Source organism: Adiantum capillus-veneris, chromosome 19 (assembly GCF_014529385.1).
Source record: "Adiantum capillus-veneris isolate H3 chromosome 19, ASM1452938v2, whole genome shotgun sequence".
Lineage (NCBI taxonomy): Eukaryota > Viridiplantae > Streptophyta > Polypodiopsida > Polypodiales > Pteridaceae > Adiantum > Adiantum capillus-veneris.
Window position 1 is genome coordinate 35,757,001 of NC_140949.1, and position 72,089 is coordinate 35,829,089.

General features: G+C 42.8%; 1 protein-coding gene across 1 annotated transcript; it reads right to left on the reverse strand.

The window, feature by feature from the left end:
* Nucleotides 1-34,468: 34,468 nt before the first annotated feature.
* LOC147433826 (TLC domain-containing protein At5g14285-like) lies at nt 34,469-35,510 on the reverse strand. The gene has a single exon (XM_086490442.1). It carries the CDS (start codon nt 35,457-35,459, stop codon nt 34,701-34,703), a length of 759 nt encoding a protein of 252 aa, XP_086346568.1. The 5' UTR covers nt 35,460-35,510; the 3' UTR covers nt 34,469-34,700.
* Nucleotides 35,511-72,089: the final 36,579 nt, after the last annotated feature.

A 72,089-nucleotide genomic window follows, 5' to 3' on the forward strand; every position in this document is an offset into this window, starting at 1 on the left:
CCCTTGATGTGAAAATGATAACATCGACCTTCCTTAAAATAAATGACTTGTTCTTCTGACGTGATGTATCCTCCTAAAATTCCTTGTGCTGCTTTTTCATCTAGAGTGAGCTTAGGTTAGCAATTGTGTTACTTTACCCTTGGATTCATTGTGTGAGTTCTTTTCTGAGAGGCTAGAGGAAGATTGGTTAGAAGAGTTGCCATTCTTATTGTTCTGCGGGTTCTCAGGAGTCTGAAAGGTACTTTGAGAAGTCTTGTTCTCCTTCGGCTTTCCCTGATTGTGCTTCATCTCTTGTGCGAGAGCAATCGCTACCGCCTTGTTGACATCTACAGGGTTGAGGACTTTGACATCAAACCTGATATAGTCGTCCAACCCGAACATAAAAGCCTCTTTGCGCTTCATATCCAATTTGCGTAATTGGGTGCCAAGCTGCAAAACACGATTAGAAAAGACATGATTGGGGTACCATTTTGCTTGAGATTGTGTCACGTGCACATCTAACCCTATGTGCATGTAAACAAGCTACTTCAGGACAAGGGTTCAGTTAGCATAGCTTAGGAAATGTTCTGGCACTTTTGTGAGTGTGTTCGCAGACCGTGCATGCCCACGCACTTAGAGTAGATGCATATCCTCTAGTTACACACAGCATGATCATCAGCATTACCATCAGAATTCATCAGGAGCATTTTCCAATGCACAGAACCTATTTTCCCTATTTTAGCCAGTTTTCACTTATTATTTTTAAGTGACTTTTGTTGGAAACTGGGTAGGGCAATTGAACTAAGCAAATATAAAAGAAAACCTAGCGCTAGTGCAATCAGGCGGAAGAGGAAGGAGAGCACAAGCATCAAGTTGCAGCAGGCCCTCTGGAGAACTTCTCAAGCAAGAACCCCCCCCCCCCCCCCCTCCACCCTCCCCCCGAAACCCTAGCGTTTTCAGCCTTGATTACCTAGCGTTTTCAGCCTGGAACACCTAGCATTTTCAGCCCCTTTGGACAGCGCTTTCAGCCCCCTTTGAACAGCGTTTTTTAGCCTAGATTAGCAGCAGTCCCAGAGGTCTACATCAGCGTTTTTTCAGCAGCATAAGACAGCAGCAACTTCAGTGTTTTTCACCAACATGTGCAGCACCAGATCTAGTTGTTTCAGCAGATACGTCGTTGTCGCCGCACTCGTCGTCACCGTCGTCTCCAACCTAGACACACAGTGCATCATAGCCTCACGAGTTTGCATCAACATCTTGTACCAATTTTTGTGCAATCAATAGCATAGACTTCTCTCGCCATCGAGAGGAGGGCCTTCGGAGGAGGGTTTGACAACTTGTCTGGTGTCGTATTCTTTTCTCTCTCTCTCTCTCAGTCTCAGCACCTTTATTCACAGTGTTTATCCACTTTGTTTGTGATCACTTGCACTCTCTCATTATAGGAACGGAAGGCTTTCCCTTCCATAAGTAAAAGGAACCTTGAGCACAGTTCGGAGCACTCATCTTGAGCAAAGTTCAACATTCACTTCCGCTGCACCTTACATTGGTATCAGAGCTATGGCAGAGTTCTGTATCACTCAATGAAAGAATCACAAGAATTTTTTTTGCTTGTTGCGGTTGCACGTAACCCAAGACCTCTTGGGGGTGTCGATTCCTAATCGTGTTTTTGAAGAGTGGCAGGAAACCCAAGAAAGAAGGGCTTGTCCAGCCTCCCCTTGTTTCTCTTTTCACTCATTGAGAGCGGACCGTGCACTAAGCGGCCGGCCAATCGACGTGCGGTGGGAAAAAGCAACCTTGGTGTGAGCGCAAGGCCGCCAAGGGCTGCGCCCGCGGAAAAGAGAAAAGCTCGGAAGAGAAGATCCTTCTCTAACACAAATTGCAAGCTAAAGAAGACCCTCAAGAACCCAAGACACCAAGAACCACAAGAACCCAAGTTCCTCGTGAACTTAAGAACCCAAGACTTCAGTGTATGGCCATTACCCGAAGCGGAATGGATACTTCGCATGGAGGTGATGAGCATGGCAGTGGCGAAGAAGAATTTTCCTCAACAGGAGGTTTTTCTAACTCTCCCCTTTCCCCATCTACGCCACGGATTGTACCAAATCCTATGGAGGCTTTGGTCAAGTCAATGATGGACATGATGGCACTACAACAAGAAGCGAATCGTGTTGTGATGGCACAATAACAAGAAGCGAATCGCGTTGCGATGGCACAACAAGAAGCGAATCGTGTTTCCGTGGAGCGTCAACGCCAAAACAGACAGGAAACCTTGGACCGCGAAGCGTGCTTGGCGGCCGAAGAATGAAAAGAAAGAAAAGCACAAAGAAAGGAGGCGGCCGAAGAAAGACAAGCAGCCTTGGAGGCCAAGCGTGAGGCACAGAGAACTACGCATGTAAGAGTTGGTCCGACAGATTCTCACCTCGAAGTCCGAGCCGGCCAAAGAGGTTGGTAGTTCATCAAGTGGCGCAAGCCAAGATTCGGACTCCAACGACCCCGTCACAGAGAAGTTGACTTTCAATAAGTATGATGATAAGATAGATGCAAGTGTTATTCATTCTTGGTTGCATCAATTTAATGCTTATTTTGCGACAACTAAGAAGACAGGCAATAGCAAGGTTTTGACGAAAGCCATGTACCTTGCCGGTGATGCCATTAATTGGTACCACGCATGGCAAGAGGCACAGTTGACTGCGCACCTAGAGGAAGCTGACGAAGACGCGTCCCTTTCCTTCAATTGGGCCGACTTCCAAGACAAGCTCAAGGCGCGGTTTATGCCACCACAGTACCTAGCGCGGTTGAAAGAGGATTGGCGCAATCTCAAGCAGAATGGTATGCCAGTCATGTCTTTTTCTAATTGTGTTTTGCAGCTCGGCACCCAATTACGCAAATCGGATGATGAGCGCAAAGAGGCTTTGCTTTTTGGGTCGGACGAATACATCAAGTTTGATGTAGAAGTCTTTGACCTCGCGGATCTCAACAAGGCCGTAGCAATTGCTCTCTCCCAAGAGATGAAGCACAACAAGGGCAAGCCCAAGGAAAACAAGACTTCTCAAAGTACCTCTCCGAACCCTCAGAACGATAAGAGTGGTAAGAATGGTAACTCTTCTAGCCCATCCTCCTCTAATCCTTCAGAAAAGAACTCTCAAAATGAAATTAAGGGTAAAGCTAAAGCACCACAAAACCTAAGCTAACCCCGGATGAAAAAGCCGCACAAGGAATTATAGGAGGATACATAACAGATGAAGAACAAGTGATTTATGCTAAGGAAGGTAGATGTTATCAATGTCACATCAAGGGTCACATTAAGAAGGCTTGTCCTAAGACAGCCCCACCTAAAGAACCTAAGACACCCACAACAACCACAAGCACTTTCGTAAACCAAGCTGAACCTTCTCATGTCTCTGACACACACATTGATGAGTCTCTTATGAAGTCTTATGGTCATGTGAAGGGTCAGCGTTTTATCATATTGCTTGATCCAGCAGTATGCATGATGTGACTAGAGCCTCTCTTGTTGAGAGAGCCCGCCTAGAGGTTAGTCAAAAATCTCCTCTCGAGGTGTCTGGCTTCGCTCCCGGTATGGACTCTCTCATCAGAAAAGAGTGCCTTGATATGTTGTTTACAGTTCAACAAGCTGCTTTCCGGAGGAAATTTCTCGCGTCTCCTCTCTCAAAATGTGATATGCTTTTTTCGGGAGCACGACCCTCTCATTGATTGGGAGGCCAACACTCTCACGTTAAATGTCAAGAGTCTCCCATGATCATTCGTATTGAGGAGGGTCTGCATTCTTTGCCTCTCATTTCTCATGTGCAGGTAAAGCGTGAATTGCAACGAGGAGCACATGCGGCATTTATCTATATTGCTTCAGTTTCCCACAGCATTTAGGCTCTAGACAGGCATTCAGCTCTGTTTACCAAGTTTAAGCATCTCTTTTTGCAAGATGATCTTCCACCCAGTCTCCCACCCGAGCGGTGGGAGGACCCGAGCAGCGCTAGGTTTTCTTATATACAACTTAGCAAAATTGCCCTACCTACTTTCCAATAAAAGTCACTTAAAAATAATAAGTAAAAAATATCAAAAATAGGGAAACGAAGTCTATGCACTGTAAAAATGCTACTGATGAGATCTGACTGGAATCTGATGGTCATGTTGTGTGCAACCAGAGGATATGCATCTAATCTAAGTGTCTGGACATGCACGGTCAGCGAACAGACTCACAAAAGTGCCAGATCACTTCCTATTCTAGGCTGACTTGATTGAACTGAACCCTGGTCATGCTGTAGCTTGTCCACGGACACATAGGGTTGGATGTGTCACGTGACATCCCCTCCTTTTCTAAGAGAGGTACCGGTACCGAACTGTATGGAGTCGAGGGAGATCGCCAATAGCATTCGGAATCCTGGAAGGGACTCTTCGCCGGCCCACTCTGATGTGTGGGTCGTGCGGGTACTTGAACTTCATAAAGGTCTGCAACGCTTGCTTCTTTGGGCCGCGCCGAAAGCGACACAAAGTCTTCTATGGCTCCTTCGATGCTTCAGCTTTGTCGATAATCATGCGTCTACCTTCAAGAATCTCCAAGGCTGAAAATTCTTGAAACCACTTCCAACACAAAAACATGAACATACCCATTCTATGTAAAGTGACTGGAAAAAATCTCGTCTTCTCTAAAGACTGTGCATGCAATGTAGATGAACAAATAGACGGAGTGTCAACCCGTTCAACACACACACGCAAACAATGAGATTGAATCTTGTATTTCTGATCTAAATCAATCAACTGTGGCAAATGACAATGAAAAGTCTTATGCTTGATGCTCAATCTTTCTTGTGCTCTTTCTACGACTGTGTCGTGCCAAGGAAGGGACATGGAATGTGACTTCCTTGAATGCATACTTTTCAGCTTTTCATGAATAATCCGCATATATCCGTGCTCATTCATGAGTGAATCGTGTTCAACATACAATAACTTATGCCTAGGAAAAGGGATCACATAAAGACGCTGACTAAAATACATGAAACGATCACGAACGAAACACTCGTACGATGCGTGCTGACTAATCATACGAACACATAGTGCTTCTTGTGGGGATTCTTTGGACCTAGGCTCGAGAGCCAAGATCGGTTCTTCTTGAGGGGTTCTTTGGACCTAGGCTCGAGAGCCAAGATCGGTTCTTCCTGAGGGGTTCTTTGGACCTAGGCTCGAGAACCAAGATCGATTCTTTTTTAGGAGGTTCTTTGGACCTTGACTCGAGAGCCAAGATCGGTTCTTCATGATTGATCGAATCTGCAATGAGGTTAGCTTCACTAGAAACAATATCAACTAATCCATCATTCTTGTGAACAATCACATCGTCTTCATGCAAATCATTATGCTTGGGATCATGCAAATCATCATGCTTGTCAGTGTCATCCAAATCATCATGCTCATCATTATCATTCAATTCATCATGCTTATCATAATCATGCAAATCCTGTGTATCATGCTTTGGAGAAGACGAGACCCGAGAGAGTCTCCTTCTCCTCAATCCGTTCAATCTTCGCTGCACATTAGAAATGAGAGATGGAGAATGAACAACTTGCTCTCCACGAATGACAATGGGAGAGTCACTTTTGGCATTGAAAGTGAACATATTTTCCGCCCACCATTGAATGCCCAAAATCATATCACATTCTGAGAGAGGAGACAAAAAAATTTCTACGGAAAGCATATACCTAGATGAATCCAAGATAAGCCCAGATTCACCCTTGAAGGAAAGTGCAAGGTATAGACCCATGGTAGTCACCCACAAGACAATATAACCATCAGCTCCATCATGCATAGTATTGACTAAATACCACGACATCCCCACTAACGTCGTCAGTGCCCAATAGTGGGTGTAGAACTAGGTACTAACATATGCTCCCCAACACAACACACACCACACAGACACACACATGAGCATACATCAACACAAAGTTCAACGTGCTGAGTTTCTGTCATGACTCCGGAGATCAAGGACAGACTCAACCATAATGATGGAGCTGATGGTTATATTGTCTTGTGGGTGACTACCATGGGTCTATACCTTGCACTTTCCTTCGAGGGTGAATCTGGGCTTATCCTGGATTCATCTAGGTATATTTTTTAGTCGTATTGCGGACATGCAGACTTCACATTGTGAAGTTTTCGTCCGAGTTACGACCAGTTCATATTGTGTTAATTCTTTCTATCTTTTGTGGTGCGTATGCCCTATCAACTACCTCATTTTTGTGCTAATTTTTTGGATTTAATGCTTCTTTTAGTGCTAGGCTTCATTATGGCTGAGTTTGCCCTTGATCTCCGGAGTCATGACAGAAACTCAACACGCTGAACTTTGTGTTGATGTATGCTCATGTGTGTGTGCGTGTGGTGTGTGTTGTGTTGGGGAGCATATGTTAGTACCTAGTTCTACACCCACTATTGGGCACTGACGACGTTAGTGGGGATGTCGTGGTATTTAGTCAATACTATGCATGATGGAGCTGATGGTTATATTGTCTTGTGGGTGACTCCCATGGGTCTATACCTTGCACTTTCCTTCAAGGGTGAATCTGGGCTTATCCTGGATTCATCTAGGTATATTTTTTAGTCGTATTGCGGACATGCAGACTTCACATTGTGAAGTTTTCGTCCGAGTTACGACCAGTTGATATTGTGCTAATTCTTTCTATCTTTTGTGGTGCGTATGTCCTATCAACTACCTCATTTTTGTGCTAATTTTTTCGATTTAATGCTTCTTTTAGTGCTAGGCTTCATTATGGCTGAGTCTGCCCTTGATCTCCGCAGTCATGACAGAAACTCAGCACGCTGAACTTTGTGTTGATGTATGCTCATGTGTGTGTGCGTGTGGTGTGTGTTGTGTTGGGGAGCCGGAGCATATGTTAGTACCTAGTTCTACACCCACTATTGGGCACTGACGACGTTAGTAGGGATGTCGTGGTATTTAGTCAATACTATGCATGATGGAGCTGATGGTTATATTGTCACCTTGTTGAACTGTAAACAACACATCAAGGCACTCTTTCGTGATGAGAGAGTCCATACCGGGAGAGAGTCCATACCGGGAGCGAAGCTAGAGACCTCCAGAGGAGATTTCTGACTAACCTCCAGGCGGGCCTTCTCAACAAGAGAGGGACTGATCACATCATGCATACTGCCTGGGTCAAACAATATGACGTTGCCCCATCATATGACCATAACATTTAATGAGAGACTCATCAATGGGAGGGTCATGAGAAACTTGCGGTACACTCGTGTTGTCATTGATTGCATTGACAGAGAAAGGGGGTTCTGTGGATTCTTTAGATTCATTTGAGTCAAGCTTAGGACATGTTCTTTTTATGTGACCCTTAATGTGACAATGAAAACAACGACCTTCCTTAGAATAAGTGCTTTGCTCTTCAGACGTGATGTATTCTCCTGAAATTCCTTGTGCTACCTTTTCATCTGGAGTGAGCTTAGGTTTAGCAATTGTGTTAGCTTCACCCTTAGGTTCACTTTCAGAGTTCTTTTCTGAGAGACTATTGGAAGATTAGTTGAAAGAGTTCCGTTCTTACCATTCTTACCGTTCTAAGGGTTCTGAGAGGTCTGAGAGGTACTTGTCGAAGTCGAAGTCTTGTTTTCCTTAGGCTTTCCCTTGTTGTGCTTCATCTCCTGTACGAGAGCAATCGCTACCGCCTTGTTGAGATCAATTGGATCGAGCACCTCGCCATCATACTTGATATACTCGTCCAATCCATAAAGGAATGCCTCCTTGCGCTCCGCATCCGATTTGCGTAATTGAGTGCCGAGCTGCATAACACGATTAGAAAAAGACATAACTGGCATACCATTTTGCTTGAGACCGCGCCAATCGTCTTTCAATCGTGCGAGATACTGAGATGGCATAAACCGCGCCTTGAGCTTGTCTTGAAAATCAGCCCAATTGAAGGAAAGGGGCGTGAATTAGTCGGCTTCCTCTAGGTGCGCAGCTAACCGTGCCTCTTGCCATGTATGGTACCAATTGATGGCATCACCGACAAGGTACATAGCTGCCGTCAAAACCTTGCTATTTCCTGTCTTCTTAGTTGTCGCAAAATAAGCATTAAATTGATGCAACCAAGAATAAATAACCGTAGCATCCATCTTACCATCATACTTACTGAATTGGATCTTCTTTGTGACTGGGTTATTGAAGTCCGAATCTCGGCTTGCACCAATTGAGAAACTACCAACATCTTTGGCTGGCTCGGACTTCGAGGCGAGAACATGTCGTACAAACTCTTGCATGCATTGTTCACTCTATGCCGCATGCTCTGCCTGTCGTTCTTCGGCAGCCAAGCGCGCTTGATCACGCTCACGCTCAAAGGTGTCTTGCCTGAGTTAGCGTTCACGCTCCAAGGCTTCTTGTCGTTCTGCTTTTCTTTCTAGTTGTCCCATCGCAACGCGGGTCGTTTCTTGTTGTTGTGCCATCATCTCTATCATCGACATGACCATTGCCTCCATAGGATTTGATACAATCAGTGGCGTAGATGGGAAAGGGGGAGAGTCGGAAAAATCTCCTGGTGGGGAGAACTCTTCCTCGCCACTCCCATGCTCACCACCTCCATGCGAAGCATCCATTCTTCTTCGCGGATGATGACCATACACTGTATCTTGGTTCTTAAGTTCTCGAGGAACTTGGATTCTTGTGGGTCTTGGGTTCTTGGGTTCTTGGGAGACTTGAGTTCTTGAGATTCTTGAGCATCTCGAGATTCTTGAGGTTCTTGAGGCTCTTCTTTCGCTTGCAATCTGTGTTAGAGAAGGATCTTCTCTTCACCCGAGTTCTACTCTTTTTCACGGGCGCACCCCTTGGCGGCCTTGCGCTCACACCAAGGTTGCTTTTTCCTACCTCACGTCGATTGGCCGGCCGCTAAGTGCACGGTTCGCTCTCAATGAGTGAAAAGAGGCACAAGGGGAGGCTGGACAAGCCCTTCTTTCTTGGGTTTCCTGTCACTCTTCAAAAACACGATTAGGAATCGACACACCCACGTGAACTTAGGTTCGTGCGACCTCAATAAGCCAAAAAAAAAAAAAATGTGGTTCTTGTGGTTCTTTCCTTGAGTGATACAAAACACTGTCAAAGCTCTGATACCAATGTAAGATGCAACGGAATGAATGTTGAACTTTGCTCAAGATGAGTGCTCCGAACTGTGCTCAAGGTTCCTTTTACTTACGGAAGGGAGAGCCTTCCGTTCCTTTAGTGAGAGAGTGCAATGACACAAACAAAGTGGATGAACACTGTGAATGAAGGTGCTGAGACTGAGAGATAGAGAAGAGAATACGACACCAGAATGTTGTCAAACCCTCCTCCGAAGGCCCCACTCTCTATGGCGAGGGCGGTCTACTTATGATTGCACAAATCTCTACAATGCTTTGGACTTGCCGACGATGTCGACGACGACGACGAGACGGGCTGAAATCTGAAAACGCTAATGGCTGAAATCTGCAAATCTTTATCTGCTGAATTCTGACTCTAAGTTGGTGATGATGTCGATGGCGACGATGTGATGACGACGCGCTGAAAACACAAACGCTGAAATCTGTGTTTTCCGGGCTGAAACTGTAAACTTCGTTGGATCTGACCGTGCGGCGAGGATCTCCTGCGGGAAGGTGAGATCTGCGAGGTTCGAGGGTTCTACTGCGGAGTCTGACTGCTGAAAACTGAAAACGCTGGTGCTACTGCTGCTTCTGTCGCGAAGATTTGCAAAAACGCTAGGTCTCTGGGTGATCCAAAAACACTAGGCTGATTTGGGGTTCTGCGGGGGGAATCTGCTAACGCTAGGGCTGATCTGCTGTCTACTGTCGCCGTGAATCTGCAAGTGCAAAAACGCTGGCTGATCTAATGCAAAAACGCTAGGCCTTCTGCAATGCTGAAAACGCTAGAGTTGTCGCGGGGATCGGTCTTGCTGAGAAGTTGCCTGTTGAGCAAGGTGCTCCTGTTGCCTCTTCTGCCAGAAAGTGCTAGCGCTAGGTTTTCTTATATACAACTTAGCAAAGTTGCCCTACCTACTTTCCAACAAAAGTCACTTAAAAATAATAAGTGAAAAATGTAAAAAATAGGGAAAATAGGTCTATGCACTGTAAAAATGCTACTGATGGGATTCGACTGGAATCTGATGGTCATGTTGTGTGCAACCAGAGGATATGCATCTAATCTAAGTGTCTGGACATGCACAGTCGGCGAACAGACTCACAAAAGTGCTAGATCACTTCCTATTCTAGACTGACTTGACTGAACTGAACCCTGGTCATGCTCTAGCTTGTCCACGAACACATAGGGTTGGATGTGTCACGTGACATTGTAGCTAAGAAATCTGAGTTTTTTCTCACGGAAGTTATTCATCTAGGTTATATCATTTTTGCAGAAGGCGTCAAGCTAGACCCCACGAAGGTTGAACGGATATATAATTGGGATTTACCCAAAGCTGCATATAATGTGCGTTCTTTTCTTGGTTTATCTCAAGCATACAGATTGCACATAGAGAATTTTACACGCATTGCCGCACCTATGACGGATGTTTTGAAAGGGGTAAAGACTCGTCGTCAGCGCGTAGACTTGCCCGAAGCAGCCATTGAGGCTTTAGCAACTCTCAAGGTTGTAGTGACAGAAGCACCGTGTCTTATCCTTGCCTCTTGGGATGACCCCTTTGAGGTATAGACGGATGCGAGCAATGTTGCCATAGGCGCTATGCTTCAACGGCATGGTCGTCCAGTAGCTTTCCTTAGCGGGAAGCTCAATAGTGCAGAAAAGAACTATTTCGTTTATGATAAGCAACTTTTGTCTGTCATTCACTCTTAAGCATTGGAAGCATTTTCTTTATGGTAGAGAGTTCACAGTTCGCACAGATCACCAAGCCCTCAAGTGGCTCCAGTCTATGCCTAGTGCACATTGGAGTGATCGCCAAGCACGGTGGTCACAATTTTTTGAGCAATTTGGAGGTTTGATTGAGTATGTGCTTGGCAAAGCTAACCCTGTTGCAGATGCGTTGAGTCACAAAGGACAGATTTTGGCTCTTGAATAAAGATCCACAATTTCTATTTAGGGTGCGTCTTTTGACAACATGAAGAATCAATATGCGGATTCCGAGTTTGGTAAGCAATGGTTGCAAGCGCTTGCTTCCCCAAGGCCAAGCAACTATCTCATTCGTGATGGTTTGTTGCATTTTCGTCAACATCTATGTGTATTGCCCTCTCTCAGGCCAACCATGTTGCCTGATGCACATGATTCTCTCACGGATAGGCACAGGGGAATGAACATCACTTTGGAAAAAATAGAAAGATTCTTTTATTGGCCTAAGATGTGTTTCGTTATGTCACACGGTGCACTATATGTCAAAAGGTAAAAGCTCCTCGGGATAAGCAGCAAGGCCTCTTGCTTCCGCTGTCTATTCCCAATGGACCTTTCCAAGATATTTCCATGGATTTTGTGACTAACCTTCCACCTAGTTTGCATTCAAGGAACACTCAATGTTTGACCGTTGTTGATCGTTTCAGTAGTTTTACATGTAGATTCCTTGTAAGGCCACGGTAACAACACAAGATGCAGCACGATTGTTCATAAAGCATTGGTACCCCCTCTGTGGTTTGTTAAAATCGATTGTTTCAGATAGAGAAGTTAAGTTCACGTCCAATTTTTGGCGCGCACTCTTTCAAAATTTTGGTACTAAGTTGCATTTCTCACCTGCTTTTCATCCGCAGTCAGATGGTCAGACAGAGATTTACAATCAATTGGCTTTTGATGTTTTAAAGTCATATGTGCATGATCAGCAGTCTCATTGGGAGCTCTATCTTCCATTGGTTCAGGCTATTTTGAATGACTCTTTTTCCTCTGCCATTGGTCAAACTTCGTATGAGGCACGCTTTTGGCTGTCGATTCCAGTCACTTTTGACTCGCTCGGTCAGTCAAATGCCTGATGCCAATGCTGAAAGTCATTCGTTGGATGAGATTTCTGAGAGTGTAAAGCTTCGGCTAAGCAAAGCTCAGGAATCTTATTCACGGAAAACTAATAAGCATCGTCAGGATGTTTCGATCAAGTAAGGGGATTGGGTGTATTTAAGAATCATGAAGCAACGTCTTAAGCAAGTTAAGAAGAAGTGTTCCAAGTTGTCTTTTCGAATATATGGTCCATTTCCTGTCATTAAAAAGATAAATGAGGTTTCAATGAAATTGCAATTGCCTAACTCATGGTCAATGCACAACGTTTTCCATGTTTCTTGGTTGAAAGTGTTTTAGGGAACACCTCCAAAGGACACTTCGGAAGAAGAAGAACCGGAGATCATCGATGAAGCAAAAGTCATGGAACCGGAGCAAGTGTTGTTGCATCGGTTTCGCCATGGTTCAAAGAAGCAAGTAAGACGATACTTTTTGAAGTTCAAAGATCGCTAAACCCACGAAGCAGTGTGGGTCGACAAAGAGTTTTTCAAAGATACACAAAGTTGTTGGCAAACTACAAGGAAGCCATGCAGCTCAGTACCAGTACCTCACTTTAAAAAGGAGGGGATGTCACGTGCACCTTAACCCTGTGTGCATGTGGACAAGCTTCTTCAGGACAAGGGCTCAATTAGCATAGCTTAGGAAGTGTTCTGGCACTTTTGTGGGTCTGTACGTAGACCGTGCATGCCCAGGCACTTAGAGTAGATGCATATCCTCCGGTTGCACACAGCATGATCATCAGCATTACCATCAGAATCTATCAGGAGCATTTTCCACTGCACAAAACCTATTTTTTCTATTTTAGCCTTTTTCACTTATTAATTTTAAGTGACTTTTGTTGAGAACTGGGTAGGACAATTGAACTAAGCGAATATAAAAGAAAACCTAGCGCTAGTGCAATCTGGCAGAAGAGAAAGGAGAGCACAAGCATCAAGTTGCAGCAGGCCCTCTGGAGAACTTCTCAAGCAAGAAACCCCCCCCCCCCCCCCCCCCCCCCCCCCCCCCCAAACAACAAGAAACCCTAGCATTTTCAGCCTTGATTACCTAGTGTTTTCAGCTTGGAACAACTAGCGTTTTCAGCCCAGATTAGCAGCAGTCCCAGAGGTCTACATCAACGTTTTTTCAGTAGCATAAGAGAGCAGCAACTTCAGCGTTTTTCAGCAGCATAGGCAACAACAAATCTAGCGTTTTCAGCAGATACGTCGTTGTCGCCGCACTCGTCGTCACCGTCGTCTCCAACCTAGACACACAGTGCATCATAGCCTCACGAGTTTGCATAAGCATCTTGTACCAGTTTTTGTGCAATCAATAGCATAGACTTCTCTCGCCATCACGAGAAGGGCCTTCGGAGGAAGGTTTGACAACTTGTCTAATGTCGTATTCTTCTCTCTCTATCTCTCAGTCTCAGCACCTTCATTCACAGTGTTTATCCACTTTGTTTGTGATCACTTGCACTCTCTCATTAAAGGAACGGAAGGCTTTCCCTTCCATAAGTAAAAGGAACCTTGAGCACAGTTCGGAGCACTCATCTTGAGCAAAGTTCAACATTCACTTCCGTTGCACCTTACAGATTGCGCAAATCTTCTTTAAACCGCGCTAGGTACTGAGGTTGCAAGAACCGCACCTTGAGCTTGTCTTGAAAGCCGGCCCAACTGAAACAAAGGGACACGCCTACCTCGGCTTCCTCTAGGTGCGCGGCCAATTGCTCCTCTTGCCATGCTTGATACCAATTAATGGCATCCCCGGCAAGATACATGGCTGCCGTCAAAACTTTGTTATTTCCTGTATGATGAGCGCGCGACGGTGTGTGCAAGTAATAGAGCACGAGAAGAGGTGCAGGCCTTGAGGCTTGAAGCGGAGGCACTGTGCTACAGAAGGGAAGCGCTAGCAGAACGAAGAGGGAGAGAGAGAGAGAGAGAGAGAGCTCACGTTTTTGGGAAAAACTCAATAAGTGAGTTTTAGGTTTTCCCACTTTTATTATAAGTGACCTTTAAAATATGTGTCCAGTGGACAAAGTATAAAAATGTACAAAAAGGGGTTATTTAGGCCTTTAACCCAACAACCTCCCACTTAAAGGCATAAATGACGCCTTTAAGTTAACCAACTCCAACCAGCTGTATGCAATGCTCATGTTGAGCCTTAGCAAGACTCTTGGTGAGAACATCTGCAGGGTTATCCTGTGTATGGATCTTAGTCAAGCTGACTACACCATCCTCCAATACCTATCGTATGAAGTGGTACCGCACATCTGTGTTTGGTACGCGCATGAAACATGGCATTTTTGGCTAAATAGACAGCACTCTCGCTATCACAACCCAACACGGGTGTATGAGCAGGCATGCCAAGTTCTTTTGCAAGTCTGTCCAACCTAATGGCCTCTTTTGAAGCCTCTGTGGCTGAAATATATTCAGCCTCAGTAGTACTCAATGCCACAATTTTCTGTAACCTAGAACACCAAGATACTGCACCACCAGCAATGGCAAATACATATCCACTGGTAGATTTCCTGGTATCCATGTCACCTGCCATGTCTGCATCACAATATCTCTGCAACTTTAAGTCACTTTTGCCATAACAGATACACTTTGATTGTGTACCTTTCAAATATCTCAGAAAGCATTGAAAGCTTCCCAATGCGCTTTGCCAGGATTCGACATGTATCGACTAACAACTCCCACTGCATACGCAATGGCGGGACGAGTGGCAACCATAGCATACATAAGAGAACCACAAGCTGATGCATAAGGGATTCCCTTCATTGCTTTCAATGCCACCTCATCCTTTAGGCAATCTACTTTGCTAAGCTTAGTGTATGGAGGTAAAGGTACTCCAAGAGGCTTAGCATCAACCATATTACACCTATCAAGTACTTTTGCAATGTACCTTTCTTGAGATAAAAACAGCAATTTCAGCTTTCTATCTCTTTTAATACGCATGCCCAAAATATGCTCTGCATCACCCAAATCCTTCATAGCAAAAGTTGAATTTAGCTTACGTTTCAGAGCATCAAGACTAGTCTTATGTTTCCCGGCAAGCAGCATGTCATCAACATAGAGAACAAGTATGATCGGACTACTATCTTCATCCCTTTTCGTATACAAACAATGATCTGCATGGTTGCGTTTAAAGCCTTGAGACAGCATAAAAGTGTCAAACTTTTTATACCGCTGCCGTGATGATTGTCTCAAACCATACAGAGCCCTTTGCAGTTTGCATACAAGTTCCTCACGTGTAGGAACTACAAAACCTTCAGGTTGTTTCATGTATATGTCCTCTTCAATGTCACCATGCAAAAACGTTGTCTTTACATCCATTTGATTCAATTCCAAATCAAGCACCGCAACGAGAGCAAAAAGGACACGTAAAGTTGTAAGCTTTACAACGGGAGAAAAGATTTCTTAAAAATCAATTCCTTCTTTCTGTGCATATCCTTTTGCAACCAATCTTGCCTTATACTTGGGTTTTTCATCCACAATCTTAATCTTGTATACCCATTTGTTAGGAAGAGCCTTTCTCCCTTTAGGCAATGGCACAAGATCCCAAGTATCATTTGCATACAAGGATTTCATTTCCTCTTGCATTGCAAGTTCCCACTTACTGCTTGACTCACATGTCTTTGCCTCTTTTATACGTAAGAGGCTCTCCCTCATCTGTCAACATAATGTAATGCAAAGAGGGATCATATCTACTCACAGTCCGTCTTGGACGAGTAGACCACCTCACCCAATGATCCACAGTATCCGGTAATGGGTCTACATGAGGTGGCATAATAAAATCATCAACAATGGGCTGTTGTACATCATTTTCAGCACCATTTTCAGCATTGTTTCGTGGCTGCAAATGGCCTTCAGGAGCCTCAATCTGTTGTCCAACGTCATCTGGCTTAAACACCACTGGATCATCTACATTTTCAGCCATATGTGGTGCATCCTGAGGGTCAAAAATAGGCCTAATAGGTGGCTGGTCATGCTGAAATTTGACCCTTTTATGGTCATGCTTTGAGGCACAATTGTTTTGAAGCAACCTTGCCTCATTAAAAACAACATCCCGACTGCGTACGACCCTTTTGAGCTGAGGTAACCAAATCCTGTAACCCATTTCGCCTTCTTCACCATATCCCATGAAAAGGCCTTTAATGGACTTGGCATCTAGTTTACTCCTCAATTCCGGTCTAGCATGCACAAAAGCCTCTCAAACAAAAATGCGTAAGTGATCATATGAAGCAGGCTTCTCAGACCAAACCTCTTCAAGGATGTCACCTTTCAAAGACATGTGAGGGGATCGATTGCATATATGCACTGCAGTTTTCAAAGCTTCCATCCAAAATCCATGAGAGAGATTAGCTTTGGACAGCATGCATCTCACCCTCTCACAAAGTGTCCTATTGAATCTTTCAGCCACACCATTAGAAGAGGGACTGTATGGTACAGTAAGCTCCCTCTTAATGCCCAAATTTTCACAAAATTTGTTAAATTCAACACTTGTGAACTCCCTACCATTGTCCGTACACAAGCATTTTAGCTTTCTACCTGTTTGGGTGGTCACAAATGCATGAAATTTCTTAAACGCAGCAAAGGCTTCATCCTTAAATTTAAGCAAATAAATCCAAATTTTCCTAGAATGATCATCAACAAAGGAGACAAAATACCATGCACCTCCCATAGACTTAGTAGGCATGCTACATACATCAGAATGTACAAGATCAAGCACACAAGATTTACGAGAGACACCAGAGTAATAAGAACGCTTTACTTGCTTGCCATATTGACATTCACTACAAAAGTCAAGCTTTGTGCCTTTAGCATCAAGCTTGTTCAAAGTACAAAGTTTAGAAAGGCCCTTTTCGCTCATATGGCCAAGCCTCTTGTGCCACAACTCCATGTGAGAGTTAATTTCAACCAATGCAATAAACTTGCCCAACACAGCCTTTCCATGCATACAGTAAAGTGTCCCTTTCTTTGTGCCCTTTACAGTCAGCCTTGAGCCTTTAGTTAATTTTCATGATCCTCTCTCAAACAAGATGCTATAACCATGCATATCCATCTGACCAACAGAAAGCAGACTCTTCTTGATTCCCAGCACATATCTAACATCATGCAAGACAAGCTCATTTGTGCCATCTATGGAGAGATGCACAGTGCCAATACCCTCAATGGAACATGCATGATTGTTTCGAAGGTTATACATAGCCACGCTTGCCTGCATCAAAAGTAGAGAAACACTCTTTGATAGGAGTCACATGAAATGAAGCACCGGAATCAACAATCCAAGTCTGGGATAATGCATCATTGACAGTCAACAAAGCATGAATAAGATCATTCTTGGTGATCTGCATGTCCTGTGAATGAACATTAAGAGAGGCATCAATGTCATAAGCATCATCATCTAACAAAGTGGCACACAAGATGTCCTCTACATCTGACAGCTTCTCAATCACAACACTAGAAGCCACATTGGCCTTCTCTCTGTCCTTTGAGCTATCCTGTGCATCTGCCTTAACTTCTTTCTTCTCTTTCTTTTTGTCTCCGCCATTCTTTTTCCGTTCTAACTCAGCTTTGTAGTACCTGCAATCGGGTTTCTTGTGACCTTTCCTGCCACACTGATAGCAAGTCACATCACCCTTGCCTTTGCTGCCATTTCCCCTTTCCTTACTCTTACTCTTACTCCTTTGTGCATAGGCATTCTTCTTTTTTGTCCTACCTATCACCATGTTGGCAGAGCTGCCTTCCTCTCCACTTCCTTTCCTCCTCATTTCTTCATTCAAGATAGAGCCCCTTACACCATCAAAGGTCAAATTGGGGTTATTGGACAATGAAACCACCAAAGTTTCCCATGACTCAGGTAAGGTCATAAGCAAGAAGATAGCTTTCAGCTTATCATCAAAAGGAGGCAAGCCTGAATCCTGTAACTGCGACAAAAGTACCTGCGAACAACAACAACTGCTCTACAGCGCTTTTGGACTCATCTAGTAGCATGCCAATAAGTTTTCGCATCAAATGCACTTGGTTGACATGCGTTGTATTTTCATACATTCCCTTTAACTTCTCCCTCACATCAAAAGCAATTGTGAGACCTTTCACATCAATGACTGTCTCATCGGTCATGGCCATTTTAATGTATATAACAGCCTTCCTGTTAGGCTAACCCATGCTTCATCCGTCATAGTCTGTGGCTTTACCTGTTCAAGTGTCCCTTCATAATCCTTAAGAAATAGGATTCCCTGGATCCTGTCTTTCCAAAGGTCGAAACCTGTTCCATCAAACCTCCTAATCTCGAAGAGATTCTTCACATCTGAAGAAGATAAGGCCATAGTTGCACTAATAAGAGGACTAATACGCTGAATTTTTGGGCAAAATGCACAAAAACCGGAGTATAGCCTCACAGAGATTTGCACTACAGCTCCAAATGGTCACAAGAGCAATTTGGGGCAAAATAGGTCGATTAGGACACAAAAAACAATTTCTGAAATTTATGCGCAGGAAATTTCAGCGAGCGAATTTGTGCTCAAAAATAACAAATTTAGTTGTTTTTAGCCTCACAGAACATACATAAGGCTAATGCACAACCTTTAGAAGCATGTAAGAGAAAAAGCCCCGATTTGTAGCATCAAATTGTATGAAATTGAGCCACAAATGGTCATACATAGCCAAACTTTGTCAAACATGAGTAGATTGCTTCAATTTGCACTTTACCCAATGTAGTCGCATCATAAAAACACTTACAAAAACCTGCGTAAATCTGAAATTTGTTGAAAACACCTGTTTTAGGACCTGTTTTTCGGCAATTTCAGTGTTTCTGGGTAGAGGGGACATAGCAAAAGTGTTCCCACACCTTAACATATCATTTGCAAAACATATATTTTGTTGTCATAACCTGTAATTTACTGATTTTGACCTGATTTCAGCCTGTTTTAGGTCAATTTGACTTCCCGGGAGCTCTCTAGTGTCCGGGGACGAGTCCTTTGGCAATGAAATTGCAATATCTCGCGTGAAAGTTGATCTCCTTGGCTGAAAATCAGCGTTTGCAGGTTTGGAAGCAAACCCTAATTGGGCTTTGTTACCAGTTGATGAGCGTCCGGCGGTGTGTGCAAGTGATAGAGCATGCGAAGATGTGCAGGCCTTGAGGCTTGAAGCGGAGGCATTGTGCTGCAGAAGGGAAGCGCTAGCAGAACGAAGAGAGAGAGAGAGAGAGAGAGAGAGAGAGCTCACGTTTTTGGGAAAAACTCAATAAGTGAGTTTTGGGTTTTCCCACTTTTATTATAAGTGATCTTTAAAAAATGTGTCCAAGTTCAATATGAACCTAGACAAAGTATAAAAACGTACAAAAAGGGGTTATTTAGGCCTTTAACCCAACATTGTCTTCTTAGTTATCGCAAAATAAGCATTAAATTGATGCAACCAAGAATGAATAACATTACCATCCATCTTACCGTCATACTTACTAAATGTCAACTTCTCGATGAAGGGGTTGTTGGAGTCCGAATCTCGCCTTGCGCCACTTGATGAACTATCAACATCTTTGGCCGGCTCGGGTTTCGAGGTGAGTACCTGTAGGACCAACTCTTGGATGCGTTGGTCTCTCTGCGCCTCACGCTCTAACTCAAAGGCCGCGCGTCTTTCTTCGCGTTCGCAATCCAATTCTGCCTTTCTTTCTTCGGCCGCCAAGCACGCTCACGCTCTAAGGCTGTCGTTCTTTCTTTGCGCTCGCGCTCCAAGGCGGCGCGTTGCGCTTCTTGTCGTATCATCATGTCAATCATCGTCTTGACCAAAGCCTCCATAGGATTTGGTGCAACCCTTGGCATAGATGGGAAAGGAGGAGGGTCGGCAAAACCTCCTGGTGGGAAAAATTCTTCTTCGCCACCTCCATGCGAAGTATCCATTCCGCTTCGAGTGATGACCATACACTGAAGTCTTGAGTTCTTAAGTTCACGAGAAACTTGGGTTCTTGTGGTTCTTGGGTTCTTGAGGGTCTTGAGTTCTTGAGGTTCGAGGTTCTTCTTTAGCTTGCAATCTGTGTTACAAAAGGATCTTCTCTTACCCGAGCTCTTCTCTTTCCTGCGGGCGCACCCCTTGGCAGCCTTGCGCTCACACCAAGGTTGCTTTTTTCCACCTCACGTCGATTGGCCGGCCGCTAAGTGCACGGTCCGCTCTCAATGAGTGAAAAGAGGAACAAGGGGAGGCTCGACAAGCCCTTCTTTCTTCGGTTTCCTATCACTCTTCAAAAACACGATTAGGACTTGGGTTACGTGCGACCGCAACAAGCAAAAAAAAAAATCTTGTGGTGCTTTCCTTGAGTGATACAGAACACTGTCAAAGCTCTGATACAAATGTAATGTGCAACGGAATCTTGAGATTGCGTCGATCTTCTTTAAACCGCGCTAGGTACTGAGGTGGCAAGATCCACGCCTTGAGCTAGTCTTGGAAGTCGGCCCAACTGAAAGAAAGGGACACGCCTACCTCGGCTTCCTCTAGGTGCACGGCCAATTGCTCCTCTTGCCATGCTTGATGCCAATTAATGGCATCAGGGACCACCAAGTTCGAGCATTCCCCTTAAAGTAAGAGGCAGCTCTTTGAATCTTAAGAGTGCTCTGAGTAACGCCCTCCCGCGAAAGCGATGTCAAACTGTTGTACTAAAGACAAAGCCTTCGAAGCATCTCTATAACCAGAAAACGTGTCAAATTTAATTGACTGTCCACCTTCCTTAAACTCTCGGACTTTCTTGCTTTTGTCTTCCAGAGAGTCATATTGGTTGGCTTTGTAAAACTTCTTCTTCTTTGCATAGAAGTTGTTGTCATCAAAGTCCGAACTGTCTGGACAAGTCCTCAGTAGAACTGTCAATCATGGGGCGAGATTTAGACTTCTTTGCCATTTTCTTGCCCTTTTCTGAAACGAACGAGGAGGAAGGATCTCCAAGCTACACAGACCACCTACAGATACGCGTTGGACGAACCACCCGACCATAGCCACCATCCGGCAGCTCCCCCGTGCTGGGGCCAGCGTCCGAGGACATAAGCGTGCACCTGTAAGACCGGGCGTCCCATACCACCCGGCCTCACCTCCTCAAGGTGACCTCGTCCACTCCTAGCCTCGCGGGCTAACCCTGGCACTCTGCCAATGGGGGTCGATAACTACAAATGAGGCCTTGGTCTCCCTTTTCTAATAATAGCCAGCCACACTTGTCGTGTTCACACTACGTCCGCCTGGACACTGGACGCCCATCCCAACGGCATCTGGGCTAGATCTCCTCTCCTGTGAGCGGAACATAACATACTTCCCCCCTTAAGAACCATTGATGTCCTCATCAATGAAGTGAGGATATTGAGCCTTCAGAGCTCTAACGGGTTCCCAAGTAGCAAACCTTCCCTTCCATTTAATTAAGTACTCGTCATAAGCCTTTTGACGCGAATGACGGGTAAGATGGTCTAGAACTGCTTCTGATTCTTGAGGAATATACTCAGTTTGCATATCTTGCCATATATTTTCCTCGATAGGCACAACAACGTCGGCTTCGCCCAATTTCACTTCAAGACGGCTGACATAAAACATTGGATGTACACTAACATCCGAAGGAAGAGCCAGTTTGTAGGCAACTTGGCCAACTTTCTTTGTGATCAAGAACGGACCACAATATCTAGCTGAAAGCTTATAATGCTTTCCTGTTCGCATAGTCTTGGAATCCTTGGGTATCTTCAGATAGACTCATTGTCCCACATCTAGAGTCCTTGGAGACCTCTTTTGATTAGCATAAGTAGGAACTCGGTCACGAGCCGTTCTTATACTATCCTTAGCCAATTCGAGCATTTCTTGCATGTCATACAGGAAATCACGAGCTTTGCGTTCCTTGACTTTCTCTAAGCCAATAGCAATCGGGGATTTAGGCTCAAATCCATACATCAGCATGAACGGGCTAAATCCAGTAGCAGAATACTTGCTACATTATAGGCAAACTCTAACTGTGGAAGATACCTTTCCCAATCAGACTGCCTGTGAGAGACATAAGCTCTCAACATGTCCTCTAATGTCTGATTCATCCTCTCAGTTTGTCCGTCGGACTCAAGATGGTCAGAAGACGACATACTCAACTTCGTCTGAAGATGAGCAAACACATCTCGCCAAAATCGGCCAGTGAACTTAGTATCTCGATCACTGAGATATCTTTTGGCAGACCATACAACTTATAAAGCTGATCGACAAATAAAACCGCCAACTCATGGCTTTTTACTATCGACTTCGTTGGTATAAACTTCACCATTTTTGTGAGTCTATCGACCACAACCCAAATAGCGTCATTGCCCCGACTAGTATTTGGCAAACCAACGATGAACTCCATGGAAATACTCTGCCACTTGGCATCTGGGATTTCCAATGGATGTAGCAGGCAAGCTTTCCTAAGGCACTCTCCCTTATTGACCTGACACTGAGCGCATCTCTTCACATAGCTCTCTATGTAAGAGCGCATTCTTGGCCAATAAAAATATCGTTTGACCAAAGCCAAAGTTCTCTGGATGCCTGGGTGCCCAGCGCTAGGAACATCGTGGCATTCGCACAAAATCCTTTGTCGAATCTCATCGATTTCCAGCACGCAGACTTTACTATTTCTGAACAATAGTCCACCTCTAATGGAATATTGTCGCTGTCTCGTCTCTCCAACACGACTCACTTGGGTCTCCGAACCACCCAAGCCTGTATACGAGTCATTCCCCGCTTCGACCTCGTTCCATATCTTGCCAAAATGGCCATCAGAACGACATAGCCCTCGGAGAGACAGATAGAAATCCGTGGCGTGGACTACGGCATAAAGCTCCTTCTCGTACGTTGGATAACGCATTTCAACGTCAGAAAGCTTCTTACTTTCAAAAGCAACAGGACATTCATCCTGGTATAATGCTGCACCAATAGCATAATCAACTAGCATCCGTTTCAACCACAAACGGTTTGCTAGGATCCACAGTGTGTAATATTGGCGCAATAGTCACCAAGTGCTTTAGTGTCCGAAAGCTCTCGTCGAGACGCTCATTCCAGACAACACGGGGATTACCCTTACGATGAGGACCCGAAGTCTTCGACCCTTTCACCCCTCCTTTTAAAAGTTGCGTAAGCGGAGTAGCAACTTTAGAGTAATCCTTGATAAACTTGCGATAAAAAGGACTTTACTTGGCGCACATTCTTCAGAATGGGCCAATTTCGCACTTTATCCAATTTTTCAGGGTCGACGCGAATCCCATCGCGAGTAATGATGTGACCCAAGTACAGAAGCTCTTTCTTAAAGAATTCACACTTAGAAGCCTTAGCATAGAGCTTCTCAGTTCTCAGTACTTCAAGAACAGTGCGTATATGCACTAGGTGCTCAGACAAACTTCGGTTGTAGATCAAGATATCATCGAGAAATACAACAACGAAGTTGCCTAAAAATGGTCTCAACAGATCATTCATCATCTGCTGAAACGTAGCTGGAGCATTGGTCGAACCAAAAGGCAAGACCAAAAACTCGTAGTGACCGTAACGCGTATGGAAGCCTGTCTTAGGAATATCTTCCAGTTTGATCCATATCTGATGATAGCCTGATCGCAGGTCTATCTTCGTAAAATACAACGCTCCATGAAGCCGATCTATCAGATCGTCCATGCGCGGTAGCGGATACTTGTTCTTGACGGTGAGCTTATTCAATCCCTTGTAATCCACACAGAAGCGCATAGTGTTATCCTTCTTTCGAGAAAGTAGCACTAGCGCTCCCCACGGGGATTTGCTAGGCCGAACAAAACCCCTGTCGAGATAATCCTTCAGCTGTCACTGAATCTCGTCCTCCTCGGTTTTACTAAACCGATAGGGTTGCTTTGAGAAGGGCTAACTACCAACCACCAACTCAATGCCATGATCTACTCCTCTCGAAGGCGGCAAGCCAGGAGGTAGATCATCAGGAAAAACATCCTTGAAATCAATCATGATTTCTCGGATAAGGTTGGATTCGTCGGAATCCCCAAGTTGAACAAAGGAACATAAAACATTTTTACGAAATTCAATGACAGAAGTACCAAGCACTAATGAATCAAACCAAGCAGATGGTACACATTGATAAAAGTCAACATGAAAAGACTTTATCTCTTTATACATTTCCAAAGCATTAACAACTGGTATTGCAAAACCATTATTTACAGACTTTTGATTACAAAGCGACACAAATACATGAGGCATGTTCTGCTTAATAAAAACAAGAGAGTGATGTACATAGTTTATATACAATGAGTCTTGTTTATCATAAAACCATGGAATCCCTAAAATAACATCTGCTCTGTCCAGGCGCATGATGTGGAAATCCAGGTTCTCTTTGTAATCAGCTAGCTCGAGCGACAAGTCTGGAACCATCCGATTCCATACATCCGTATCCACGCCACGAGCCATCTTCACATGATACTCATGGTCACTGTCCCGCGTCCGCAGGCTCAGTTTCTGCACCAATTTTGCATCCACAAAATTGTGTGAGCTTCCATTATCAAGGAGTACGGTCACGTCGTGACCATTGATCTTCCCGACGAAACGGAGAAGATCGTGCTTATCAAACACTTTGGTGCTAAAAGTACAATTAGTGCATTAACTATGCGCTAAATGATGGATTTCAACTTGAACAACATCAGAGTTACCTGAGATCTCGTGAATTTGAACAGAAGGACGGCCTTGCGGTTTCTTTGTCTTCTTAGTAGGGCAATCCTTGATTTGGTGACCTGTCTGGCCGCATCTGAAGCAAGCCCCTTCTTCACTGCATCAGCAACTGAAGCATTTTTGGCTTTCTTCTTCTCCTGAGAAGATCTCGGCGGTGATTTGGACTTATGTTGGGATCGGGGTCTCTTCCTCGAAGCACCCTCACCGGATTGGTGGTCTGCAGTTCTTTTCTTCTCATAATTCGCTCCATTTATTAAATGGAACGTCCTGGCCTTTGCCACTGCATCCTCGACATCAGTCGGGGCTTTATCCTTAATTAAGGCCCAACGATAATCCTCATGCAATCCCAGCAGATACATATGCACAGCATGCGTAGAATCCACCTTGCAGAAGGTGAGCGCCTCTTTGAAAGCTGTCGTATATTTATCAAAAGACAGAGTTTTCATCGAAAGACTCTGCAGTTTGGCATAAGCTTTCAAAGGATCCATGTTGGAGAAATCCCTCTTGAATTTCACACAAAAATCAGCCCACGTCGTAGGCTTCTCTGTCATGTCGCGCCACTAGGTAAGCGCCTTACTGCGCAGATAGAGAGGAATCGTTTGAATCCTCCGTTCATCATGCTCCCCATGGTGATCAAAGTATGTGGTCCATTGGTGAAGCCAGTTATTTACGGCCACTTCCGTACACTCCTCTTCACCTAAGAAATTTGTAGTTTTGTACTGAATCGTGGCAGTCGAGGACCACCCTGTGAACACCCAAAAGCAGCAATCTGCGTCCGCAATTACTGGAGATGGGTTTCGCCCTCAAAAATATGTGTGGTCGTCGACTGAGCCATATTTTCGAGAGTAGAGAGTCGGGAACTGAGTCCCTGCACGACCCCTTCGAGAGAAGCCAAGCGAATGTTCGTCAGAACGTTCGTGTTTTCCAGAGCAGTAACACGCTAGTCGAAACTCTGGAAAGTACTTGTAATCCATGTATAGAGAGCATGCGTGAATGGAATCTGGATATTACCTGGCGTGTTGTCACGCTGCACATCTGAGCTGGAGGAATCCATGGCGAAGTACGTGAAAAACTGGAATTTTCACGCGAAACGGGGCCTTTTCGATCGCGAAAAGTTGAAGTTGGAGGAGCTCTACGCGTTGGCATCAGCATTGGCGTGAGCGTCTGAAGGCGAGCTAGTGGTGGCAGGAGCGCGAGCAAGTGAGAGAGGAGTGGCAAGAGAGGAGCAGGGAGCTCAAAAAGTGAGGTTCTGTAAACTCTACAACTCTGTAAGTGAGTTTCTTTTAATAGGGTGCAGGTTTCACACTCAACTTTAAAAAATTAAAGTGTCCTGGCCCCCCTTTTAAAAAAAATAACTCAAGTGACCTTGGCCATTTAAATAAAAGGCCAATGAATGGGGGTCGATAACTGCAATTGAGGCCTTGGCCTCCCTTTTATAATAATGGCCGGCCACACTGGCCGTGTTCACACCCATACCACCCGGCCTCACCTCCTCGAGGTGACCTCGCGCACTCCTAGCCTCGCAGGCTAACCACTGGCACTCTGCCAGTGGGAGCGATAACTGTAAATGAGGCCTTGGCCTCCCTTTTTATAATAATGGCCGGCCACACTGGCCGTGTTCACACTACGTCCGCCCAGACATTGGACGCCCGTCTCGACGGCATCTAGGCTAGATCCCCTCTCCTATGAGCGGGACATAACATTTTCGAAGCGTTGTTTTTTGCTTCGCTTTTTGCCTTTTATATCTTCTTCGCTCGAGTCAAATGAGCTAGAAGAACTGTCAGAAGAAGAAGAAGAACTGGGTACTCCTTCAAATCGAACACGCTTCTTTTGCTTTCTTGCCTTTTCAAATGTAGACTGACGATCCAAATAAACCGGGAAGTCAGTGCCTTTCTTCTGCTTTTTGTCGTGCTTTTTTGCTTTGTTTCGCGCGTCAAAAAGCTGAGCAATTCGCGCATCAACCACCTCTACTAATTCTTTCTCTGTATACTTCTTGGGAGTAGGAGGTTTCTTGAGAGTGGGTTTTGGGGGTGGTTTTGTGGTCTTCTGCCACTGCATGTGCACCTCCTCGAAAGAAGTCTTGCTCATATATTTTGCCAATTTCGGGTCCTTGGCAAAATTAAGCATCATCTTTGTTGCATAGCGATCAATTGTCAACGCTCCATCTCTTGACGCTCCGCCTGAGTAGGCCTAGGCGGGCCATACTCCTCGCGTGAATCTTCGTTGTGATCCCTTCCCGCATCTCCGGATGCAGAGGGAGTCGACTGATCTTTGCCTGAAGCCATACGTGCCGCAGAAAAAAAAATTGGAATCGGATTTCCCGTAGAAGCGAAATGAGCCGTGCTTTGATACCACTGTAACAGACTTGTACACTCCAAGTCGAAAATCTACCACGACAGCACAAATAACCACTTCAAAACAGTTCACAGTTCACAATTGATTCGACACTGGCCCGGCGGAGTTCCGTGCCTAGAGATATTGGCCCCAAAGACTCGTGCCCCTTTCGGTATTTCTTTTTGTATTAATCTGTGTTCAAAGTACAAGAGTGCAGACAGGTGCTCACACTCAGACTCTGCGTCCAGATGCTCTGAGTTGTGAGTGGCCTACCCACTTATTTAAAGAGTACAATGGGATGCTTAAAGCAGAGCCCCAAAAGCTGAAAACTAAAAGCTTTCAAAAGCACTTTAAAATATAAAGCTCTATCTCTCTCCCTTGCTTAGTGGACAAATAAAGCAAGCCCCAAAAGCTTCAGCGTAGGACTTTCCAACCAGCATCGCGTGGACCAAAAAGCAACCCTCAGTCCCGCAAAAAGCGGGCGTCCGTACAAACAGCCACGTGCATCCTTTTCGCCATTTCCGGGTTCTGCGCCGCATTTGGCGGGGGCTGTCATACAGCCATGCCAAGTCAACTTTGTGCTGTCCAGCGAGACTATCCCAAGCCTGAAGGGAATGTATGTGTGTACCGGGAAGCCACATCACCAGTTTGTGACAATGGACTTGCCGACGATGTCGACGACGATGATGACGACGACGAGACGGGCTGAAAACTGAAAATGCTAGGGGCTGAAATCTGCAAATCTTGTATCTACTGAATTCTGACTCTATGTCGGTGACGACGGTGATGACGACGACGCGACAACGATGCGCTGAAAACACAGATGCTGAAATCTGCGATTAGCGGGCTGAATCTGCAAATGCAGGCTGATCTTACCGTGCGGCGAGGATCTGCTGCGGGAAGGTGAGATCTGCGAGGTTTGGGGGCTGCGGAGCGGAGTCTAACTGCTGAAAACTGAAAATGCTGATACAATGGATGTGCTTGTCGCCGGGAATCTGCAAAACGCTAGGATGATCAGCATGTTGCAAAAACGCTAGCTGATCTGTTGTTTGCAAAAATGTCAGGCTGATCTGGGAGTCTGCAAACGCTAGGTGATCTGATGTCAAAAACGCCAGGGCTGATCTGCTGTAGATGAACGCCAAGGCTGATCTACAACTGAAAAACGTTGGCTGATCCTTGTGGCTGAAAACGCTAGGTTCCCTTGCCAGTCTTGCTGAGAAGGTGCACTACAAGATGCTATCTGCTGCCTCTTCTGCCAGAAAGTGCTAGCGCTAGGTTTCCTTATATATTAGCTTGTCAAAATTGCCCTACCCAGTTTCCCAACAAAGTCACTTAATAATAATACGTGAAAAATGGCTAAAATAGGGAAATGGGTTCTATGCACTGTAAAAAGCTCCTGATGGGTACTGACTGTAATCTGATGATCATGTTGTGTGCAACCAAAGGAAATACAACTACTCTAAGTGTTTGGACATGCACAGTCTGCGAACAGATTCACAAAGGTGCCAGAACACTTCCTAAGCTAAACTGAACCCTTGTCATGAAGTAGCTTGTCCACATGCACGTAGGGTTAGATAGATGTGCACGTGACAGCTTGTCTAGGGGTCGTTCGGATGCGGATTACTCCCCATCCAAACCGGCCTCAAAGATAGCGAGATTCGTTGTTGTTGCAACATCTGTTTTCTCTCACTGACTCCATGAGTATCATCTCATGGAATGTGCAGGGATTAGGAGGGCCCCAATTTCAGTGTCAGAGAGGTCAGCTGCGTCAGAAGCTTTAGAGATGCCTTGTGGGAGGTGAGATTGACATTCTTATGCTACAGGAGCATCATCTTTGTGAGAGCCGCATTAGCCGATGTGGTCAGATTTTGCGTGGTCGCTATGAGACGTTTTGGTCAGCTGCATTTGAACCTAGAGGCATCCAGGGAGGGGTATGTATGACTATTGCGGATTCTTTGCAACAGGCCATTGTGGGGAGAGGTATTATTGTACCAGGCAGAGCTAAATGGATTACTATGCAAGTTCAGGGTTGCCTTATGGGTTTCCTGAACATTTATGCGCCCAATGTGGCAAGTGCACGGGCAGAGTTTTGGCCTCGAGTTGTGGAGTCTTTGCCGCATGCAAAGCAGTGGTGTGTTGGGGGGGACTTCACCATGTTGGAGGATCCCTCTGATCGGATTGGTGGTGGCCATGTCACAGTACACTGGGCTGAGCTGGTAGCTTGGGAGCGGTTTTGTATGACTGAGGTTTTCTGATGTTTGGCAGCACTCACGTGTTGTACGACCCCCTCACAGCCTCGTTTTCTCCTGTACTGATCGCAGAATTGGAGGAGTGAATCATTGAATCTATCTAGGATAGATCGCTTCTATGCTAGTGACCGCATTTGTGACTGGGGTGGGTCAGTTTGCATCTTGGCTGGGACATCCTTTTCGGACCATGCACCAGTGATCCTCACAGTGATAGAGTGATCCTCACAGTGACAGATAGACAAAGAAGGGCCGACATGATGCTACACATCCCAGAGAGGATCTTGCTGGACTCTGAGCTCAGAGAGCGAGCGGTGGCCCTTTGGACAGAGGGCTTGGGCACGCAGGACTCTCCTGCTGACAAAGTGGCCTCTGGACTTGCTCAGCTTAGCCGTTTCTTTCTTCAAGAGTCTACGACCCGCCTGGCTACAGCGAGAGAGGAGCAACAGCATCTTCGACGAGGCGTTGCTTCTCTGCAGAGGATGCAGGAGCAGCACCCAGACAATCCCTAGTTGGAGGAGTAGCTGCAGCAGGCTTGCCAGGAGCTTGTCAGCACAAAGGAGAGGCGTCATGAGTTTGTTTCCATCAACAGGCATCTCAGTGGACGTGGACCTAGGTGGGTGACAGAGTTACGAGGGCGTTCTTTGAGACTGTGGGACCACGGCATGCGTACGCTAGTGTCAGCCAGTTGAGGAGGCCTCTCAAGACACACTAAGCAACCATGTGACTGCCATAGGCAAATCAACATTCCACACACGAGAAACAAAAAGAACACGCAAAATTCCCACCACCGGCTAGCATGTGTCCCCCTTTCTCTCCTCTCTCGCTAGTAGCATCCCATACCTCCCTATACGAGAGTTGGGAGAGCCTGTCAGAATGGGCTATCACGGCTCCATGAGCTCTAGTGGTTTTGTGGACATCACCATGTCGTGCATAAGAGCAGGAAGGAGGCTTTGATACCAATGTTGGTCCCTTGCCGGATCCAACCTACACACATGACATGACACAAGCCAAACTCACATCTAAACACACGTAGTGAGCGGACATCAGGCTCACCTCCCAGCCATAGAGCCAATACGGGCTCATCCTCAAGCCTGGGAGCCTGCAGCCAAGCGGGCTAGCCTCTACCACACGGGCCGATGTCCCATACTATCGTACCCACACCAATATAAGTGTGCTCACAGAGCTGCCAAGGGCCAAGAGTCCAAGTGTGGTGATCACACCAGATGTCTCTCAAATGAGACTCAAGTCCTATTTATAGAACTTCATAACCAAAGGGCGATGTTCACACTCGCCGGACATAACTACAGGCATCCATCCTGATGTCTGGGACGTAACAATCAGCATCTAGCATCAGTAGCTAGCACCAAGCGTAAGCATTTTCCCTGCATGTGAACCATTTCCTAAACTACGTGTCAGCCAACTCTTAGCAGTGCATTTTATTAAAAAATAACCTTTCAACTTCCAGATTCGCATGTTGCGGCCCAACCTCAGACACCTATATAAGCAGTATCAGGCAGAGGAGCAATAGAGAGCCTCTCACAGTACCTGTAGGAGAAGTACCCAGTGTTTCTTGGCAGCCCACTAGCAATCGTCATCAGCACCATCAGCCCTTGGCGTTTTTGCATCAGCAACACCAGCTTTGATCAGCATTTCTAGCCTCATCATCGACGTCAACACCCCGTTACCACAGCAAATTGTCGGCGGTCAAATTTCAGCCCTAAGACACCTCAGCGTTTTCAGTTTTCAGCCCTCAGATCAGCCATCGTTGGCATCGGCAATAGCAAATCAGCCCATAGCCTAGTCGCATTTGCAATTCTCAGCCAGTACCCTTAGAGTTTTCAAATTTCAGCCCTTCAGCCTCGCAGTAGCTCAGACTTCCAAGCATCGTCGTTGTCATCGACGACATCGTCGTCGTCATCCTCGTCATCAATGATCAAGCATTGTACCGGACTTTGTGTAATCTACAGCAAATACCTCTCTAGCAATAGAGAGCGGGACCCTTGGAGGGGGGTTTGGGACCCCATCTGGTGTCGATCTTCTTCTCTCTCTCTCTCTCTCTCTCTCTCTCTCTCTCTCTCTCTCTCTCTCTCTCTCTCAATACTTTCACTCATAGTTTCCACTCTCCTTTGTTTTGGTCATTGCACAATCTCATATTGTAAAGGGGGACTCTCTCTCCCCTTCGTTATCAGGAACCTTGGGCACGAACTGAGCACACATCTTGAGCATACACCATCATTCACTTCCGCTGCACATTACACTAGATCTATCTAGTTCATCGTATCCAAGTCCGCACTAATCTCTTTACAGATTTCTCTGATGCACTAGAGCCATGATCACCACACAAGTGAAAAGAGAGAATGTTGCAGCCATTCATCCCATAGAAGTCCTTGAGCAAAGTACTGTCAGCCTCAGTACCTCGTCATTATGCTAAACAACATAGAAACATGACTTCCATTCACTATCATGTTGGTCTATTTACCAGGGAGTAGAGTATCACCACACTATCCATTGAGCATTATGGAATCCCTCCTTACCAGGCTTATCTAACACTTACTAGCAACTGAAAGTAGTGGACCAGGTGATAGCACTACATTCGGTAAATATACCTTCTTGGCAATGGTAACTGCCTAGATACACTAGGGAGAATCTGGATCAAATTGAGAATCCTGTTCTTCCTCGTTCGCGGGATTAAGAACCAAATTGGCTGCATGCTTCTTGGATTTCTTTGGGCAATCTTTGAAATTATGTTGTCCCACCCATCCATAGCATAAGCCTTCTTTCATGCATGAGCCTTCTTCCTTTGTTGTGGGGTCAACACAAATCGATTGAAAGCTCTCTCAGGAAGACTTTGCTTCAATCCCAGAGAGAGCCTGAACACTTGTGTTTCTTTTCCCTCTTTGCCCCGTGTCTGATTGGATTGTGCATTTGTTTGACTAGGCCTTATAAAACGAGAAAATTTGTTCAGGAGGATCTCTGGTCAAGCGCACTCTGGAGTCTGCCATCCTCTAGAGCTAAAGCAAGTTCAATTGGCCTCTTTCAATGTGTTCCATTATTCTTTTCGCACCAGAGGACGTAAAGTTTCGTTTAGCCCCAAAGCCACCTTTTGCACTTGGAACAAATGAGGTATGTGCTCAGGAACTTTAAGCACGACTTCTCTGTATTTATCTGCGTATTCTTGCACAGTTAAACTTTTCTACGAGATATAAAAACATGCATCCAAGAGCTCTACTACACTCATCAATAGGAACAAAGAGTTTTAAAATCTTTCAAAGTAGTTGGCACAAGCTTGTCTTGTTCAATTTTACGCCACCACTTATGTGCTACATCTAGCAAATTGTATGTGGTGTGTTGAAGCCTGAATTTTTGCCTCATCATCATCTAATCTATTTCACATAAACAAAAACACTGATCCCATATTGAGAGCCACTGTTCAACCACATCTGTTGAGCGGTTATTAAAGGATCCATTATACTCTGGGGGTTTTAGGTCTTTGATTTTCCATCTTGGCCCTTGTGTTTGCTTTCTTCATTTAATTTGTTTTCCCCCATCTTTTGCATTTGATCTAGCAAAGTTCTCAATGTTCCTTCAAGGAAAGCCAGCAACTCTTTGAGAGCTGTTTCTCGTGAATCATCATGATGTGTCTCTGGAGGCAACTCTGTCATCTCTGCATGTTCCATTTCAAAAGTAATTTTTTTCATCTTTCTATATACAAGCATAAAAATCAAACTGTACCACAAGATATGTACAAACTTCTTAAACTGCAAACTTTATGTACATTAAGAACATAACAACGAACTGAAAAGTATTTGTTTCATCGTGAAATATACACATGATTCACACACTGCACCTATGAGCAAGAGGAAAGAAAAGAGAGAAGTATTTGCGTATCTGGCAACTGATACAGATTGCGCGCTTGTAAATTCATACGCCCAATTCGCTTCGAGCACAGACAAGAAGAACTTCACAAGAAAATCTCGTTTTCCGGGCTGCCCACACAATGTCTTTCACAAATTTCCATGCGCTACTACACCGCCTATCTACTGCAAATTCCCACGCTTCTACTTTTTCTTTTTCTTTTTCTTTTTCTTTTTCTTGCCTTCTACCAATTCCCTCACTACTACATTTTTTAATAACTCCAACTTTGACTTACTGTTGGATTTTAGTTTTCTAACTTACTGGCTTCGTAGAAAAATTACGAAAAAGAGACATAGCATGAGAGAAAACAAACTCCACATCGTGGAAGAAACAAAACAAGTGCATTCTACGTTGCCCACAGCCTTCAACATGGCTCTCCCCTGTGAACCACCAAACGTGAGATAGTCTGGCCGCTCTTCACTTGCTCACCTCCTTCCTCTTGCTGGCTCTTGCTCTCTGTATCGATCAATGCCCGCTCAATCCAACAGGAAACGTACGATTTTTCTTGAGAGGCCTACACTCGTCCAATTCTAAAAAGAACTCAATGGCATAAGTTAAACTCGCCACCCATCCAATTTATCCCCCTTTTGAGAGCTACTTCCCTTGTTCAGATCTTGCGAGTTGATTGGCCTTTAAACATACCTTGCCCGCTCTACTATCGGAATAAGCCCCCAGCTTGGCCTTGGGAAATTAGCCCCTCACCACTTATGTCTGGTCGTGGACCTACTCGACCGGCTTGGTCGATCCTTATTTTGATTTTTAAATTATTCGTCTTTAACGTTATTTTAAATTCTCCCTCTTCTAACAATCTATGGCTAAAAAGAGCTACCAACTGCAAGAAGAAAACTGATAAAGCAGTCGCTAAAGGAACAATAGACCAAACAAAAGCATTAATTCTATGGACCTGCCTAATCTCAAGTCTTCGCCAACATTAAAATTCACGACATCCATTGTCATTCATTTTTACATGGGAGGGAGCAGCCTTTAATAGGAGGACCTGCCTAACCTCAAGTGTTTGCCAATATTAAGGTTAACGACATCCATTTTCATTCATTTTGTGTGTCCATGGTGAAACGTGTAAGCATGTGCAGATGCGCACGCAAACGAACAATGTGAATCTCAACAAGTAATAATATTGAAAGAAAAGGAAAAGTTGCACATATCTGCCAACAGATTCACGAGTGCTTGCTGATGGTGTGGAGGCCCTTTCTGGCTCTCACATGCAATTGCTCCATAATCTTACACTCCTAAGCATTGAAAACTGTAGCCATGTGATGTCATTCAAAATAAAAACGTTTGCAATCGGGCCGTAAGGAGAAAATGCTTAGTATTCTCAAGAACAAGAGCCACACAACAAAACCTGCTCATTGAAATCTGTTAATTAGCCACAGAAATTAGCTGTTGTACACCCTCAACAGGTTTTATGATCAAGTATGGAAGGAGTGACATCTTTTTGCCAGAAAATTTGAGAAATTTGTAAGCTGGACTAACCTTTGGGCACCTTAATTGATGATTGTCACCGTTGCAATGCTACACTGTTCTACTGATCCAGAAGAGCTCAAAGTGTACATGATCAATGTAATGCAGATTGTCGAATCAATCTAACCTCTTTGATTTAGCATTTGCACGAGTTATCACTCTACGAGCAGCAAAAAGCCTTGCCCACAATCTGGCCACCCAAAAGATGCTCCCAACAATAGCTAGACTTACAACAAACATCCAATAGAAGGAAAGCCACCTTGGGATAACCGAATCTGCTTGCCCGGAGAAGTAGTACACAGAGAGGTGCCATGTTAGTAGAGGCCCAAGGAAGCCTCTAACAAAAGTAAAGAAGGGAAGGAAAACCACATTGAGGTAGTTGAAAGTTTGTGTGGCGCCTGCAAGGAAAGCAAGGGTCCAGAAATTCTGCATGAAACTGGTGCACTCGGCTAGACCCAAGAGGAGCATGATGGAGAGGGCACCGTGCTTTGTATAGTAGCGGCAGGAGAGCATGTAGCTGGCACTGGCGACATGGTGGAGAATGAAGAGGGCGTCCTCTGGGATGAAGAGCGCATAGTGCAGGAGGTCGACAAGGAAGTAGGCTACGCTGAACTCGACAACAGCGTCTTGGAAGGGAGTGTTGGGCGCTTGCAGCAGCTGCTGCCATGGCTTGGATTGCAAGGATTGCTGGTGGAAGTGGAGAGCGACATCCCAGGCAGTAAGGAGAGTGACAAGTGAGCCGTGCAGCAGAGACATGAAGCAGCTTGCGGCTTCATGGCGCGCCTTCTTGCGGGCCTTCCAACCGCCCGCCCACCAGAAGAAACCCACCACGTAGATCGCGCAGAAGACGCACGCGCTCGCTGCCAACAGCACCATCTCCCTCCCAATCAGAGAGATGCTTTGTTGGCACTGTCTACTGATATAGGCATGGTGCCCATCAAATATGTTTCAGGCTTCTTTTGAGGTTTATTTAGGCTATAGTGAAAATAGCGGCACGAGGACTCTCTCTTTTTTTTTCTCTCTCTCTCTCTCTAACAACAGGCAATGCCGTAGTGACGGCCCTTGTTTTGTTTTGTATTTTGTTGTTAAGACACATATAGCTTAGGAGAGCCATATATTTAATAAGAATAACCCCATATTATTAATTTCATTTCATACTATATTAAGAGTAATAATTTCATACTAGAAGTATTTCTCGTGCCTCGATGTGTTATGTGTTAATCACACGATGGCATTTATTAAATTCAAATGATTAGAGTTAAAGAATGCAAACGATGAGCACCACCCATCATCTCCATGAATTGTTCACAAAGTGGCACTTATTAATTTCGGACATTGAGAAGTGTTAGAAAATGTAACAACATTGCCAGTAACATTGTTAGTATGATACAAGTGTGCATTTGTGTGTGTTGTTGTTTTGAAACTTATACTTATACACAAAAGAACATCATTTTAAAACAAAGCTAGCTTTAGACAAGAGACAAACAATAGCACAAAAATGACGCAATCTTTGATTTATTTTGTACATTGAAGTGAGAATGAGCACTGTCTCATAAATTTACAACAAACAGTCCATCTATACTAGGAATTTGGACAAGTAAACCTAGGCACATTAAAAAAAATGGATTTCTCGTTGTCAAGAGATCGATGGGAAGAAGCACATATTGCTCAATCAGTCCCAATAAACTCACCAATCACAGAAGCTTCTTCTTCTTTTTTAGAAAAACTTGGTTTATCACAATAATCTTGTCATAATAACTAATATCTAATTCTCCTAAATGATTTTCTCATGTTAATATGACCGTTTAATATGGGAAAGTACCAGGGGAGAAAAAGCTAGAATATTGGATAAGCTGGCAGACCGGCCACAGTAGGGATCCAAAGGAGGGAAAATAGGGATCCAAAGGGGGGGGGCATCTGCAAAAGAGCAATGTGCAAACAATGGGCTTCAAAGACCCTAAGGTTCAACCCGTTAAGACTTCCAAAATGCTAAGGTTCCAAAATTCGATGTAAAGTCCAATGGTCAAAGCTTAGGGAAATTGGATGCCTTTGAGAAGACCAAAAAAGTCTTTGCAAATCCCTAGATGGAAGGGGGAGAGCCCTTTTAGTAGGGGATGAGAGAGAAAAACACACACACACACACACACACACACATTTTAGAGGGAATAGGGGACACATGTCAGCTCCCTAACCCAGTTGCCCCCAAGATCCATTCAAATCCTATTGGATGGCCATAGAGGTGGACCAATGAGAATATGGCTAGAGTACATTTAGTTTAATTCATTTTAAAACACTTGATAAAAGAACCAATAGGAATTAAGCTCTCTAGAAGACTATTGGACGGTCTCCCAAGGGGTCCAATGAGCATTCAGCAGCCCAATGGCTTGCCTGATTCCTATTGGCCATAAGACAAAGGGGTCCCATGAGAGTTTAATTGCATTAATTAAATATTTAAAGCTCTCACAAAAGGGGAAAGGGGGACACATGTCAAAAGGCTATCACTCATGCTTCTCAATTATCATTGGCTAAGATTTGCAGGGTCCAATGGGGTGCCAGCATGAGTAAAAGCCAAGAGGGGTTGAAAGAGAGAGAGGGGGCTGATTTTGGCAAGGCATTATCACACACACACTCACACAATCTCACGTGTGAAGCAAGAAGACTCTCTCTCTCTCCTTCTCAAGCTTTAATGGAAAGCTCATCTACTCCAAGCTTGTGAGAAAGGAGGCCTACACCAACAACTCTTGGCTTTGTGATGCAAATCCAACCAAGAGCCAAGCTTCAATGCATGCTCATCTCCTCTACCATGCTAATTACTAAGCTATGCTAAGCTTTTATGAGTGATTATGTGAGGAGATATACTTCTTTCTCGTAAGAATACTCCTTCTTCCTCTCAATCTACTCTCATACCCCACTAGCTCTCACCATCTTCAAGAGGTGTGTGAGGTCTTGGGTTTGAGACCGTGAGGGAATTGATGTTGTGTTTTATAAGTGTGTGCATGGTGCTTGAAGCTTCCATCTTCATTGCACCAACAAGTTATTGAAGGAACACAAAGTAGTGTATTGTAAAATGTCTCCTTTGATGGGGGAAACCTATAATACAAAGCCTTTTGGAGGGGGGACCGGCTCCATGTAAATCCGGTCGTCAACTGTTGCCAGTAGCTTAATTTCTCTCTCTTTTGAAGTATTGTTCATGCCTATCTAACTAGGTGTTATGCTTTTTGTTGCTCTCTCCATCCAAGCACTTTTGCTATGCTCATTAGGAATCAATGCTCACTATGTTCATGTTATTTTCCGCTACACACAAGTTACTAGGCCATTACATTGGTATCAGAGCACAAGGTTTCTCTTTTCTTGCTGGAGAAGCGAGGTCCTCAAGCTAGCTATAAATGGTTGGTATTATTAATTGCAATTGAGTAAGTAGAATAGGGATTTTTCAGCCTTGCAGTGCGCATGCTTCGTGCAGATAACGGGGCCTCACCGTCGAGAGCTATGGTCTTAATATTGGAGTCCTATGGACCTTGCCTATGGCTTACCACTATTGAGCTATTAGAAGCTTGACAGGAGTCAGTACTGTTTTGGTGTTGAAAGACCCTCTCTTCTATTCCTTGCAATCAATGATATTTGAACCATGGGTACAGTAGCTTGAGTGCTTTTCTAAAGGGGTAAAGAGGAGCAACAACTAGGGCTTGAAGTGCCAAAGTACACCTAAAAAAGTTTACACCTAAAAGTCGTTAGAATAGCTGACAATAATAAAGAGAGTGAAATTAATGTTGATAGCTTTGATTTTGCTAATGAGCAGGCTACTAATGATGCCCCTATGCTTGTTAACTACCTTGTTTCTAGGCTTCAACAAGCCATGGGCAATCTATCCCTCTAAAGTGGAGTGCAACGGAAGCTTCGTGCTCATGGGATTCTCCAAACTCCCCACCATGAAGAGAGAGTACCTAGGAAGCCTCCTTGTGAGACTTCCAAAAGAGGCCTCTCTCCGATTCGGGAAGAAGAAGAGGATCCGTACGAAGGGCTCAAAAATCTACTACTTGACGATGCATCTTCTTCCCAAAGGAGAACTCAAGAGCCCCCACCATAAGAACGAGAAAGAAGTGAGTCTCCTGCCACCTCGACGGAGATGGCTCCACGAAGACGGCGGGCAAAACGCTCTCCATCACCTCTGAAACGGAGAAGACTATCGCACACTTCTCCACACCGTAATTCAAAGAGGGACGACAAAAAACAAGAGAAGAAAAAGGCGAGAAAGAGGTCACCCTCTTCTCCATCTTCTTCATCCTCTTCCTCTTATGAAGAAAGTGATGGTGCAGACAAGGAGGAACAAGGCAAGAAAAAAGGCGAGAAAGAGGTCACCCTCTTCTCCATCTTCCTCAAATTCTTCATCTCTTCTGAAGAAAGCGACAATGCAACTTTTGAACCACCAAAAAGAAAAGGCCATAGGAAATCCTATGCCGCGTGGAAGAGATCATCCAAGCTCAAGACGTTCAAAGAGGGAGGAAAGAACATCTCTTTTCTTACCTACGATGGCACCTTTGGTGCTACGGACAAAGTCTTGGCTTTCATCCAACAATTCGATGCTGCGTTTGGAGATGAGGGCTTCACAGAGTCCTCTAAGCTACGCCATGTAGCTATGCATTTTCAAAAGTCCACCAAGCAATGGTGGTGTAGCCTACAGGCAAACGGTGAAGCTCCACGAACATGGAAAGCTTTAAGAGCTTCTATCATGAAGCAATTTTTTGCTATCGATGCGAAAGACAAAGTACTCACCAAATGGCAAAGCTTGAAGCTCTCTCCTTACAAATCTATTCACAAATATGTAGACAAGTTTTGGAACTTACATCTCAAAGCCACTGTCTTCAAAAAGGCCACGCACCATATCTGCGGTCATACACCATACCATGGTGGCTTCATGAATCAATTTTCAAAGAGGGGCTAAGAGAAATTTTATGCCCACGGAGAACAAGGACCGGAACAATGAGCCTTAGGGGAAGGACAATGTCCAAAAGTCTCCTAAAGGCAATGCAACAACAACAAAGCTAAGGAGAAGGGAGTTTATAAAGGCAAAAATAAACTCTCTCCTGAAGAGCTTGAGCGTATTGTAAAGATAACCGTTGTTTCAAATGTGGCGAGCAAGGGTATGCGTACGTGCTTGTCCCCAAAAGAACACCCGCCCTGAACCTCCTAGAGCTACCGTGGTCGAAATCCAAGAAGAGGAAGCTCACCACAAAGGATCTCCTCTATGCCATGCTTGGGAAAAGGTAAGAAAACATGATTCTTTTATTCTCTTTGACCCTGGTTCTACTCACAATTACTTATATCCATAGAGTTGGCCACCAAGCTAGGCATCCAAGCCTATGAGATGGGAGATGTCCTACCCGTTGATGGTGCTTGCAAGGGAGGGGCAAGAAGCTTTAGTCACTCCCTTAATTGGGAAATTGAGGCTCCATGTCCAAAGCTATGTGGACAAAGAGGACTTCTTCGTCTTTCCTCTCAAGCATGAGGATGTAATCCTAGGGGCACCATGGTTTGATCGCATGGCTGCCAATGTTAAATTCCCTAAAAGGAAAATCTACTTTAGGTTCAGGGAAAAAGATATGTACATAGATGCCAAAGAGTTGGGTAACACCATACCCATTGTACATACGCAAGCTTTCAATAAGTCAATAAAGAGCTCTATTTCTGTGTACATGATTTTTTGTTAAAGATTCTCAAAATGAACCTAATGCTTTAGCAAAAGAAAATATAAATAATCATAAGGAATTAGAGTTATCCAATTCTCTCAAGGGATTTCAAGATGTTTTTATAGACAAACATCCCTTGTGAACTACCTCCTAAACGAGGCAATGATGACTATGCAATTGAACTTCTTCCAGGAAGTTCACCGCCTGATAAACCTCCTTATAGAGTTTCTCTAGCTCAACAAGAGGAGATTATGCGGCAAGTGCATGAGTAGTTGAGAAGGGCATGGTTAGGTCTACTAGCTCATCTCCATTTTGCTCACCCATATTATTAATGCAAAATAAAGATGGCACATATCGTATGTGTGTCGACTATAGAGCACTAAATAAGATCACTATCAAAAATAGGTTTCCCGTTCCACGGGTAGAAGACATGTTTGATCAGCTACAAGGGTCGACCTACTTCAGTAGGATTGACCTAAAAAGTGGCTACCATCAAATAAGGATAGTTCAAGACATTGTAAAGACCGCATTTTGCACTACGTTTGGTCTTTACGAATACATTGTCATGCCTTTTGGCTTGACCAATGCACCAGCCACATTCGACCGCTTGATAGAGAAGCTATTCAGGCCTCACCGAACCTTTACTGGAGTGTTCTTTGATGACATTATCATCTACTCTAATTCATTAGACGAACACAAGCAACACCTCCAGGTAATATTTCAAGTCTTACGAGAGAATAAACTTTATATTAATCGAAAGAAAAGTGAGTTTTTCTGTAATGGAATTGGCCTATTTAATTTGAGAGTAGCAGAAATTAATGAGAGTACTTTTGAGAAATGACTTTGTGAGCATAGCGGGTGAACATAATTGAAGATAGCAAAACATAATCATAGCAATTAGTTAACTTGGCATGAACAATACTTTTGCAAGAGAGAGAATTTAGAGAACATGACAACAGTTGAGGACCGGATTTATGTGGAGCCGGTCCCCCCTCCAATAGGCATTTGTATTATGATTTCTCCCATTAAGAGAGACTTGTTACAATGCAATCTTTGTGTTCCTCGTGACCTAGGTGATGCAATGAAGATGGAAAGCTTCATGCATCACAAACATAACATAAACTTGAAGAAAGCTTTAACTATCCCAAGCCTCAGTCCCAAGACCTCAAACACCTTCAAAGGTGGAGAGAGCTAGCAGGGAATGAGGGTAGGGAAGAGGAAAAAGAAACATTTCGTAGGAGAAAGAATTAGTTCCTCACTTATCATAACTCTTGTTGCTAGCATACATAATAGCATAGTAATGAAGAAGAAGGAGATGGCAAGCTTAAGCATTGAAGCATGGCTCTTGGTTGGATTTGCACTCCATATCCAAGAGTGTTGGTGTAGGCTCTCAACCTCTACTTGCTTGGAGAAGGAAGGGAGCTCTTACACTTTGCATAGCACACAATGAGAGTGTTTGTGTGTGTGTGTGGGTGAGTATACCCCCTAAGCAACTCCCTAGCTTGCTTGGGTCGACCCCCCCTTGTGGATCATGCTTGAAGCTCATTGGACCCCTCTAGGCCTAGCCAATCACAAGCAGGAGGCATTACAAGCAGCAAGGGTAGCCTTGAGACAAGTGTCCCCCTTTCCCCTTTGAGAGAGAGGGCTAGATAAATGCTAAATCATTTAATTAAATCTCCTAAATTATTATTGGACCCCTTGGGTGGCCAACCAATAGGCTTCAGGCACACCATGAGGGCAACATGAGGAGGAACTTGACAAGTGTCCCTTTTGCTTTATTTGTACCATGCATGCCTTGTGTGAGTGTGTGGGTGTTCTCTCTCATCCCCCCCTCATGTAGGGCTCGCCCCCCTCCTTGTAGGGATTGAATCTTTGACTTTTTGACACCTCAAGCCCCTCATGCATAGGCCCAGTTCCCACCACAAGCTTGGCTCATAAGCACTTTAAGCTTGGGCTGTAGGTTCTCACCTCAAGTGAAACCTTAGCATCTCAAGCATGTCAAGCACCTCAAGCATGTCAATAATTAAGCATCTCAAGCACCTCAATCATCAAGCACCTTAGTCATCGAGCATGACAAGCAGGACAAGCACCTCGAGCTGGGTCGAGTTCCTGCGCCTCAAGCTCAGCCCTAGCTTACCTAAGGTCAAAGGCCTTTTACACACATTATTGGAGGTCTTCAATGAAGCTAACCCTAAGGTCTTATGCTCCATTTGTTAGCCTTGCTCTTTGATAGACCATCTCTCATTTGGGCCCCTTTACCATTGGCCCCGTGTTGAGATAGATCTATAAGCACATGTCTATATCTTAACACTTGTTCCCGTTTATTCTCCCACATTAAGTGATCAATTTAATATGAGAAAATCATTTGGGTTGGTTAGATATTAGATATTAGATTTTATGACATTTTCTTACAAGAGATTCAGTATTTAGGTCATATTTCTCTCAAGATGGCATCGAAATGGATCCATCAAAGCTAGAGGTAATAAAAGGATGGCCTAATCCAAGGAATCTTCATGAACTAAGAAGCTTTATAGGTATGTGTGCATACTATAGACGCTTCATAGAAAAGTTCTCACAAATCGCGGGACCATTACATGACCTAACAAAGAAAAACATTAGGTATACATGGTCTACCAAGGAGAACAATGATTCGAAAATCTTAAAGAAAATCTTATCTCTCAACATGTGCTTACATTGCCGGATCTCTCAAAGCCATTTGAGGTCCAATGTGACGCTTGTGGTGATTGCCTTGGAGTTGTTTTGTTCCAAGAAGGGCATTCCATAGCCTATGAAAGTCGAAGGCTCGACTCTGTTGAGCAAGATCTAGGCATATATGAAAAGGAACTCCTCGCAGTTCTACAAGCCTTAGACTCGTGGAAGCACTATTTATTGGGGACTCCTTTCATTCTGCGGACGGATCACCAAAGCCTTAAGTACTTCATGACGCTGACCAATCTCTCCGACAAACAAATGAGGTGGGCAAATTTCCTTTCGCAATTTCATTTTCACATTGCTCACATTGTTGGCAAGCATAATCAAGTAGCCTATGCACTCTCAAGACGATCGAGAGTCAATGCGGTTTCCATAGCAACTCACAATGATCTATCTTCTATGATAGACGAGTACGTTGATCCCAATTTTAGAGATGTGATTTCAGCCCTTGCACTAGGGAAGAAAGAGGAACTATCTACTTTACAAGATGGCTATCTTGTCTATGGCAATAGACTATGCGTTACCAACTCACTACGTGAGAAAGTAATGTATGAATCTCATGCTCCTCCTTATGCGGGGCATAGAGGGATTCAGTCTACCCTAAAAGGGATTAAAACATATTTCTATTGGCCTGCCATGAAAGCAAACATACAAGAGTATGTTTCTAAATGTGTGGTATGCCAAAAGATGAAGTTTAATAGAGGGAAGCAACCTGGATTGCTTCAACCTTTGTCAATCCCTAGTTCACCATGGGAGAGCATATCTTTGGATTGCCTAAGTCTATCCATGGGAATACGGGAATATGGACGATAGTAGACAGGTTCAACAAACAAGCTCATTTTATACATGTCAAAAAGACTATCAGGCCCATCAAATGGCAACCCTCTTCATATCACAAATCTTCAAGTACCATGGCTTGCCAATGTCCATACCCTAGAATGACCAGTAATTTTTGGAAGGGTCTCTTTGAGAATTTAGGGACAACGCTAAACTTCTCTTCGGCCTATCACTCTCAAACGGATGGCCAAAGTGAAATAGCTAACCTAACAATTCTCGATCTACTAAAAGCCTACGTAACGGAAGTAGATCAAAGGTCCCAATGGGAGAAGTACTTACCCTTAGTGGAGTATGCCTACAATAGTACTGTACATACCTCCACGAGAAAGGCACCTTTTAAGGTAATTGAAGGAAGATAAAAAAGTCCCCTTCTATTTAAGGTACACGAGAAGATCTTCGCTGGAGATGAGTATAGCCGAGACCTCTATCTCTATTTCACAACAAAGGCAAAAGGTTGTTGTTGATAAGCACAGAAGAGCCCAAGCCTTTAAAGAAAATGATTGGGTCTTGCTTAAATTTCCCAAGGCTCGAGTAAGGCACACAACTGGCAAGAATCCTACGGGACACCAAAAGTACTATGCTAAGTTAGCAAAAAGGTACTATGGTCCCTTCCACATTCTTAGACCAATCAATGACATGGCCTATCAACTCAAGTTGCCCAGTCATTGGCTCATACACAATGATTTTCATGTGAGCCTACTAAAGCTTTATAAAGAAGAGCCACCTCAAGAACCAACTATTGAAGACCCACCGGAGATCGAGGACCAAGAAGAGGTACTGCAGCCCGAGTCCATTCTCCGACATGAAGACAAGGTATTGAGAGGCGATAAGATTATCCGACGGTATCTTATTAAGTTTAAGAACTATCCTTTTGAAGATGCTAGATGGATGCAAGGCATACAATTAAAGGATAATCTAAACCTTGTCAATGCTTACAATGCTTCCCTAGAGTAAGCAAATGTATATATGTTTAAAATGAAAAAAGTTTTTGTCTTATTAGACTTTTTTTTTAATAAATTGTGCACAAATGTTAAGTAGTATGCATGCTTAGAATCAAGTTTGTGAAGACGACGTCTTCCAAACACCAAGTAGAGCTTGTCACTCTACTATGGAAGATTGATAGGACTAATGCGCAGACATGCTTATGACAGCTTAGGCTCTCAAGCGCAAAACGGATTAGTCATCCATTATGGAATGATGTCGTAGGGTAAGATAGCGATCCTCTACTCGCTCGAAAGAAGACTAATGAATAGGCTTTATCTTCTCTACCCCATAGTCGAGGACGACTATGATTTCAAGAGAGAGGTAATGGCATAATAACTAATATCTAATTCTCCTAAATGATTTTTTCATGTTAAACTGATCATTTAATATGGGAAAGTACCAGGGGAGAAAAAGCTAGAATATTGGTTAAGCTAGCAGACCGACCACAGTAGGAATCCAAAGGAGGGAAAATAGGGATCCAAAGGGGGGGCATCTGCAAAAGAGCAATGTGCAAACAATGGGCTTCAAAGACCCTAAGGTTCAGCCCATTAAGACTTCCAAAATGCTAAGGTTCCAACATTCAATGTAAAGTCCAATGGTCAAAGCTTAAGGAAATTGGATGCCTTTGAGAAGACCAAAAAAGTCTTTGCAAATCCCTAGATGGGAGGGGGCGAGCCCTTTTAGTAGAGGATGAGAGAGAAACACACACACACACACACGCACGCACTCTTGCAAGCCCTTTACACAAAGGGAATAGGGGACACATGTCAGCTCCCTAACCCAGTTGCCCCCAAGATGCATTCAAATCCTATTGGATGGCAATAGAGGTGGACCAATGAGAATTAGGCTAGAGTACATTTAGTTTAATTCATTTTAAAACACTTGATAAAAGAACCAATGGGAATTAAGCTCTCTAGAAGACTATCGGACAGTCTTTCAAGGGGTCCAATGAGCATTCAACAACCCAATGGCTTGCCTGATTCCTATTGGCCAGAAGACAAAGGGGTCCAATGAGAGTTTAATTGCATTAATTAAATATTTAAAGCTCTCACAAAAGGGGAAAGGGGGACACATGTCAAAAGGCTATCACTCATGCTTCTCAATTATCATTGGCTAAGATTTGCAGGGTCCAATGGGGTGCCAGCATGAGTAAAAGCCAAGAGGGGTTGAAAGAGAGAGAGAGGGGGCTGATTTTGGCAAGGAATTATCACACACACACTCACACAATCTCATGTGTGAAGCAAGAAGACTCTCTCTCTCCTTCTCAAGCTTTAATGGAAAGCTCATCATCTACTCCAAGCTTGTGAGAAGGGAGGCCTACCACCAACAACTCTTGGCTTTGTGATGCAAATCCAACCAAGAGCCAAGCTTCAATGCATGCTCATCTCCTCTACCATGCTAATTACTAAGCTATGCTGAGCTTTTATGAGTGATTATGTGAATAGATATACTTCTTTATCGTAAGAATACTCCTTCTTCCTCTCAATCTACTCTCATACCCCGCTAGCTCTCACCATCTTAAAAGGTGTGTGAGGTCCCGCGTCTGAGACCGTGAGGGAATTGATGTTGTGTTTTATAAGGGTGTTCATGGTGCTTGAAGCTTCTATCTTCATTGCACCAGCAAGTTATTGAAGGAACACAAAGTATTGTATTGTAAAATGTCTCCTTTGATGGGGGAAACCTATAATACAACGCCTTTTGGAGGGGGGACCGGCTCCATGTAAATCCGGTCCTCAACTGTTGTCAATAGCTTAATTTCTCTCTCTTTTGAAGTATTGTTCATGCCTATCTAACTAGGTGTTATGCTTTTTTTTGCTCTCTCCATCCAAGAACTCTTGCTAGGCTCATTAGGAATTATTCTAAGGACATGCTCACTATGTTCATGTTAATTTCCACTACACACAATTCACTAGGCCATTAAATGCTACAAATCTAGTGATCGGCAAATAAAAAATGCTATCAAAACATCATTAATGTGGGATTGTATTTGGCATAATCACTTAAGTGTTAAATAACTTCAATGGCAGTACCTCAATACCGACAGAAAACTAGAAACCCAACATAGTTTAAGGGTGTGTTCCTATTATCAAAAAAAAATATTTGCAGCAGTTTGTTCATAAATAAAAAACTAGTCGATTGTATTTAACAGAGGTATGGCACCACCCTGAGATGGATGGCTTTTTTCAACCATCTCCATTTTGTGGAGCTTTAGGAAGGAAAACCATGCAAAAACAACAACACAACAGTAGTGAAGAACGCACAACACTCTCTTAACTAACTTTCCAAAACACACTTAGAGCACATGCCAAGGCTAAGTGAGAGGAAGAGCTTCCCTCACCTTGAATAGAGGACCCTATAGTGGACAGAGACCCTCGGAGATCCTGCTTACAAGATCGGCACAGAGACCAAGTGGATTGGCAGCACCATACTCCTATTATTCCACCATAAGTTTATGACAATGGCGCAAGAGTAAGGGTGAGAGAGCGCAAGCGAGAGAGAGGAGGAGGAGACAGGGGTTGCAGTTAAGCATCGAGCACGAAAGAGATGATCAATATTACGCTCGAGAGGAGAACCTCCATTAAAAGGGCATGTACTGGAATGGACAAGGGTAATTAACCCTTTGGAACAAAATAATAGGGATGGTTCACCAAGTAATAAAATGAGAAAATTTCCTTGGTATTTTTAGGGTAGACTTCCACCAGAGACTAGCCTAGAGGGTTATGTCAAAGCCATAAAGGTTCTATTTTTTTTTATATGATAGATTTTTAAGCAACAAGTAAGAGTGTTTAGGAGTGAGATCAATACTAATAGTAGCTAGATTATACAAAAGTGTTTGTAGGCTAGTTCACTCGGAAGTGAGCTACCCTCACCAATCTATTTAAGGCCACTAGGAAAAACATGAACCCCAAAAGGGCCCTTTAGCTTAAGGGGTGATTAAGCATGGACCAATAGGAAGAGGGTGGTGGCCACAGCTATACCCTCTCAAAAGGTAGGGTAGTAGGGGGCCTATTTGTTCCCCTCGTTATAGCTTTGTCCCCTAGAAAGAGAGAGAAGGGGGAATTGGGGGGGGGGGGGGGGGGGCTTTCCCTCCATTCTCATGGGCGTCCATAAAGTAACACTAAAATTTCAAAAAAAAACTCTAAATCTCACTTTTCACTCTCCAAACGCTCTCCTAACCAAATACATGGTCAAAAAACTATTTTCTTTGACCAAAATCTGTATTTCTCAACAGTACCCTCTATTCTACCTCTTCTCTCTCCCCTTCTTCCCCTCCCTCCAAGCTTTCCATAGTTGCTGCACATAAGGAAGCTTTCCATAGCTGCACCACTTGTCTCCCCCTTTCATCCACACAATCTCTTAGAACTACTTCTTCTCCCCTTGCTCCCCATAGGAGAAGATGCTTTTTGATATTTTCTCCTCATTAAAATTTGGGAAGGCTTCCATATCAGTAGGGCTCAGTTGGTGCTGCCTCGTGCATGTTTCTGTACACTTGTTCAAGACATTGCCATTCAATGTCACACCCACTATGTTTTGTAGCAAGAATGTTATGTATGAAGCACTAAAATTGGCATTTGGAGATAATTGGGGAATGGTTGAGAGAGTGCACCAAGGAGATAAATACAAGTGTAATGTGGAGGCTTTAGGTATCGGGATACAATATTTGAAAGTACGCACTATTTTGTACCCACGTTTCCACTATGAACGTTGGATGTGTAAGAGTGGAAAGTGGATACCCTTATAATCCAGTGTTGTTGATTTTGTCATGCCCATTACTTTGTCAAATGGTGTTCCTGAGATTGTGCAAGTTAGTGAACACTGGACTCTCACCAACATACGAGAACACTCGATTATCTTGGGGTACGAAGATATCAAAGATGCTTACTTTCGTCTCGATCGGCAAAAGGTCATTTCATTTTTTATGTTGTCTACATGTGCCAATTTAATCTCGTGCCTTGTGGACACAATCATTTTGGCCAATATTGCCATATTCTGGAAAATGCAGAGCAATTATTTTACCTAACGGACAATTTCAAGCCAGTCGGCAATTTTTTTAGCCTTGGTTGCCATCATCTAAGCTATGCCTGCCATCTGGAGAACCTTTTGTACAATTCATTATCGTCTCACCTTCAACCAGTTAACAAAATAAATGTAGACAAATATAGACATTAAATGTGGACATTAAGTTTACATAGAGAGACAAAAAGAGACGCAATTGTATTTTTCACAAAGTGCAAATACATTGAGTTCCGAAGAAAACTTGAATCTAGTATAAGGGTTCCAAAGCAAACTTGATTCCAATATAGCAGTTAGTTATAAAAAGAGGTTTTGACGTCATAGGGTATCACTAATGCCTTAGGCGGCGTGCAAGTTGCATGTCCTTGGCCATGATTATTACACGCTTGGCATGGACAACACATAAGAACGCGTCCTCAAAGAGACTGGCCAAATAAGCCTCTGCGGCCTCCTCAATTGATTCGAGGGCAACTGCAGACATCCGAAGCTCTATGTTGTAGCTTTGTAGCACTTCCTTATATGTCCGTGCGAATGGTGCTTTCTTGATAAGCAGGTCCGCTCTCCTTTTGGTAATGCCGGATTTCGACAAACGTTCGACAGAACCGTTGTGCTCTTTGAGGTCGGTGTTGTGGGGGCCTCTGAGCTCCTTGTGGCCATGCTCTTTGTGGCTTCCTGTAGAGTTTTGACTTGCAGCGATGCTTGGGAGGTGGCTCGTGGGCATCTTCATCTGGATCATAATCTTCATCATCACTGCTTTGTTGATCATTGTTGGGTTGATCAGAAGGCATGGCACCCATTCCCCTGGGTAGTGACTTGCCGGCCACAGTTTGGCGACCTGGGCCAGATTCACTAGGATGTCCTCTCCTTCCCATGGCAGACGCTCAATGGGCGTGTCTATCTTTGTGCGTTCCGGGTTAGCTAGCTCTTCTGGTTGCCGATTTGCACGCATCTTCTGCCTTCTAAGCACCTCATTGGTCTTTGGATTCTTCTTCGTAGTCTGCTTTGTCCTTGCCATCTAGAAAGTGCGTTTGGGGGGCTTCTTAGAGCTTGCGGTGTTCGGTGAGGGAGGGAGTATTATGCGTTTGTGAAGGGGGGTTTTCCCCTTTTTATATAGGGTGGTTATATAAGGGTGGATTCACATGGTGGAAAAGAGCCGCCAAAAGCACGAGAAAATAATCTTTTGAATTACAAAACCACATGACATTAGAGAACTATTCAAACACACAGAGCGAAATGTCTTGTTGTAAAATTGCGTAAACAATCAAACATTGAAAACACTTGATCCAAAAAGAAGAGGGTTGTGGCACAAGAAAATATGTTCTAATGCTCATATTACGGGGATAACATGTGCATCCAAGTGCAATGGATTTTCCATTATCATGAGATCCTAAATACATCTACTACCTCCTAGCCCAAACTTTTCCACCCTAGTCCTTGATGCTCGCCACACTGCATGCCGTGTTAGACATTGTGAGGATCTCCAGCGCTCTGAGGAACGAACATGGGCCAACGACGGGCTTCTTTTGCCAAGTGCGATGACCTTGCATGTTCAATTGACACTTTGCATCCAAAGGTGGTACGGTAAATCCAGTTGAACATTTCCTGAAGATAGCATGAGTGCACTAAACCCCCTCCATGCCTTGTATTCTTGAAGTAGACACCCTAGCAGGATAGTGTGACTTCTCCATACCTTGCGTGCTCCAAAGATCCAATGAACCATACATGTTCATAAAGTATGCATCATGGGCATAGAGGATGTGCTGCCCATAAATCCACAACACATTGATGATCAAAACTAAAGCATAGTATAGACCAAGTCGGAATAGCAACCACTCACCCTATAGTGTGTAATGTTTGCTTCACCCCATGCAGTGACGACCGCCTTTGTGAACTCCACCACCAAATTTTGGAATTCTCGTCGTTGCTCACTGGTTGTGCTTGCAAGTTGTAGTATCTTCATCATCTTGTCAAATACCGCTCAAACATGTTGTCGGCTAAGCACAACACTTGCATTGCTATCATTTTCCGTTGTATACTTGCAAAGATCCTTCCACAACTCCCATCCACCTTCAAATGTTGATGTTCCGATAGTAGCACTACTTTCCTTGGACAAAACCCTCTTCAAGAAGTGCCTTGCCTTTATTCCACTCATGGACACTAGTTGGCCACTTCCTGAGCGCTTGCATTGTTCTTCTGCACAACAATGGAGGTGTTGGTTGCATGACAACCTATTGAATTTAAGAGCCTTTCCACTTTTGAGATAGCGTCAAGCGACCTCACTGCAAGCTTCATTGGAAAGGCATAATCAATATGAAGCTTTAATAAACAATCAAAGATGCGCATAAAAGCATGAAGTGTGCAAAAATGCACATTTTGAAGAGGGAAGTTAATTATATGGTTCCATTCAATGTCTTTTGTTGCACGATTGGGCTCCTCCAGCATAGGATATCATAGCATCGAATGCTCCCACACACGTGTAATTTGTAAATTGTCCTCTTCCTCAATTTTGTCGACTATTGCAATTTTGTGTGCATTCCCCTTATAGCCCCTAATGCAGAATGGACAAGGATACAGAGCTCCAACCCCTTGTTTGCACCCTAGAATGCACTTGATTGTTTTCAAATCGCCATCTAAGTGCCAGTCAACTTCAAACTCCCCTATGCCATCTACTTGGAATTTTTCCACAGCTAGCTATGCCTTAATGGCATTTGTTATCCACGAAATGCATTCAAAAATCCAAGCAAGCACTCCATGGGTCTCCTTGGGAACCTCAATGGCACCAAGCCACCAAATTTCTTTCCTTGACTACATACTAAAAGATGGTGCACAATCTTTGTTCATAGTTGTACGTTTTGCATGAAATAATGCCTCGTTCATGAGAGTAATATTCATCCTTTCTAGTCTTCATTTTTCCACAATCTGACACTCATCTAGCTTGAGCACAAACTCAACTTTGACTCCTAACACTACAAAATGTCCAAAATAACATAAGGAAACTTAGAATTTGAATAAAAAAAGATTGCATTACTGTAGCCTCATCATTAGGTGATACACCATAAAAATGTATCATTGCCATTTGAAGCCTTCTCAAATCAACAAAAATATTATTTGACATTGAGTAAGGAAATCCCTTGTCCATCGTGTCTGCACCTACGCTTGCATTGGCATGTTTCTTAACTCCTTTTGACCGCTTAGTAAAGATGGATGAAGGCATTATCTCCTCTATGTGCAAATAACTTCCTATTTGAAAGTACACATCCTCGTTTGAGGCCTTCTTAGAAAGATTGACCTTAAGTGGTATAGGAAAAACATTCTCAGTAATTCCTCTTTCCCTTAAAGCATCCGTAAGGAGACCATATAAGGCAATGTATCCCTTAGTAGTAATTCCAACTTCATCACAAGCCTTTTGTACATCAACATCACTCACAAGATTTGAAAACTTTCGCATCACCTCCTTTGTGACAACATTGTTTCAATGTTTTGCATCGGTGCTCGTAAAAGGGCTACGCCATGAGATTTATTGAGGCACAAACTTAACAAATGGATGCAATCCTCCTGGCTAAGGCCACCACAGCTCTTGGATAAAATTCCTACAAGAATGAACAAAAACATAACCACAATTTTCCTACAAAAATGGACAAAAACATTACCACATAAGCACAGATTGGAGTGTAGCAAAATGTACCTTGTAGCTGTAACCCTTCTTTTTCCACCACCGCCTTTGAGGGCTTAAGTCTCTATACCATTGTAGCTCCTCTTACGTTCCCTTGCTCCTAAGGGCGTCCTTTTAAGATGCAAGATCTTGTCTTCAAGCTTCACAGTATTAGCATCCTTCTCTTCCACTTGTAGCTTAAGAGTTTCCACTTCCTCCTCTGCATGAATGATCCTTCTGCGCAATCCACTAGTGGTATGGGAAAGAAGTTGACATCGTTGCAAAGACCATTGTGCGCTATCAGCTCCAAGAGTCAAAAATCGCTTGCGATATCCAAGAAGACCTTGCTCCCCTCTACTTACATATTGTAAGAATGAAGAAGGCTATTGAATTTTGGATACACATTGATGGCTATATAATTAGGGTAGAGGCAACCTTGCACCCAAAGGATCACATTGCTGTGACATACACCACGGAGTTGTTGTGAAGTTTGTAAGTAATGACGCTTTGAGGGTGTGAAGTCCTTTGGCAACCGAACATGTAGAGAAACCGTTTCCAAACTTGACGATTTTGTAATGTCGCCTAGCTTCATGGCAAGGGGAATAAAGTTGGCCTCAAGCAAGAGTGGAGAGATGTAGCAGAGCCACATAGTGGAGAGGTGAGCTATGGAGTGAAGAGATATGGGATGGAGAGCTGCGGAGTGGACAGCTATGGGATGGAGAGTTGCAAGAGAGCTACAAAGTGGAGAGGAGGGTTATGGGGGGGAGAGCTGCAACAAAGCTATGGAGTGTACCTGCAACAAGGAGAGGGAAGGAGGAAGAGTGTGTGCTGAAAAGTAGGAGAGAGAAGAGAGAGGGAGAGGAGCGAGAGAGGGAAGGAGGAAGAGTGTGTGCTAAAAAGTAGGAGAGAGAAGAGAGAGAGAAGTAAGAGAGAGGGGAGTGATTTTGGAGGGGAATTAAAAAATGTGGAAAGTTTGATATTTTGCAAGTCTAGCAGTGAGATTTTGAGAGAAAATTTGATTTTAGGTATACATATAGGTTGGGTAGAAGTTTTTGAGTAAAAGTGAGTTTTTTTTTTAAAGTGTTTTTTTGGGTTGAGGCCATGGACACCCTTGATGATGTGGCAAAAGAAAGGGGGGAGGGCAGTTATTGTCATAAGGACCACCACTCTTTTGGGTAGAGAGAGAATGTGCCTATCCTCCCTCCCTAGCCTCTATTTCAACCTACAAAAAGCCTATGACATCCTTAGAAAAAGCCTATGAGAATACCCTCATTTAATGGTCTTGTTCTCTTTAATCACACACATTTTCAGTCTTAATCCCTTAAAGTTAGGGATCCTTACAAGGCCCTTTTGGGGTTCATATTTTCCTAATGCAAGATTAGGTCCTAAAGGGGCTATATGTTTGAAGCCACACATGGAGGGTTATTAAACTGAACCGGGTCAGGTTCAAATTCTAGTTTAAGTCACAAGTTGTAAGGTGTAAAATAAGCAATAGGTAAACTATATAAGTGACATATGTGTGTGTGTGTTTAATGGTTTAGTCACATCCAAAGCAAACCATCCTCATCGTGGTGCACAAAAGGTAGTGGCCCCAAAGGGAAATTATAGTATTTCAAGCTTTCATGGGAGGTCCTTCAATGCATAGGCTCAAGTCTAGATTAATAAAATAGGTAAACAGTTTGAGACCGATATTTTAGGGTGCAAGATAAGTTAATAGTCTGTAACACATTGATAGTGATATGTGTGTGTGTGTGCGTGTGTGTGTGTGTGTGTGTGTGAGAGAGAGAGAGAGAGAGAGAGAGAGAGAGAGAGAGACCATGGTCTCCCTCTTTTATCATCTCACCCTCTTTGTTTTTTTTAGTGCGAGAGAACTACATAATATTAATAACAACAAAACATACGAAGATTCCATGCTCGACACAAGCCATGGAAGCCATATCCAAAAGGAATTACAAATTATCACAAACAACTCATAGTTCATGGCTTTTACAAGGAGCACTGACCCATTACAACAGCTCAAAACAACTCAAAATTAACAAACATAACGTCCCAACAAGGTGTGGCCCTAGTCCCCATCACCTCAATGACCACCTGCGATGCCACCACAAAGCTGCCATTGCCACCAGCAAGTCCCACATGCCAAGCAAAGAAATGTTTCATGCTAGCAACCAAACATGGCAAAGAAAACCAGTAGAACAAGATGATAAATACCTCATAGATCCAAATTAGTTGTTCGCGGGGAACTGGGCTAACAAGGTGAGAAGTGGCTCTCCATCTCTCAATGCAACACATGGACATATTCTTCTCACACCCGAGCTTGAAATATCACCAAAAAGCTTAGCCTTGTGCATCCCCAGTGTATGATCTCTTTTTGCTAACAAATTATTTGAAGTACTTAATTTCTACTTAAAGGGATCTAAACAACATGCATTTCAATAGTTAAAAGGAATTCAAAAAGAATTTAAGCATCAAGCCTAGGACGGTGAAAAGTCTTCGGTAAATAAAAGATCTCATAAGGACAAGTTTATGTACCTTGTGTATCGAGGAGGAAGGGGGGGGTTGGTGGGGGTGTCTGCCTTGATAGCCGATGTAATTATACTCCCTGGATGATGTCATGGCTCAACAAGAGCACGACAAGACCTTTGGGATGTTCAATATAATTCACTCACAATTGTAAGTTTTGAGAAAAAAAAAAGCATCAAGTCTCATTGGAAGGAAAGAACAAATATAAAGATAGACACGGATGCCTCATTAAGGGGAATCAACCAAGATACCTCACTTGGAAAAACAGAAGGCAAAAGAGGGAGTAAATTTGGCGTTGACAGGGGGCAAAATAACCCTCTGATTTGTGGAAATTCCCAAAATACCCCTCAAATTTCCTAATCTTTATTCCTTTTTTACTATTGAGATCCGATTTTGAGTGCTTAGCATTTAATTTGTCAAAAATTACTTTGCAAAAAAAAAAGATAATTATGTCTAAAAATAATAAAACAATTCATCTCCGTAGCAGACAACAACCAACTCAAATTTTAGTTTTAGCACAAGGCTTGTACGATAGACAATCAAAACTCCAAGCCTTTTTATTTTCTTGAGAAAATTACTCTCACAACCGGGGGTATTTAGGGAAATTTGAAAATTTTGAAGGGCAGATCCAAGGGTGGTTAGTAATTTTTCTAAAATTTTATGTGATACATTGCAGTCCGGAGCTGAGCAAGGCCACTATCTAAGCTTGCAAGCGCATGGGCGGTGAGTTGAGCATGTAGGGCGTAGGCTGGGCTATGAAGGAGTTTCTCTCTCTCTCTCTCTCTCTCTCTCTCTCTCTCTCTCTCTCTCTCTCTCTCTCTCTCTCTCTCTCTCTCTCTCTCTCTGAGGCACGAGCTTTGTGATATGCGATTTGTGTGCAGACGCGGGGTTCATCTATGACCCATTCTCGCTGTAAAGAGGCCGTAGGATGGCAATGGTGGATGCATGGTGTGAGCAATGCTGCACAAGTACAGACATGGATGGAGGCCAGGGCGGAGCAACAACAGTAGTAGCTCTCTACAACTTCTAAATGGAAATTGGGAAAATCGAGTGAGAAATCAACATTTGCGCTATTGAGTCTGTCTGAGAGAGGGAATGTGTGAGGGTGATGAGCTAGAGTCAGAGGCTTGTATATGCAAAAGTTTTGAGCTTTTCCTTCTTCGTTGGGGTGTGTACTGTGTATGAGCTTCTGTAGGGTAGGCATTCCTGAGCAAAAGTTGCGATAGCTTGGCTTTGATCAATGAATAAGGCTTGTTGACCTTTTGCAATAATGTGATAATATGAAGTTGTTGATGAGAAACTATAGCGCAAGCTTGATGGTGTGCTCCTAAACGTCCAACACTAAAAGCATGGACCAATCTCCTACAGCCCCAAGCTGCCTTTTGGCTCTGCTCGATCTCAAACAAGACCAGGTGCAGGACACAAAGGCCTCACAAAGGTGAGGGAAAGAGGGTTTCCTTTGCAAAAGGGCAAAGGGCGAGGGCGAATCTAGAGAGATTCGCCTTAATACAAGTTTCAATGATTTAGTGGCTACTTGAACCTTGTGTTTCTCATTGCATACTACATAGTTAAGGCCTTTCTTTATACGAGCAACTTTCCCAAACATGGAATGAAACGAAACCAACGATTGGTTGGCCTATTGAATACATAAAAGTGGAGAATAAAAACAACCAACCGCTCAAACCTTTAATAAAGTTGTGACTTTATTGTGGCCACGTGAAAGCAATTCAAACATATTTAGTTCAAGTCAAATGTGTCCTGAAAAAAGGTGACCAGGTTTCCTAGTGCAATAGATTAAAGCTATTTCAAGTCCTAACTCTCACTTCTCAATCCTAATCTAACTATTATAAAAGGCCCTCCCACATGGAGTGTGTTTCTTCATCCGGCGTGTGTGCGTTGCTCTTCCGGTGATACAATGGAGTTTGGACTGAACGCTCGTGTGAGAGAGAGGGTAGGAGAGGTGGCCGAAGGCCGCTGATCACACTAGTATTAATAACATTGAATAGATATCTTTTTTCTCTTTGGCAGATCATACAAGTCTCGTGTGAAACATTGAATAGATATCTTGAATTGTTAAAAAAACAAGGTGAAGATCATGAAGTTATTTTGAAACATATTAGCCTCTCAAAAAGTGTCTCTTTTTTTTTCGAGTACTCACAATTGTGAGTGTAATATATATTAAACAAGTGAAAGGGTCACGACGGCTTTCAAAAACAATAAGAAAGCGATAAAATTATTAGGTTGAATTAAATTGATATCAGTGTTTGGGAAAGGATTGTCTCAGCTTATTTTGAGCCGATTGAAAATCGAGACTAGCTAACTACAAACCATGGTAACGGAAGAAAAATCGATGAAATATGTGAGAAAGTCATCCAAAAATTTTACAAATCTCAAAATTTTTGCTAGTATTTTTTTTTTCTTCTTTGTGAGGAAGAAACTCGATCAACAGCCGCTTAATAAAAGAGACTTTCTTGAACGTTAACACTGATTCGAATCAAGCTATAAAATGCAAGAAATGTAAAGCCATGTGAAGTTGTGAAATAAAAAGCGAAATAAAAAGAACTAATTAATTTATATGTGTATGTATAGATTTTATTGGAATTATGCAAAGTGAAGTTTCACTTTAACATTCTAAAACCATAGAATGCAAAAAAACATCTGTGTGTTTGTAAAATTTATCGACGGTGAAGCTTCACTTTAGCATTCTAAAACAATAGAATTCAAGAAAAGTAAATACATGTAGGATGTGAAATGAAAGGAGTCTCCCAAACCCAACACAACACTAAGGATTTCTTTTAGAAAGCCAACAAAAAGAATTACAACAGTAGCCATGCTCCAAAAGAGCCATGGCATCCCAATAACAAAACATTCATCGTCCAATGTTCTAGCTTTTACAAGGAGCCACAACCTGTTAACCATTGAGCATTACAATCAAACCAAAAATCAATACATCCGAAAGGGCAAGGCCCTTGTCCCCATCATGAGCACTGTTCTCGAAGGGCGCCACCATGCTGCCACCCCTTCCACAGGCAAACATCATGTCCAAGGAGAACCATGACTATCGCCAAGCAAGTACACAGTAGAGCTGAGATAGCATTTTGGAACCAGTAGATACCCAAAAACCTACTTCAAGCCAGAGCCAGGCTCCGTCACCAAAGGACACCACCATTTTCCAAACCGTACGAGCAATAATCACACCAAGCCATCACAATCAGTAAGAATCAGGGATGACGAAACCTACCCAGATGAGCAAAGCCAAACCAGCAATAACAAGCCGTCGAACAAGACCCAAGCTCTTAGGGTAGAGCCAAGTACCCTAGCAACCGTCGATGACGAGGCCTCAAGATGCCACCGGGCGAGTAGCCCCTACCGTTGACCACACACCCAACCTGAGTCGACGCCACCACTGCCACAATTGACGAAAAAATACCAATTGCCGTTTCTGCCCAAGCAAGGCATGGAGGGGTGAGCTCCACCAAGCCCAAAAATAAGGGAAGGGGCTCAGGATGAGAAGATGGCATCCAGCTAGGACTGCAAGGCGCTCACCCCACAAGGACACCTAGCCCCGTGATGAGCAGAGCTGCCGGATCCACCCGCCCCACCAACCCAAAAGCAACAAACCTCCGCCTTGCTGCAAGTCATCGAACAGCCTCCCTACGTGTATGCACCTCACATACCGTAGAGGGGCCACAGCAGGCTCCCTCAAACCCTTTCTTAACTCAAATAACTCAACAAGTGTCTCTTAACTTACCATTCTAATGTTTAGAATTTTGGAAACTCTACATCTAAAAAAAAAGAGAGAAATGAAACGCTCCTTGTAAATTTTGATAAAAATATAACGTTACAAAACAATGTTTTAAAATTTAAAAGTTTTATGCTGAAAATTTTGTAAAGAGAAGTGTCTTTGATTATATGCATGTCTTTTACAAAAGCAAAACATAAGAAAATCCAAAAGGTGAATATACCCTTAGAAAAGAGCTTTAAAGTCAAAACCCACCCTCTCAACAAGGTGAAGATCATATAAGCATGTCGAAATATTTTTATTTTCAAAAAAAAAATATTATTTAAAAATAAATTAAACTCACAATTGTGAGTGATTATATTGATCATCCCAAAAATTACAAGATCTTGTTATGCTCGTGCCGAGCCATGACATCATCAAGAGACCATAATTACATCGGTTAATTGGGGAGCCACCCCTAACGGTCCGTCCCCTTATCTTTGGTACAAGGCATTCGGAATCCTAAGCCAATCAATCCGAGTTTTGCTTGCGTTCGAGCGTCCATATTAGTACTTTGTTTTTTGTATATATATTTTTCAAAGCTTGCCACCTGAGGATCTCCTTCACACACACACGATGGTTCCTTGTCTTCCATATATTATGCAAGAAGAAGTACCTGACAATTTGAGTGCTTCTTAAAGTATCTCTCAACTTGCATTTTTATCATTTAAAGATTTGGAACTACACATCTAAGCAAAAGTAGAATAAATAAAATGATCTTTGGGATTTTAAAAAAATTAGAAATATTTTTTAAATTGAATTTCCTATACTTAGAAGCTAAAAAAATGTGTGGTTGTTTACATGTATGTCTTTTACTAAGACAAAACAAAATAAATTTTCTATATTGTAAAGTTTTAAAGGAAAGTGTGCTTATTTAAGTATATGTCTTTTGACTAAAGCAAAACAAAAGAAAATTTAAAAAAAGTAAATACATTTTTGTAAATAGCTTTTAAAATCAAGCACCCTTCCAAAAAAGGACATTATTTCGTTTAATCTTCAACTAGTATCTGACCCGCGCATTGCTGTGGCATTAAAAAAGTGGCCTTTTTTCTTATGAAATTAACTTCTTTTTCAAAGCACAAAAATATCAATGTTGGATTTATGTTCTTGTCATGCAATATCAATTATACATTGGGTGGTGCGTCAATGTATAATTATTTTATCATATATGATAATACAATTTTTATCTACTAATGACAATAACACCAACACGACAAAGGAATTAAGGTGGACTTATGCACCATTGCATGCACTCAAGTACGCTATAAGGTCACCTTTGATGAATATTGTAGAAGACTCTCTCTCTCTCTCTCTCTCTCTCTCTCTCTCTCCACATGTCCTTGAGTTGAAGACTCCTCACATAAGTCTTGAGGTCTATTGGAAGTGTTCATATAAATCTACTTCTCTCTCTCTCTCTCTCTCTCTCTCTCTCTCTCTCCACACACACACATCGCGAGTTAAAGAAGACTTGTTGGCTAGATCTTTAAGGTCACTTGTAAGAGCTCTTAATTTGAACACTTATCAGATAATACATAAGTTCTACTAGGGATTTCCAAAGGAATCTCTCTCTCTCTCTCTCTCTCACACACACACACACACAGGCCCTCCAAATAAAATGCCCTTTATAAGGGCTATGGGGATTCTTCACTAAGCAGTCTCATAAGGGAGAGTTCTTCTCCCTCTCTCTCTCTCTCTCTCTCTCTCTCTCTCTCTCTATATATATATATATATATATATATATATATATATATATATATATATATATATATATATATATATATATATATATATATATATATATATATAATGAGGTGCTACAAAGCTGATGTAGTTTCAACCAAAGCATACCAAAACAAGTGAAAGGGTCACGATGGCTTTCAAAAACAATAAGAAAGTGATAAAATTGTTAAGCTAAATTAAACTGTTAATATTAGTGTTCGGGAAAGGATTGCCTCAGCTTAGTCTTGAGTCGACTAAAAATCGAGAATAGCTAGCCGCAAACCATGGTAAACGAAAGGCAAATCGATGAAATATGTGAGAAAGTCGTTCTAAAATTTTGCAAATCTCAAAATTTCTACTAGTATTTCCGGTTTTCTTCTTTGTGGGGAGGAAACTCGATCTACAACCGCTTAATAAAAGAGACTTTCTTGAACGTCAACCCTGAGTGGAATCAAGCTATAAAATGCAAGAAATGTAAAGCCATGTGAAGTTGTGAAATGAAAGGGAAATAAAAAGAACTAATTAATATATATGTGTGTGTATAGAATTTATTAGAATTATGCAAAGTGAAGCTTCACTTTAACATTCTAAAACAATAGAATGCAAAAAAATACATACGTCATTGTGTCAGGATGCACGTCATGTTATATAGCTCAACATCGAGAAAATGCACCAAATTTTTCTCAGGTGCGCTTTGTGATCACGTGCAACATCCATTTTTTGTAGCCTCCTCTAATAGATGATGCATGGAGGGATCTGTTGGCCTTGAAACTTTTAGTCTCTTTAATAAACTTACCTTTTATGAGGGCTTGAGAGTCTCTTTCTCTCTCTCTCTCTCTCTCTCTCTCTCTCTCTCTCTCTCCAGTGGCGAGAGCAATGCTTGATTTTTTTCCCAAAAACTTGATAAACCTACATATGATAAATTTTAGAGGTAAATTGACTAAATTTGAAGGTTTCCACAAAACTTTCTCTGAATTTGGTAGGATTTCTCACCTTCGAATTGAAAAGTTGGAGGTAAATCTGCAAATTTGTAGATTACACTAAACCTATTTTTTTCAAGCACAGGGCGAGGGCCTCTCTCTCTCTCCCTCTCTCTCACACACACACACACATGTGCAGTAGCAACAATAGCGCTCTCTCTCTCTCTCTCTCTCTCACACACACACACACACACACATAAAACGATAGTGGCAAGAGGCTTCTCTCTCTCTCTCTCTCTCTCTCTCTCTCTCTCTCTCTCGTGCCATAGCCTAGATACACATACACACATACGTGGATGCGACTATGGACACTTGGGACTCTTTGGAAAAATGTTGAGCAAATGCATGCATGAGGAAAGGCCTCCAAGTTGCACTCATGTTGGAGAGTTAGCTCCGAATTTGGTGACTAGTGTTCGCGAAAAGTGTGCCGCCTCAACTTAGCCTTCAACTGGTTGAAGAGGAGGAAGGGAAAAATCCGCTTGAAAATTTTCAAAAAATAGAGTCAAATTTTTTTGTTTATTTTTGAAAAATTTTTCTTTGAATCTACGCTAAAGGAAATTTTCTATGTTTGCAAAATTGATTTTCCTTACAAATTGTTAGTGCTCGTTGCTCGAGAATTTCTTAAGTTCGATATAAAGTAGTGTTGAAGCTAAAAGGTAGTATGTGCATCCTTCAAAAAGCAAAGTTAAGGCACCCTTTAATTGGTTTTCAAAAGGGAAAGTGAAGTCTCCCTTCACAAGGAAAAGTAGAGGCAACCTATTTTTTGGCTTTCTAAAAAAAAACTTTAGTGTTGTGTTGGGTTAGAGAGACTTTCATTGTTTTCAGAGCATTGATAGAGACTTAGCTTTCATTTGACATCCAGACATGTCTTTACTTTTCTTGAATTCTATTGTTTTAGAATGCTAAAGTGAAGCTTGAGTTTGCATATTGTTCGTAAAATTTTACACACATACACATATATGTTTTTTTTTTTGCATTCTATTGTTTTAAAATGCTAAAGTGAAGTTTCACTTTGCATAATTCTAATAAATTCTATACACACACATATATTAATTAATTCTTTTTAGTTCACGTTTTATTTCACAACTTCACATGGCTTTATATTTATTGCATTATATAACTTGATTTCAATCAGTGTTAACGTTCAAGAAAGTCTCTTTTATTAAGTGGCTGTTGATCGAGTTTTTTTCTCATAAAGAAGAAAACCAAAAATACCATCAAAAATTTTTAGATTTGCAAAGTTTTTGGACGACTTTTTCACATATTTCATCGTTTTTTCTTCCGTCTACCATGTTTTGTAGCTAGCTAATCTCGATTTTCAATCGGCTCAAGACTAAGCTGAGGCAATCCTTTCCCAAACACCGATACCAGTTTAATTCAACCTAACAATCTTATCACTCTCTTATTGTTTTTGAAAGCCGTCATGACCCTTTCACTTGTTTAACTTCAAAGGTTGAAAAGATTTATAGGTTCCAACCTTCACAAAAATGAGACACGTGGAGGGCTTCTTTGGCCTTGAAAATTTTAAGCTGCATTATATTTAGTATAGATATAGATTCTTTCTGTCCCATAAACTATTTTTCATGTTTTTACCCTATGAAGGAAGTGATTTCTTTTAGTTTTCAATACTTTTAATGCTACTTGAGGGACACATGTCCATCAAAAGGAGATGAATTACCTTTCATCCTTCTCTCATATGGCTTGTTTTAACAAGCCTCATATAACCATATACGTGTGGTAGTGATGTGTGTGAACACACTAGGACCGTCAGGGCATTTTTTCCCTCTTTATGAGGGTTTCCCCCCCCGTGCATTGTATATACACCCATCACTCTAGGGCTATCTATCTTTCCATTGCACACTAATAACACACTCTCTATTGTGCGCCTTGAGCTTCCTTCGTCTTCTCCAAGTTGTGTGCGTTTCCTTGCAATCTTAATTCCAACAATTGGTATTAGAGCAGGTTGTGTCCTCTTGGGCTCACTCGCTAGCAGCTCCAGCACACGCCTGCTCACTTTCTCCGATTTCTGCGAGGTTTGGCAAGCATTCGCAGGTTGACAAAAATTTCGAGAGGGCTCATAGAGCCTAGTCTGCTCAGATTTTTTAATTAGGGCTCATTTCAGCCTCCGTTTCCATTGTAGGCAGTACTGCACATGCTAATTCGTCATTTTGTGCAAAATTTTAGTCAGAGCCGTTTTCTGTATAACAGGTGCCTTATAGTCTTCTACGGTTTGTGATATATAGCATGTGTTGTTGAAGCTGCAAAACAAGCTTGGAATATTTTGGTTGGTCTTTATGCAAGTCGCAATGAGGCTAAAATTGCTTTGCTGCGTAAAGACATGGAGTCGAAGATTATGCATGAGAAAGATGATATGGACACTTTCCTTGCTGGTGTCAAGGATATCAATGAGCAAATTATTTCTGCAGGTGAAGTCATTTTAGACAGTTCCCTTGTGCAGACTGTTCTTGATGCCTTACAAAATTCTTACCAGACTTTTGCTAGTACTTGGAGAATTATGACCCAAGGAAATCCTGAAGTTGTCAAGTTTGATGCATTATGCACATTGCTGTTGCAAGAGTTACTTTCCAGAAAAAACAGGACTAGGCAGCGTGCAATTGAACAAGCTTTTTGCTTCTCAAAGAAAGGGTGGTAACAGCAATGCAGCCACTTCTTATCGTTTTGCTGCGAGTGGCAAAAATTCTGTTCCTAATGCTTCTGCTAGCAGCATTCATCTGGAAATTCTGGTGATAAGGGCAAAAAGAAGATGCGTTGCCATTATTGTAAAGCTAATGATCACTTGATCAAGCAGTGCCCTAAGTTGAAGGCCAAAGAGGCTAAGAAGAAAGAGGATGGTTCCACTGCAAATGTTGGTTCCACTACAAAGCAGCCATTGTTGAGTCTTCTTTGAAAGGAGACTGTGATGCTAATGTTGATGCATAATGGGCTTTTAGTGTAGAAAGCACTTACAATCCTGTTGTCCATGATGCATGCATGTCAATTGCTGTAGATTCACATGTGTGGTATTTTCACAGTGGTGCTACAAAGCACATTACCTCACATCGTGAATTGTTCACCTCTCTTGAGTTTGTCCCTCGTGGGAATTCAGTCACTTGTGCCAACAATGCCTCGTATCCAGTTCAGGGGGTTGGAAAGATTGTGCTTACTACTGCAAATGGAAGTTCTTTCACACTTGTTGATGCAGTTTATGTACCTGGGATCAAGAAGAATCTCTTGTCTGTATCCGCACTTGCTAGACTTGGACTTGTAGTCAAATTTGTGGATGACAGATGTATAGTTCATGATCTCAGTTTTGGTGATGAAATTGTTGCATCTGGGCTTTTGTGCCGTGGGTTGTATAAGCTCACTTTGTATGACAAGTGTGGACAAAATTTTGCAAATGCTGTTGCAGATTCAAGGGCTATTTCAAATGCAAAACTTTGGCATGCACGTTTTGGTCATCTGAATTTTGCGAGTTTGCTGCATTTGCAGAAATCTGATATGGTTGCTTCTTTGCCGCCTCTTGAAGCACCTGTCAAACATGTTTGTGAAGGCTGTATTTTGGGTAAGATGCAGCGTTTTAAATTTCCAAAGGATGGTTCAGTTCGGGCCACATGCAGGTTGCAGCTTGTGCATAGTGATGTTTGTGGACCCATGCAAACTCCGTGCTTGGGCAATTACCTGTACTTCGCGACTTTCATTGATGATTACTCCAGGCATGCATGGGTATTTCCGCTTAAAGAGAAGTCTGAAGTTTTTATGTGCTTCAAACAATTTCTGGCTATGGCTGAAAATGTCTCGAAATGTACTATGGGCACCCTCCGTTCCGATCGAGGGGGGGAGTATATGTCTCATGAATCGAATGCATTTCTCGCTAGTCGTGGGATAAAACACCAATGTACAGTGCCTTATACACCTCAGCAAAATGGTGTTGTTGAGAGGAAAAACATGTCACTGACGGAAATGGCACGATGTATGGTCAAAAGTCAAGCTTTGCTGCATTCTTTTTGGCTTGAGGCCATCATGTGTGCCACTTATGTACGTAACAGGTGTCCTACGAAAGCTTTGCAGTCTATTACTCCATATTAAGCATGGCATGATAGAAAGCCTTCTATTGAGCACATGCGTGTTTTTGGTTGTTTGGCATATGCTTTGGTGCCACAAGTGCAGCGTAGAAAATTGGATGATAAGGCTGTCAAATGTATTTTTGTTGGTTATAGTGCTGAAAGCAAAGGATACATGTTGTATCATCCGCAAACAAAACGTATTCTGGTTTCACGGGATGTAGTGTTTGTGGAAGATTCTGTTCAGCCCTTGCTATCATGTACTAGAGACAGTAATGTAAGCTCACAGGACATTTATGACACTTTGTTGCCTCTTTTCAGTGGTGGAAATACGAATGTAAGTTTGAATGAGGCAAATGTACAACCTATGGGGGTTTCTGAAAATGTTTTAGATCAGCCTATTACTGATGCAGATGTACATGATGTACTTGATGAGGAAAGGGTTGAAAATGAGCAGGCTAGAGGTATGCCAAAATGGCTGGTGCACACTTTGCGTGACAGTAAATTGGATGCACCTTTGTCTAGTCGTACTCGTTCAAGCTCTTGCCATGCATCTTATGGATCAGATTGTTATGCTTTGGTTGTGTCTAGCTTACATGATGTTGAGGAGCCTCTGACTTTTGCTGAAGCACAAAATTTAAAAAATTGGATGGCTGCCATGCAATCAGAATATGATGCACTTATAGAAAATGACACATGGACTTTATGTGATTTGCCTCCTGGCAAAAAGGCCATTGGTATGAAGTGGGTTTACAAGTTGAAACGCAAGCCGGATGGTGAGATCGATCGCCATAAGGCTCGACTTGTTGCAAAGGGTTATGCACAACAAAAAGGCATAGATTATGAAGAGACTTTTGCTCCCACTTGTCGTATGACTACTGTGCATTTTCTATGTGCATTGGCAGCTCATTTTGGTTGGGATGTACATCAATCAGACATTGTTACTGCTTTCTTGAATGGTGACATATTTGAGGAAGTTTATGTAACGCAGGCTCACGATTTTGTCATAAAAGGACAAGAGGACAAAGTGTGCAAATGTAACAAGGCTTTGTATGGGTTGAAGCAATCTCCTCGTGCTTGGTATGAGAAAGCTGACACTCATTTGGTCAAACAAGTCTTTCGTAACAGTCCAACAGAAAGCACATTGTATGTAAAGCATGAGGGTGATGTACTTCTCATTGTGGTTCTTTATGTTGATGATTTGTTGATCACTGGACCAAATGAGAGACATATTGCTGAATTTAAGGCGGATTTGAATGCTACTTTCAAGATGAAAGATTTGGGGCTGTCGCATCATTACTTGGGTATACAGTTTAAGCAGTGTGATGGTGGTATTGCCTTGTGTCAGAAAAGTTACATAGAGCCATTGCTATGTAAGTTTGGACTTGAGGATTGCAAACCTATTGCCACTCCCATGGAAACAGGTTTGAAATTGAGTCTACATGATGCTGGCGATCCTGGTGATGTCACTCTTTACCAAACTGCTGTTGGATGCCTCATTTCTGTATGCAACACGAGGCCAAATATTCAGTTTGCAGTCTCACAGGTCAGCAGATTTATGCATAGCCTAGGGTCTAAGCATTGGCAGGCTGTCAAGAGCTATGCCAAAATGGCTGGTGCATACATTGTGTGACAATAAATTGGATGCACCTTTGTCTAGTTGTACTTGTTCAGGCTCTCGCCATGCATCTTATGCATCAGATTTTTATGCTTTGGCTGTGTCTAGCTTACATGATGTTGAGGAACCTCTGTCTTTTGATGAAGCACAAAATTCAAAAAATTGGATGGCTACCATGCAATCAAAATATGATGCACTTATAGAAAGTGACACATGGACTTTATGTAATTTGCCTCCTAGCAAAAAGGCCATTGGTACAAAGTGGGTTCATAAGTTGAAACGCAAGCCAGATGGTGAAATCAATCGCCATAAGGCTCGACTTGTTGCAAAGGGTTATGCAGAGCAAAAAGACATAGATTATCAAGAGACTTTTGCTCCCACTTTGTCGTATGACTACTGTGCGTTTTCTATGTGCATTGGCAGCTTATTTTAGTTGGGATGTACATCAATGAGACAATGTTACTGCTTTCTTGGATGGTGACATATTTTAGGAAGTTTATGTAACGCAGCCTCGCGGGTTTGTCAAGAAAGGACAAGAGGACAAAGTGTGCAGTTGTAAGAAGGCTTTGTATGGGTTGAAGCAATCTCCTCGTGCTTAGTATGAGAAAGCTGACACTCATTTGGTCAATAAAGACTTTCGGAATAGTCCAACGAGAAGCACATTGTATGTAAAGCTGAGGGTGATGTACTTCTCATTGTGGTTCTTTATGTTGATGATTAACTGCCAAGCATGAAACGAAAACCAGTTATGGACACTCGCGTGTCAAAACAACCAGCCCAATTTGAGTCCAAAAGATCATGTAAGTCTGGCGGCAATGATCCCCCCTTGGAATAAATCAAGCCAAGATGTAAAGTGCCACTAAGGTAGCGGAAAATCCTCTTGAAAGCCTGCCAATGCTTAGACCCTAGGCTATGCATAAATCTGCTGACCTGTGAGACTGCAAACTGAATATCCGGCCTCGTGTTGCATACATAAATGAGGCATCCAATAGCAGTTTGATAAAGAGTGACATCTGCAGGATCACCAGCATCATGAAGACTCAATTTCAAACCGTTTCCATGGGAGTGGCAATAGGTTTGCAATCCTCAAGTCCAAACTTACATAGCAATGTCTCTATGTAGCTTTTCGTACACAAGGCAATACCACCATCACATTGCTTAAACTGTACACCCAAGTAATGATGCAACATCCCTAAATTCTTCATGATTTGAAAGTAGCATTCATAGCAGCCTTAAATTCAGCAATATGTCTCTCATTTGGTCCGGTGATCATGTGAAACAACAAAAGTAAAATTTAAATTGATAAAATTTGAAGTTTTTACACCGAATTACACTTTTTTTTGTTGAAATTTTGTAGGTTTTCTTATCTTCAAATATAAAATGTAGAGGTATATTTCAAAATTTGTAGGTGGGATTACATTAAACCTAGGTTTTTTTTAGCACTGGTTCAAGGCAGGTTCTCTCTCTCTCTCTCTCTCTCTCTCTCTCTCTCTCTCTCTCTCTCTCTCTCTCTCTCTTTCTTTTGCACTTTACAACAGTTCAAGGACACGTTCAACTCTCTTCGTCGGATAGATTTTTAAGGTCTTTTGGAATAGTTTCCTACGATGTTAAAATTCTCTTCTTCTAAGGGGGTGTGTGTGTGTGCGCTAATAAAAAGAGAAAAATGGTATAGCTTTTCAATCACTCAGGGGTGGTAGATTGGTTATGCCATTTCCCACTTGAATAACAAGTCTTGAGTTCAACTCTCCTCGTCGAATAGAATTTTAAGGTCTCTTGGGATAGTTTCCTACGACGTTAAAATTCTCTTCTTCTTCTTCTTCTTCTCTCTCTTTTTAGGCAAAACCATCTCCATTCAAAATTCGAAGAAAAATTCTGCCAGTAACCTTTGCCTCATAAAACTGACAAAGTTAGAATCTCCATAGAGGAACTAGTAAATAATTTGTTGATTTGTATGAGCAGCAATGTTTTGGAAAAATGTGTCTCGACTTAATATCGTGCCGTTTTCAATTTCAAAAATGCCGGTTGGGAGCAAGAGTAAAAGGAGAAATTCTGCCCTGAAATAGAGAGAAATAGTGCAAAAGCCCAAAAAGATAACCTTATTTGCTAAAAATTCCTCTTGGCAAATTGAAGGAAAGTATGTTTGGAAAAATGATTTTTCTTGAACACTGATGAGCAGCTATAAGCCTAAATATGGTGCCTATGGCCATCAAGTCACTAATAGCTTTGCGAGAAAGTGACCCACCATTCATCCTTAGTCGATCTGACAAGATGCATGGGTGATAAGTTTGTACTTTAGAACCTCATAAAGAACCTTATCATAAGTAACCTCATCAAACAAGACCATAATATTGTGGACCTTCTCCTTCTACTTTCCCTTGCTCTATTTTTTCTTCTACTGCTTGCCCAATGCCGCCTCCTCCGTTCTTTCTCTCTCTCTACCACTGCACGCCGGCATGCACCCTTGAAGATACTTTGATGGTGCAGTTAAAATGGCAGTCAAGTGTTGCGGCAAAAACGTTGCCAAATACAAACCGCCATGAGAGCCTCTCTCTCTCTCTCTCTCTCTCTCTCTCTCTCTCTCTCTCTCTCCATGCCCCGGCGTGCACCCTTGAAGGCAGTTTAGATGGCAGCCATGTGTTGCGACAGAAACACTACCAAATACAAATCGTTGGGGAAGATGAGTTGCAACACGAGTGTGCTGGGAAGTTGGCAATGCATGTGGAGGCCACCAACTTTTAGTGCAAGGAGAGTCCATTTCAGACGAGGTTCCCTATCCTTGCATTCCACCAGTGTTCGAGTAAATCCATTGAGGAAATTCAACCTACATTTTTTGCAACTTAACTAAACTTTTCAAGTGGATTTTCTCCTTCTCTATTATAAGGTTAAGCTGAGGCATACTTTCTTCGAGCACTTCATTCCACCCTTCTGTTCACATAAGGGCGGTAGTAACTCAATACGCCTAGCATAAAAGAATAAAAGAACCTGTTTGAATAAAGGTTTGAGCTCCTGTTGACATAAGGACGATAATAACTCAATACGCCTAGCATAAAAGAATAAAAGAATCTGTTTGATTAAAGGTTTGAGCTCCTGTTCACATAAGGACGATAGTAACTCAATATGCCTAGCATAAAAGAATAAAAGAACCTGTCTGATTTAAGATTCGAGGACGAAAACCAATAGAAGTAAAGACACACAACTTGACAGAAGCAGGTTTATTTAAATTTGAGGATGGAACTTATAAGAGTTGTTTTTTTTTGTGAGGGGGACATTGCCTCACGTTCTACCGTAACTTGCTAGTGTGCATATTTGTTGCAGCCGCATCTTGTGAATGCCTCTCGAGGCACATGAGAAAAAAAAAAAAACACACACACACACACACACATGAGAAAACACACACACACACACACACAGCGTGCTCAAGGTAAATACAACTTATTCTTTTCTTTTTGCAACTGAAGTGAACACGCTTAAAGCCTTTTGGGCAAAAATTTGCGAAGGTTTCACTAACCTTCTCCCTTATTTTTTAGAACCCCCCCCCCCCCCCCCCCCCCCCCCCCCCCCTCTCAAAGCACGCTTGAGGAGGCTTTGGATATACTAAATCTAGCTTTTCTCGAGTCATGTTGAAGCCGGTGCATGCTCCTGAAGATAGTTTTCATTAAAACTATTGTGGAAGTTCTATAATTTTTCCAAAAAGAAAAAATCAACCAAAGTGAAAAAGGGCATACTTCAAAATTGTAGGGTCAAAAGAAAGCATCTTCCCCATTGATATAGAAAACGCACACTTGAAAAGCTCCAAGTTTTAAGTTAAAATTTGAATCATTTTCCCGTTTTTACACTAAAAATCGTAAATTTTAAGCACTTTTCTCAAGGGCAAGCTCAAGTCCAACTGGGATTTGTCAATTTAGGCCATTGAAAATAAAGTACACCACCAACTTTTATAAATAACTAGTACAGCCAGCCGCCTTCGGCGGCCTCTCTCTCTTCCCCTCTCTCCCCCTCTCTCTCTCTTTATCGCGTGCAAAGGGGTTTGTTTTTGTTTTGGACTTTAGCCTTCAAGTCGTAGATTGCGACACGTGGAAAGGGCTCCCCCTTCCACCATAATATGTTAGTGGATGTTTGAAATCCTCCCAATTTAAGGTTAAATTTGAAGCATTACCTGACTTTTACACTAACACTTGTAAAATTTGAATGTTCTCTTAATCGAAAGCCCAAATCTAGCCTTTTGATTTCTTAAGTTTAGCTCGTTAGAAATACACTACATCTCAAATTTTTGTTAACGATGTGTAGGACTAATTGTAGCTCACAATCTTCCAAAGGTAAGCCATCATGAACTACAAATGTTGCAATGGCTGGGACGTAGAGGGAGGCCTTGTGTGACATTACCAACAAAATGTTTACATAGGTTGATGGAAAGCATAAAAGCATAATGGTATTATATAGAAGGCTCACCAATTAAGAGACTCGCTCGGACTATAGGTTGCTCGGAAAACTTTGCTCGGCGTTTGGTAAAACTCGGGGAATGATAGTCAATAACATTTGGACCCCTGGTGACCCCTTGCCATGAAGATGTTCCTATGTAAGGTGTTGTGGGGGGACTATTTCAACCAGCACCAAGATTCTTGTTAGAAGAATTGGGTCAAGTTGCAAAGCAGCTTTTAAATAGGCCTAGAGGACAAGGAACCAATGCATATTAAAAAATGACCTCTCATCTACTAGCTTTAATGAGGTTATCCAAGGAAGGAAAGAAGTGATAACATCAATTAACAAAAGGAGGATCTCTGGTGAGTGGAAACAAGCAGTACAAGCCATCACTCTCAATTCTAGATAACACCACGAAAGGTATTGCAATGCTAAGCTGCATCCCCAACCATTCCTACGTTTGCACCCAAACTTCCCATTGCTACTACTTTAGGCAACTTTGGACAACTAGGAACCATC

Bases quoted from the DNA above. Each gene is read 5' to 3' on its own strand.
- LOC147433826 (XM_086490442.1), bottom strand. From the start codon at position 35,459: ATGGTGCTGTTGGCAGCGAGCGCGTGCGTCTTCTGCGCGATCTACGTG.